The following is a 72089-nucleotide window of genomic DNA, read 5'->3' as shown; positions in this document are numbered from 1 at the left end:
GTGAAAACATGGGGACTGGAGTACTTGAATTCAATTCTCCAGCATCCATGCATAGCTGCACATGGACCTTCAACTCCAGAGCTGAACAATGGAGCTGTGGGAGTGTAGAGACAGGAGGATGAATGGGACTTGCTGCCACCAGCCTACCTCCAGGTTCAGTGAGAGATCCAGTCCCAAGTGAAAAATGTGGAGAGTGAAAATGCAGACACTGCTACCTCCACTGGTCTCTGCATGGGTGTGCATGGGTGCCTACATATTCACATATATCACACAAACACACTATCACACGCACAGCCATATATATACATATACCACACACACACAAACTCCATTGGCCACTTCCCACCCACAAATGCATGTGTTCACACATGCAAATAAAACAACAAAAGCTGTTCTTTCATCATTCCCTCAGCCCAGCCACGGACCTCCATGCAGGTGATACAGTCAGCTGGAGAGCCACAAAGCCTTCCTTACCCTCACAGTTGTCCTTTTCTCCAACCCAGGACTCTCCTTTGGCACAAGCCTGGGTCTTCTCTTGGTTTTTGCCAAGGAGTGAACTACTCTGTAGTGGTAAATTGTTACTTAACCTAAGTGTTAGACTCTGATGACTGAAGGGTTCCCTTCACACAGGGGGATGACATTTTGAAATTAAGGCTTACTTAGCATTAATGAGGTTATATTCATTAAAAGGTAGATGGTGTCCTGGCAGTTTTCAAAAATCAGGCTACTTCATTCCTTAGGGTAGGCCTACTTTCTGGTACTTAAAAATAAGCAATGAGGTGGAAATTTTAGGGTACCTAGAGGCCTATGGGCCAGTCAGGTTGCATCTAATGATATTTCACCCTCTGTTAGGCTAGAAAACACTATTTATGTACTTCACATGTCTTTTCAGTGTCCGTACATTATCTTTCCTTTCCTAATTTGAGCAGAGCTTGACCCTCCAAATGATGAGGCCAGGGTCAATCAAGAAGGCTTGCTCTGTGTGGCTACTTGTTCAGTGTGCTTTTAGCCTCTGCATACTGTCCTGAGATATAGACTGAAGATTATGGAGATGGTATATTGGCCACATTTAACCAGGCTTAACTTGGCTATTTCTTTGTTTTTCAGTAGTACATTAAAATGGTAGACTGCTTCAGTTTTCAACAGAGGTTTCTCCTTTTTATATTCCTCACAGAAAATTGAAAAATACAAGGTATTTTTCCTTTTATCTTTTTGGCAATAATGTGAGATTTGTATTTTGGAAGTAAATATGCTAACCATCTCTCTTTTAAAAAAATGTTTTTAATTGAAATAGAATTACATCACCACCCTTTCCTCCTAGTCCCTCTCAGCTACCCTTTCTCCAGCCCATTCCACATTCCCCCTCACTCTCAAGTTGATAGTTTCTTTTTCTTAGCTTATTATTATTACACATACATATATGTTTGTGTATACACAAATATGTAAATACATCTGTCAAGGCTGTTTCTGCTGGTTTCAGGGCTGACTATCCTGCACTGCACAATGAGGGTATGGAGAGCCTGCCTCCACTTTTTCCCCAGGGTACTCTTCAGGAGAGAGGGATTAGAGATATTAGGTAGAAAGATAGAGGGGAGAGAAACAGATAGAAACACAGAACAGCTTCAGGAGGGTCTGGATCAATATCCACTGGCCCCTCCTGTATCTTCTAAAGGGCCTTTTATAGGAATGCCAAGGAGTGGAGCAAAAGATCTTCCCCTAGCACAGCCAAGTACAGACCATTCCAATCACTTGGTAACCACACATGTGGTCAAGCCATCCTCTATTGCAGCCCTGCTGGGTAAAGCAAGCTCAGATCTCACTAGGAAACCTTTGTGGGCCTCCTTAACTCCCACTTCTTGATATAATAAAGTGTCCTCCAGGTCCTTCAGATAGACTGTGCCTGTCTTAGGTCATCCTTCTTGAATAATCTTCCTTACCCATCATGGAGATACACTTTCCATCAAGCATACTCTGGCTTAGGTTGAAAGCTATCAAGAAGAAAGTTGCTTGTCTTTGACTACCAGCCTCTGGCATGAGGGGGTACAGAGCATAACTCAGCTCTGACTCAAGTCCCTACTAAGAACTTGCAAACATCCACAGCGATTTCCATAGCTGCCCCACCTCCCAGTAAAGGAGTAGAGGATAATAAAGATTGAATATCCTTTTTGGAATGGGTCTAAGATGACTACAGCAGTTTTAGCTGCACCAAACCTTTTTCTTATTCAGAGCTCTCTCCCAACAGATGTTTAATAAAATTTTCAAGAGACTATTTTGATTCCCAAGAGAAAGCAATTATTTTAAAACACTCCAATGTATCCACTCAAGTAAACAAAAACCCATGCTAATTATAAAGACACTTTTAGCTGTTTAACTAGCTCATATATACTAGTGTTCTTACCACAGAAGTAGAATTTCTATACAAACTAACTCGATTGTGGGAGGCCTACCCCTTTATGGGAGGCCTACTGCTTTCTAAACAGAAACAGAGGAAGAATGGAAGCTTTTAGGTAGAAGACAGAAAAGCTTCCCTAATTATGACTATGACATCTTCACTTAAGCTTTCTGGAGGCCACTGAGACCATAAAATTATATTTTAAGCTATCATAAAAAGTGTTCAAATATATCTGAAGGTAAAGAGTAATAAAACAGTTCTAGTATGAACATCACTATACACTTTTTACAAACTTATTTGACACTTTTTTTTTTTTTTTGGTTTTTTTCGAGACAGGGTTTCTCTGTGCAGCTTTGCGCCTTTCCTGGAACTCGCTTTGGAGACCAGGCTGGCCTCGAACTCACAAAGATCCACCTGCCTCTGTCTCCTGAGTGCTGGGATTAAAGGCGTGCGCCACCACCGCCCAGCCACATTTGACATTTTTTACAGTCAGCATTTACAATTTTTACAAACTTACATTCAAAGTATTTACAAGTAACATGGATATCATTATACATATTTACACTTTTTACAAACTTATATTCAAATGGAAACACTATATAACTCTTTTACAACCTTTAGCACCTATCTAAAAGAGATTTCTTAAAAGAACTATTGACATTATTCTTACAACAAGACAGAGAGTAATTTCTTTGGACTTCATTTGAAAAGCAAAAATAATAATACTTCTCTTACTGTAATATTTATGAAATTAAAAAGTCTAGATCAAATATATAGCATAATATGTAAGACATTGCTCATAAAACATTGTTAAGTAGATCATTAATCTCAATAATGTATAATTGATATTGTTTAGGTTTTTCTGATAAAGCAAGCAAAATGTTAGTTTCATACCATACTCAGGCAACCAGCAAGCTTCATTTAGTGACTAAGGGTACAATTTTCTCCCTTCTTAATTTTTGAACCTACTTTTTTAGACTGCCATGAGCTCTTTCCACAATTATGAGTAGTAACTATTATATTTAAAGGCACCTGTACTCTTCTTCAGTAGAAAACGTCCTTATGTTTACCTTTGAATTGATTCAGTGGCATCCAGAGATGCCTAGGTTTGCTCTTTTACCTTTCAGGGGAATTTTCACATAGGAAAAGCAGTTTCTATTTTAGAGAAGGCTCTGGAAATAGGCAGCCACTGGCCAGTCAGCTGAGCCTAATTGGTGAGCTCTGGGTTTATTGAGAGACTAAAAAGACTAGGTTGATTATCTCCCCTCCTTTAAGATCTCTTCTCTCCCTACCAAAGGTCCCTTTATAGTTTCCTTAATTCTCTAAATACTCCAAGCTAAACACATGAACCTAATACTATGGTCCATGTGAGTGAGAATATACTATCACTATTATTCTGGGTTTGAGTGACATCATACTATACGTTTTCCATCTTCATACCTGAAAGTTTTATTCTTCTTTACAGCTAAATGAAATTCCAGTGTGCATATATATAGTGCATTCATCAGTTGATGGATACCAAAGCTGATTGCACATTCTAGTTATTGTGAATAGAAAATCAGAGAGCATGGATGAGCATAAATATCTATAGCAGTAAGAGTCCTTTAGATATATGCCCAGGAATGGTATAACTTTGTCATATGGTGGATATTTTTCTTGTTTTGTGAGGAATTTCCATACTGATTTCTACGGTGGCTGCATCAGTTTGCACTCTTACCAATAATACGTGAGGATCCCCCTTTCCCCACATCTTCACCAGCATGTTTTCTGGATATGCAGGACTGCTGTACTTGTGAATCCATTGCAGATATGGCTGCTTGCACAATACCTGCACAAAACCAAGCCAGCCATGTCCCTTAGATGAGCTTGTATTAAGGAATGTATATGAATACCTAGAAAATACAATTATACAATGTGTGAAATCTCACTTACCAACAAGTAAGACACACCAATATAGTTTTATCTTACATAAGAGAGCTTTGCATCATATATGAGGGATTCTCTGAATATGGTCCCCTTCCCCTTTCCACTTTTTTCCCTTTTCCCCCATTCATTTCTCTTCCCTCTCCTCTTCCCTTTACCACTTCCTTTTCTTTCTCCCTTCTTTTGCCTTCTCTCCCCTCCCTTCCTTTTCCTCTTTCTTCTCTCCTTGCCTACATTATAACCATTTTTTCAAGATTCTTAAATTATCAAACATAAAATATACATAAAAATAAATATAAAAACCCAAGAACATCCACTTTGGCTTATTGATCATTAACCACACCACAATACGATTAAATTATTTTTTAGTTATGTCTGTCAAAAATTTTATTTCAGACATTCTGAGATGTAATTCTTTTCACATGAAATTTTCATCATTTCAGGCTTAGATTTCATCACCTTCTTCTGATTTTTGACTCTGGGACAGGTTGAGAATATGGCAAGGTGTTTTTGTTCTCCTTCCTGATCATTACCAGCCACTGTTCATGCTCCTTTCATGATATGGACACATTGGGCCAGCCTCCTTGACACTGATGGGCCTTTGTGTGTTCCTGGATGCAGCATCTTATATAATCCTTTGACATGAGCTCCTTTTTCTACTTCTAATAATCCCTACTCTCAGATGCTCTCCATAGCTTCCAGGCCTAGGCTCTGTGGGAAGGTCGTGATTTGGCTTTTGTCGCTTTGGAATTCAGGAAGCAGAGACCTGTGACGGAGATACATGGCAGTGAACTTGTCCTAGTGTTATTTCCCCATTTTGTGACCTGCTTAACCAAATATCCAACCCCAGAAGGAGATGCGAGATGACTGACATCTGTCTGGATTCTCTCACCCATTCATGAACTATTCCTTAGGCCAACCATTGTCCTGAACCCTGGGAATGAATCAGTAATGTCTGGTCTCAGTGTGTCTATGGGTTACTTGTGAGACAGGAATAATCAGGAAGCATGTGGTAGTGAAGCTCTGAGAGTAAGAGAGGGAGGTTTGAGGTGTAAAGGATGGAGGTCAGGAAAAGTCACCAGGATTAGAGATAATGAAGTTTATTGGCCTAGCAGAGAAGGTACGGAGGGCATCCCTGGTACAGGGACACAAAAACTTGAAGGTGTTATCTAGTCAAGGAAGCAGAAAGAAATTCATCCAGTCAAGGATTAGAGGAATAGTGAAGCCACAGAGGGAAGCATGTCTGAGAAAGTTCATGAAGGGTCCTCTCTACTATGCTTAGTCACAAAGAACTATGGACAGCCTTAGTGGTGGCAAGAGTGGTGAGCGAATTCCATGTGACTAGATGTTCAGAGAGGTGAAGAGGATCAAGGCATGTGTGTACAGAGTGATGGATGGTGATCAACACTGGAAGTCAGTATACAAGATTGCACAAAGGTACTACAGTAATGATGAAGAGGAGGGAATAGACGTGAGAGGTTTTGATTCTGACACTATTCAGTGACTGAGCATGGACACAGAGAGGAGTCACTGAGGACTCTCTGGCTTGTGGCTTGAGAAAGACATAGTTTGGTGCACATGGGTAGAGGAGAGAGTTGGAGAAATATTAGTATGAAAGATGGCTTCCATTTGGATGGGTGGTGTTTGAATTCCTTGTGGGCTGGCTTGGAGAGATGTTCATAAGCACTCCAATCAACTGAATCACAGGAGTATGAAGAGGGCTACAAACACAGACCAAGGTGGAGATAGCATACCAGGTCGACTGATGCCTTGACAGGAAGTGACATCACTCAGGGACCCAGTGGGAACAATTGATACAACTGTTTTTTTTTTTGTGTACAGATTCAAGTGATCTTTATAACATTTATGAGATCATTACAAAGACATTGACAAATAAAGAAGGTCCTTTGTTACCAATCTGTTTTGAGTTTTGCTTCAGAATGTGTAGGCTGAGGTGGCAAATAATATCCCAAGGTCCCTTCCCACACAGTAATGTTTTTGAGGTCCCATGAACAGGGGGCATGTTGTAATGTGAAGCTGTCTTACCATTTCAGCTGTAGGCCAGCACAGAAATCAGAGTCAGAGCTGAGATTACCATCTCTTCTCCCCTCCCACCTCAGTTTTCACTGAATTTTGAAATCATATCTTTTGTTATCTGGGTCAAGGACTTGAGAAGAAAACACTAAGCAGCTTGGTGCAAAACAGCATGTTCAGATGGTTGAATTAGCGCCCCTAAACCACTCACCCAAAGAAAGTAGAAGATCAACACAAAGAAAGTTCTCCTCAACAGATGGCTCTCTATTTTTTCCCATGTCCTTTAAACTCAGCTGCTACAATCATTTTGAAACCCGACCAGAACTCTTTAGTAAGTAGGTGAGTGGCATTAACTACTTTTATTGTCCTAGCTCTTCAGTCCCTCCCCTCTCAGAACTAAATTCTTTAGGGAAAGAATAAGATATCCTCAGTGTTTCAGCTTCTTTAATTTGTTTATAGCCTGGTAAAAGTCCTATAAGTCCAAGGCTGACTGCTAGCAGTTAGGCAAACAATTAGGGTTGGGCTCTTCCCTGGGGAAGAGCATTTCTCCAGCCCTCAGTGTTCCCAGTTGTCCATAGTTCTTCATCTAGTATTGAGGCCCTGTGAGTTTTGCTCCTATCACATTAGCATGTCCTTTGGTGATGTCTTTGTTCATGTCTTGTTTAGGCAGCCATGTTGATATGTATACATATAAGTGTATATGTTACAAGAATTAAAGAAAAGGAGGCCATGAATTTTCAAGAGTGCAAGGCAAGGAGGTCCATGGGAGGGTTGGAGGGAGGAAAAGGAAGAGGATGAAATGATGTGATTATATTTTAATTTCAAAACTAAAAAGGATTATAATTAAAAAAGCAAACCAATGATTTATCATCAAATGAATAGATAAATAAAATATGATATGTCCACCAGAAAGGGTAATTTTAGCCTTAAAAAGGAAATTCTCATGCAAGCGACAACATGGATGAACCTCAAAGGCATAGTATGAAGTTGAATAAACAATTCACAAAAGAACAAATGCAGTGTGACTCCTCTCACACCTGTGCCTAAAGTAGGTAAAGTGACAATGGCATAATTGGAATAGTGATTGCCAGAAGTTGAGGTTAGGAGGTAGGGTGAATTATGGATTGATGTACAATATAAGGTGTTTCAGTTTAGGATGATGAGAAAGTTCTAGGGATGGATAGTGGTAATGTTGCCCAGTGGTGCAAATGGAATTTATGCCATTCAACAATAAACCTAAAAATAATTTGTAAAAAATATATATAAGGAAAAGCTGACTGTGGTGGTACACATGTGTTACCTCAGCTCTGAAGAAGCTGAGGCAGGATGAATGCTGTCAATTAGGAGCCAGCCTGGGCAATAGAGTTAGCCTCTGTCTCAGAAATGTAAAGACAAAAGTATGTAAGGGAAGCAGAACTGATAGACTAATTAACAGGGCATTCATCTTTAGGAAAAGGTTTAGAAGATAATACAAGAAGAGTTCCTCCATGCTAGTGACCGAAGATCTAAAATTTAAACAAAATTTAAAGTCAGTTTAAAATCAATTCAAAAATATTTCTAAGTGATAAAACTCAATATTGCAAAAATATTTGGGCAGTATTTTTTTTACTATTGTGATCTAGCAGACATGTAAAAATGTACACATGACAAGGCTCTCTCTACATGGCTCAACAATTCTATGTATCTGGGATTTATTTTCAAGAAGAAGTCTTAAAGAAAACATGCAAGGAGATTTCAGTACAGCGCAATGAAGAACAGTAGGGAAGTGTTTAAAGGTCCCAGAATGGATTTGATTTTTGCAACTTATGGGACTTGATCCAACATAATGTTAAAAATGCTGAAGGTTTGCAATCATAAAGATTATATGGAAACAGGGAAATTGGTTGATAAGAAGGGGGAAAATGTCAGGGAGCACGTGGAGATAAGTCTACAATGAAATGAAATTCCCCTTAGTTTAGAACAGGGCCACAGCCTGACAAATTCTTAATGAGTTGAAAATACCAGAAGTCACAAATGCATGATTTCTCACTTTACCTACAGAGCATGCTAGCTCATCACAGAGCATATCACAGTAGAGTGTTAATTGCTTTCCTGTCCTTTGATTATGCTGCCTGGGAGCTGTGTCTCACTGCCACTGCCCAGCAAATAATCAAGGGAAAGTCACTATCTTAGTTAGGGTTTTTTTTTTTTTTTAAGATTTATTTATTATTTATTTATTACATATACAGCATGTATGACTGCAGGCCAGAAGAGGGCACCAGATCTCGTTACAGGTGGTTGTGAGTCACCATGTGGTTGCTGGGAATCGAACTCAGGACCTCTGGAAGAACAAACAGTCAGTGCTCTTAACCTCTGAGCCATCTCTCCAGCCCTAGTTAGGGTTTTTATTGCTGTGAAGAGACACCATGACTATAGCAATTTTTATAAAGAAAACATTTAATTCAGGTGGCAGCTTACAGTTTCAGAGGTTTAGTCCATTATCATCATGACAGAACATGGCGGCTGGAAGTATTACAGCACATAGGCAGATATGCTGGAGAAATAGCAGTGTCCTATATCTTGACTTGTAGGCAACAGGAAGTGAACTGAGACATTGGGTGTCACTTTAGAAAAGGAGACCTCAAAGCCCACCCCCACAGTGACATACTTCCTCTAACAAGGCCATACCTACTCCAACAAAGCCACACCTCCTAATAGTGACACCCCCTTTGGGAGCCATTTTCTTTCAGACCATCACAGTCAATGATTGTCTGCAATATTGGAAACAGGAAAATGGTCCTGAAGCCCATGCCTTGCTGTATTAGTTTGTTAGGGCTACCATCCAAGTACAGACCACGGATTGTGATGATACATTGTGTACCCTAATAAAATTTGCCTGAAGATCAGAGAACAGGAACAAACCCCTAGATTAAACATAGAGGCCAGGCAGTGGTGGCACACATCTTTAATCCTAGCACTCGGGAGGCAGAGATCTTTCTGGATCTCTGTGAGTTCAAAGCCACCCTGGACTATATGAGATTGGTTCAGTCTAGGTGAGAAACAGAGCCAGACAGTGATGACACACACCTTTAATCCTAGTACTTGGGAATCACAGGCCTTTAATCCCAGCATTTGAGATCTCATGCCTTTGTTTGGGAAGCACACAAGCCTTTAATCCCAGCACTAGAGAGGCTGAGACAGGAAGTGATATGGCTGGATGGAGAAAGGTATACAAGGTGTGAGGAGACAGGAACTAGAGCCTTTTTCAGGCAGATGAGTTCTAGAAGTAAGATGTAGCAGTGGCTTGTTCCTTTGTCTCTGATCTTTCAGCAATTACCGCAATGTATGGCTCCGGGATTTATTATAAGACCTTTAGAGATTTGAGCAACAATGGATGGCTTATATGAAGGGGGGTTTATTTTGAGATTGGCTTTATGACTGTGGATGCTGAGATATCCCATATTGTGCCATCTGCAAGCTGGTGAACTGGGGAATGTGGTGGTGTGACTCAATCAGGCTCCAAAGGACCGAGAACCAGAGTAGCTGATGACCTAAATATCAGCCCAAGTTAAAAGGCTCCAGAACTCAGGACACGGATATCTGAGGCCACGAGGAGATGGATGGGATAGCAAATGTTTTGTATTGTCTTTTTGTCCTGGTCAGACCCTCAGTGGGTTAGATGAGCCTACTCACATGGGTGGGTACAACTTTCCTGATTCAGCATACAGATTCATGTTTTTCTCTTCTGGAACAAGATTACCCATGAGATTAACCATCATTCACCTGGACAAACATTTCAATAAAAACTGACACAAGGCTGAGCGTGTAGCCAAGGGAGCAAGCAACAAGGCCTGTGTTCAATCCCCTGAATGAATACAAAAAGCCTCAGTACTATTATCTCTATTATCTGAGAAGTAGCAAATGATGAAAGAAATGTAATGAGCCGCAACGTAGGCCTGATAGCAACAACCCCATTGCCTTTGGCCCAGGCATTACAGCAGGATTTAAGTTTAACACGCTTCAGAGCTATTCCAGTCCTCGTCTCTAGTCAGATGGTGGACTTTTCTTTTGTGAAGAAAATTGCTGCTAGATCTGAACTTGGCAGTGCTGGTACTGTTTTGCTTTATTTTATTTCTAGTGTTGTGTGCTTGGAGACAAAGTAACTTTTAGATTCTTGATTCTCTAGGCCTCTCCGTTTCCCTCCCATCCCCCCCTCTCCTCTTCCCTCCTTCCTTTCCCTTTCCTCCTCTCCTCTCCCCTCCCCTCTTATCAACACATCAAAGTTTGCTCCTCCTTCCTTGTGAACTGATTGTTTTCCTTACATGTTCTGGAAGTTTTTGCTGTAATTATAAAAACACATCCAGAATTGCCAAGTGTTTTGTGCCATATGCTATTAAACATGTTATTCGTTTACTTAATCTTTGACTCACACAGGTCGTGTGTCTGTCTGCACACATCTGAGTTTTCAGGATGTTCCAGACATAGCCCTAGGCCTTTAGAGATAAGAACACAGAGGCCTGGGATTGTAGCCTAGAAGGTATAGCACCTACCTAATGTGCAGGAGGCTGAGTTCCCACCACGTGAACAGGGTATGGTGGTAGAAGTCTACAATCCTGGCACAGGGAGATAGAGACAGGAGGATACAAAGTTCAAGGTCAGCCATATAGCAAGGTCAATGCCAGTCTTGGCTACATGAGACACTGTTTCAAAACAAACACTGTTTGCCTTTGAGAGTTCTGACTCCAGAGGGATGGCGGAGAGACTCAGAAATAGGTGACTCTAAAATACTGTAAATGTATAAGAGAGAAATAGCAAATGATGATGCTATTGTGGTATTAGAAATGGAGTTGGGGAAGAAGGTTAGGTTTGATGAGATGGAGTTTAGTTATTCATTATATACATGTTAGAATGGACCTAGCCTGGGCTACCAGCTTACTTTCTATGAGAATCATAGACTGAAGTTTAGGTAATGTGAAACTGGACGAATTTCCAAACCTGGTTAATAAACTGGTCCTATATACTTCAAGTGTGGTGATTAATGCTCATGAATTCAACTTTACTTTATAGATAGTAAAACTTTAGGGGCAAGATTTTTTCACTTTGAAGCCACACATCAAATGCTCAAGAATGAAAATACAACCAGAATATTAAGACAATAACTACCAAACACAAATATATAGGGATATTGTGATATGTTAGAACGGGAGAGCTGGGGAGGAAGCATTACTAAATCAACATTGAACTATAAGGAATTAGCACCCCTTAAGTAAGACAAATTACCTAGGCATCTTTGAATTTGTGAGCCATAAGTGGATATTTGAATTTGAACCAGACAAAATCAGGCATTATAAATTGTTGGCTATCTTTTGGGGAGCTCTGGAAGGATACAGTGTCATAGATACAAAAGGGGATGAGCTACAATGAGCTCCTATAGTCTTAAGAGGATATAGGGGACACCAGGAACAAGGATCTCTGAGGTGTTTGCAGGAAAAGGTGGGTGTGTTTCATAGTCATTGTCCTCACAGGCTTCCACGAAGATGATAGGTGTGGGTACGGATTTGGTTTTGAATAAATTTTCTTTTGAGATAGGGTCCTGTGTAGTCCATGGTGGACTTGAACTTACTGTGTAGACAAGGACAACCTTGAAGTGAATCCAATAATCTTGGGTGAAGTTCTGGGCATCAAACTCAGAGCTTTGTGCACACAAGGCCAGCACCACTTTACCGAATGAATTACATTCCTAGGCCCTGAAGGAATTTTTGAAATGCTCTTTTAATCCTATAATTGAAAAGAGCATGCCAATCATTTCTTCTGTGTTCTAGAAAGTCCTGAGGAATTGTGGGGGTCTCTGGAAGTATGAGCTATTCACAAAGTCCACACTTATGAGTAGTAATTATTATCTTTAAATGCAGCTGTATTCTTCTTCAGTAGACAACGTCCTTACATTCACCTTTGAATCGATCCAGTGGCAGCCAGAGATGCCTAGGTTTGCTCTTTTACCTTTCAAGGGAAGTCTCATGTAAGAAAAGCAGTTCCTATTTTAGGGTAGGCACTCGAAATAGGCAACCACATAGGAAAGTGTGGAGCAGGGGTTGTTGAGGGGGCTCTGGCCCTAGCTTGCTTCACATTTGATTTCTGTGGGCAGTGGACATCATCCTTACGGAACAGTACTAACTCTGCATTTGTTTACTTAAGCTAATCTGAAGCTGATTGGATGTTGGCAAAACATTTTGGGCACCTTGGAAAAGTGGCATCGTGTGTGTTCAAAATATTACTAAATGTGTTGTTTGCCAAATACTCTAGAGAAAGGTTCAGCTGACTTCCTTTGGTTTGCTGATTTAGAAGCTTTTTCTTCAAAGTAGAAGTGATGATTCTTTTGCTTAAATGTAGCTCTGGGCACAGATACAAATTTCTAGCATATTTTTGGCTTCTAATACTCTACATCAGCCATTCAGCAATTTGGCATTCTTGTTGATTTTGTTTTTCCCCTAATGCAATATGTTATTTGTTAAGCATTCTTCCTGCTTGTAAAATACAGTTACCTTCAGGAGTGTTCCCTTTACTGGAGCTTAAAAGGAGCTAGCTTCACTAATAGCTAGGTAGATGGGAGGGAAGAACTGATATTATGAATTTTGATAAATACTAGTTGTAAACAAGACAGAGAGCAAACAAATAAGAGAATTTTATCCCTTAACTCTGGGAATGTTATAGGCACTCTTCTTGTACCTATATTTATTAGTGGGATGAGTAAGTTTCTTTACTACATTAATGCATAATTTATTTGCTATACTACACACTGTAGTACATAGTGTCTTCTCTGTTTTCTACATTTTACCATTTCTTTGGTCCACAGATGATCTCCAAATATTAAGCACTTAGTGATTTCATTTAGATAATGCTATTCTCAGCTTTAAAATAGGTAAATTCAGAATTTTCTAATATCTCACTATTATCTAATATCTAATATCTCAGTTGCCATTGAACATTTGCTGAATATTAAACTTACAGTATTCTAAAGAAGTAGATTTTTGATAGTGATCATAAAATTTATAACTATTGATAGTTGCAAAAATGTCATAAATAGGTACTGAGGAGTGATTTTTTTTTTCCATCCTAGCAGCCATTACCTGCCATGCTCTCATCAGGAATGGGTGGGGCCTAGAACTCACCTACCACATTTCCACAGGGATTTTGGTTGGCTTGGTTTCATGTAGGTCTCCCGGCTCTTACACTCTCTACACATCCTTTTCTGCAGCATTTCCTGAGCTTCGGCAAGGGCTTGCTGGCGTTGATACAGATGCTTTCGTGAGGGCTGAGCACTCACCTCTTATTCTCAGTACTCTGGTTGTGAGCCTAGCCTTTAACGGCTGAGCCATCTCTCCAGCCCTATTCTCAGTACTCTGACCAGGGTGATTCAACAATATGACCATTTAGCAAAGTAACAGTAGCAAGTTATATGTGTTAATGGGGGGTCCTGAGAGATTGGAGGGGGACGTGGGGGTGAATATATCATATTTCATTGTATACATGTGTGAGATTCTCAAAGAAAAATATAAGTAAATATATTTAAAAAGAACCTCAGTGCTGGTTAGGTAAGTATAACAGGGATGTCACAGTATGAAAGATTTTATTTTATTTTTCCAAGACAGGGTTTCTCTGTGTAGTTTTGGTGCCTGTCCTAGATCTCTGTAGACCAGGTTGACCTTGAACTCACAGAGATCCACCTGGCTCTGCCTCCGGAGTGCTGGGATTAAAGGCGTGCGCCACCACCGCCCGGCTGAAAGATTTTTTTCATCCAGTTCTAGTGGATGAAAATAATTTCTCTCTTATTGTAGGATACAGGTAACAGTTTTGCTTCTTTTGAGGTAAAATAGCATATTTTCAACACCATTCTTTGTTTGTGCGCTTGCACAACTGTCTTAGACAGCTTCCTGGCTGAATGTCCCTTTCCAAAAGTTGAAAAATCACCTCAAATAACCTTTCAGACTCCTACCCACTCCTAAGTATTATGGACACTCCTAAGTATTATGCAAAATGGTGTTCCTGTTCTCTAAATATTCCCAGTTTGAAAATCCCAATTGTCTTCCAAAATTATGATTTTGGGATCCTATTCAAGAAATGTTGAGAGTTTGGAAAGGTAAGCCTTTCCATTTCATAATCTCTGAAGAACACATTTAAAATGTATTCATAATTTACTGACGTGCAGTGTTGTTTAGGGCTTGTGACAGAGACAAAGTCTTGTATTTCAGAGAGCCTTTGATTAACTTAGAAGAATCAGAATCTGTGTATTTTAGAGGCCAACTTGACCAGATATCAAAATAACTCTTTGCAGTCTTGAGACATGAAATGCCACAAGGTAGGATGAGACGTGGTGACTGTTGGAGTTTAGAAGTGAGCTAGAGGCCACACTGTACAGTGTGAGGTGAGAGTTACGATCCTCAGAATGCAGTTCCAAAGAAGAGGTGCCGGCATGGGAATCCTTCTAGATAGCATGGGGTCAGCAGAAGTGAGCAAGGCTTGTAGAGTGCCCAGGAGGAAGGAACTGCTTCAGATGGCAGTGCAGAGTCAAGAACGGCAGTATAGCACAGTGCACATGTGGGCACCTTGCTAAGAAGGGCATCGGTATGTAAACAGGGGGAGTGTCTCTATTCTTTGAATGCTGGAGGATCTTATCATTGATTATGTGTAGGTTCAGTGATATTTTGTGTATTCTCTAACAAGTAAAGCTTGCCTGAAGATTAGAGGGCAAAGCCAGACACTAGTTAGCCATAGAGACCAGGCAGTGGTGGACACACCTTTAATCCTCACACTTGGGATCTCTTGCATTTGCTCCCAGTACTTGGGGGGCACACACGCCTTTAATCCCAGCACTAGGGAGGTTGAGACAGGAAGTGATATGGCTGGGTGGAGAAAGGGAATACAAGGTGTGAGGAGACAGGAGCTCCTCCCTCTCAGCTGAGGAGTTGGTGAGGTGAGAGGAGGCTGTGGCTTGTCTCTCTAATCTTTCAGCATTTACCCCAATATCTGGCTCCAGGTTTTTATTAAGACCAGTTAGGATTTGTGCTACACGTAGGTCAATGTGTACCATCAAGTATAGCGATTTAACGAGGAAAGGATTGTCTTTATCAACATCAAGCATGGAATAAAACAGCTGTCTTTTCACCTTTGTGGTTCAAAAGATGCCTAGTGCAGTTTGTTTTCCAGAATGTATCTCTGGTAGGTGTCACCCAGTTCTCAACTGTGTTTGGGATAGCGCATATCCTTCATCCTTCATCAGGCTAGCATAATGGAGTTAGTGAGAATGTTGGTATGCATTATGTACTAGAGGGTCATCAGGTCTAAAAAGATTTTCATTAATTTCTATTAAGTTTGGGACAACATCATGACATCACTCCATCACTGGTATTGACTAGGAGCAGTGTTGGTAAGATGTCCTGGAAGTGACTTATCTTAAGGTGTTTCGTGAGTCCATCAACTCATTAATTTATTCATTTCTGCACAAATAAACTATTTATGGTATGTTCCAATACCTGTGAATATACCCTGACTAAGCCCTTTCCTAAATATTAATGAAGGATTTGTCATTTAATAATTTGTCAAAATAATTACTTAAAAGATAACTACCAAATGTGGTCTTAATCCTTGGAGATCGTAACATGCCAACCCTCGAGTAGTAGTAGAGAGACAGAGGGTCTAGTGACTTACAAGAAATCTCAAGGAAGGATTGCTGGCAACTGATGCTTACTTAGTGCATTTCTGAGGGAGTGTCTGGCTGCCTGCCAGCCTTCTGTGTTCATCTCTGAATCCCTAGAATGTAGCCTGAGAACAGAGTTTCATGTTTATTGAACTAAGCCAATATGAGAGAGATGTGAACTGGCTAGCAAAATTGAGAAGTCTTGCTCAGGAGACCCTGTACACATGTTAAACACTATAGGCACTGTATATACACACATACACACATAGACACACACAGACACAGATAGATAGACAGACAGACAGATAGATAGATAGATAGATAAATAGATAATAGATAGATAATTTTCTGACTGTTGGATAAAGATACAGTAACTGGAACTGTCAATAAGACTTTGCTACAAGTTATTGTAGGTAGAGTTTTCCTGCCTGGCCCACAGTCAGGACAAATCTCTCTCACCTGCCAGTCCCACATCCTTTCAAACCCAACCAAGTAAACACAGAGGCTTATTTTGCTTACAAACTGTATGGCCGTGGCAGGCTTCTTGCTAACTGTTCTTACAGCTTAAATTAACCCATTTCTATTAATCTATACCTTGCCACGTGGCTCGTGGCTTACCGGTATCTTCACATGCTGTTTCTCATCGTGGCAGCTGGCAGTGTCTCTCTGACTCAGCCTTCCACTTCCCAGCTTTATTCTCCTCCTTGTCCCGCCTACACTTCCTGCCTAGCCAACGGCCAATCAGTGTTTTATTTATTGACTAATTAGCAACACATTTGCCATACAGAACATCCCACAGCACTTCCCCCCCCTTTTTTTTTTCAAAAAGGAAGGTTTTAACCTTAACAAAGTAAAATTACATATAATTTGGGAATTTGGGCGTAGCTTCTCTTACTACTTCCTGCTGGAGGGGGGCGCTGTATCTTATGGGGAAACAAAGAAAATTTTAGGATTATGGAATAGTCCATGAGGCTGTATCGTCTGAGCCAGATGCCTTCAAACCGTTCTGGATGTTGGATCATCTGGGCCATGGTGTCATCGGAGACCTTTCAGGGGGTCTTGGCTGGTCAAACCTGATGTGTCTTAATCTGGAACAAATCCATAGCCTCTGGCTTTCTGTGGAAACAAAAGCAGAGTCTCCTTTCCAAAGTAACATATCCTTATATCCAAATTTTGAAGTCAAGGTACCTTTAAAATATACATTTTGGCATAACTCAACAGCTTTTACAATCAAATGTTTTTCTGCAGTTAAAAGTCCCAAAGACAACACAATGCAGATTCTCTGTGTAATATCCATTTTTACGTGGCTTATTTTTTTATACTACCTTTACTGTCTCTTTAAAGACTTTATTTTTTAAAACTATGTATTTGTTTCTATAACTCTATATATCATCTTTTTTTGTCTCTTTCAAGCCTACATATCTTTTACACACATTGCAAACTATTACATCTGAATCTGTCTTATTGTGAATCTCTTGCTTTAAACTGCAGCAGCTGTGGCTGCTGGCTCCGCCCACCTCAGCTTCCCAACATGGCAGTGGTTTACCGCCAGCTCTGGGAGCTATCGTGGGTCTATGCTTTTATCCAAGCAGCAAGTAGCCCAGAAACCCTTTTTTGTATTGCACTAGCAAAGGCTAAATCCACCATGTAGCTTAATGTGTCACTTGCAGAGGCCTCATTCCCGCCATACTGCAGGTCGAGCACGCACTCTAGGAACCCACCAGTAGCTCAAACAGGCAGCTGCCGCTCATTTGAGAGAGACAATCAGGAAGCTGTTTTTAGCTCCGTTTTAGAATCTTTTTTTCTCAGTTTTTAGGTGGAAACTCTTGCCACCACGTTGGACGCCATTCGTAGGTAGAGTTTTCCTGCCTGGCCCACAGTCAGGACAAATCTCTGGAAAACTCTACCTACAAGTTATCTCAGCTGCTTTCAGAATTGATTAAATTTGTGTGTTAATAAGAATGTTACCTAATGAGAGACTGTTGAATTCTGATGCATTTACCATGCATACAGTCCTATCTATTTTCATTCATCCCATTTCCTGATTTCCTCTCTTATCTCTTAAATATATCAGCTGCAATTACAGCTGTTGCAGTTCTGATATTTGGCAAGTGCATCCCTGTAACTGGTAGGAGGTGATGATCCCTTCACCATGGTGAATATTGTACTTTGGGAGAGAGAAAATAGCTGGAACTGGTCAGTTTTTAGGACCATGAATGTTCTATTTTTTTTTTTATTGAAAATTGATTTTTGTTTATACAATATATTCTGACTACTGTTTCCCCTCCCCAATTTCTTCCAGATTTTCCACATCTCTCTACCCACCCAAATCCACACCCTTCCTTTCTCTCTCCCATTAGAAAAAACCCAGGTATCCAATAATAATAATAAAATAAAATAAAAGCAAAGCATAATAGGACAAAACAAACAAACAGAAAAAAAAGAACCAAACAAGAAACGCATGCAGACATAAGACACACACATCCACATACATAGAAGTCCCATAAAAACAAAAATAAGAAGCCAAAATATATAAGTAAAACACTTGTAAAGTTAAAAAAATATGTCCAGACAAAACAATATGAACAAAAATCCTTGAAACACGCCATTAAGTTCGATTTGTCATGACCGTCTGCTACTGGGCATAGGGACTGTCCTTAAGTGTGGTTTGTATACCCATGAAACTCTGCTGGAGAAAACTAACTTTTCCTATGCTAGAAGCTGTCAATTGGAGATACCTTCTGGGTCAGGGATGAGGCTTCACAACTGGACCATGTTCAGGGAGTGAGTGACCTTGGGGCACTCAGTCCTAAGTGGAATGGCTCCATCAAATCCCACCCACCCCTGGTTCAGGGAACTCTATGGGGGGAATTCAGAATGACTGTAAGAGTCAATGGAGATGGAAGACATCAAGTATACAAGGCCTTTCTAGACACAACCTGACTGAAGCTCATGTGAACTCATAGACATTGTGGTGGCATCCATAAGGCCTGGACAGGTCTAAGCCAGATGGGGTCCCAGTGCTGAAAGAAGTGGACACAAGCCCCCATGAATGTTCTTAACTCCTGAAAGTCCAGATGGTATTTGGTCTAGAAAGCATCACTACTGGATGCTTCTTCTTGACTTGATCTTGCAGTGAAACAGGAGAGTGAAAACTTAGAAATGTCTTCAGTTAAATTCCCAGGAGAGTATGGGACCCATGGGAATTGTGCATTGATCAGGTGTTTTTCAGCACAGAGGTGATTCACTGCAAATTGGAGTCCTTTCACCCTTCACAAGAAATTATCAGCCTATGAAGTAGCTCACAGAGAACCTCTCATTTGTTCCTGTGGTGGTCTGAAAGAAAATGGCCCTCAAAGGGGATGGCACTACTGGGAGGTGTGGCATGCTTGAAGTAGGTGTTGCCTTGTTGGAGGAAGTATTTCACTGTGGGGGGCGGGCTTTGAGGTCTCTTTTCATCAAGTTTTGCTCCATGTGATAGACAGTCCACTTCCTGTTGCCTTCTGATCAAGATGTAGCCAGTACCCTGTCTGCCTGCACACCACCATGCTCCCTGACATGATGATAAAGGACTGAACCTCTGAACTGTAATGCAAAATTAAATGTTTTCCTTTATAAGATTTGCTGTGGTCATGGTGTCTCTCTCCACAGCAATAGAAATCCTAAGACAATTATTATTTCTGCAAAACCTATGCTGGGCAGTGCATTGTCATACAAATGAATGTAACCTAAAAAAATTGTTTGAACACTGAACACACACAGAGACACAGACATAGACACATACACACCAACCCCAAAACAGATACCAGGATCTTAAGCAATTAAAAATCGTATCAATTACACACAGCAGACACTATAAATTTAAGTAGATACATCTATGGCTAATGAAACTTCTAGGTGCTAATACTGGACATAAATATATTTGCAACTGTAAACTAATTTTTTAAAAACATCTGTTTTTTTTCACAAATTTCTTCTAAATCTGGCAGAAGTGGCCTTCCTTATCAGTAGTAATTATGTGCATTTATGCTTCAACAGTTGTTTTAATTAAACTCTGTTATTTCTCACTGTTGTTTACTTGTGCTTCATCTTGGTACTGTGTATTTTCTACCAAGTATTTGATTACTGCATGTCCTTTAATAACACATCGAAACACTGAGCTGTAACGTCTGTTTATTGAACACCGTTTCCTAGAACGAGAAAGTTGACAGTAAGTGACAACTCATTATCTTAGCAGACACAGAGGCCCTGTCTCTTGGATTCAGATGGTGCAGTGCACACTATAAACAAAAGGATGCTACATTTCTTCCAGCAGCTCGATGGACATGGTGCTTTTGGATTCGAGGATGAAAAGTTTTCCATGTGAAAATGTATAATATTATGATTCAAGCAACACGCTCTAATTTTAACTCAGCATTCAGGATTTGCTATTCATGAAATATATAACCTGATTTTTAAAAATCAATGAATTTGATTGTACCTTGGAAGCTCATTTCATTCTCTCTAGAGTTGTCATAGTAACAAGGAAACCAGGTGCTATGGGAATCTATGATTTCAGACTTTTGCTCTAGTTTTTTTTTGTTTTTTTTTTTAATATGGTCCAGAGAGAAAATATTGTGATGGTGCTTGGCACAAAAATTTTATATATATAAATAAACATATATATGAACTTACATATATAATAGAGACACATTGGAGAGAGAGAGAGAGAGAGAGAGAGAGAGAGAGAGAGAGAGAGAGAGAGAGATTGTATGTAGTTATAGTCCTGGCTAATCTGAAACTTGCTATGTAGAGCAGGCTGTCCTGGAATTTACAGTGATCCTCTTACCTCTGCTTCCCAGCTGTTGGAATTAGAAAATGTGCCAACACCACTGGCTCAACATTTTATTATCCTATAGTGGCCACGAAGGACTCAGGGTCTGTTGGCCGCTGACCTGGTGTGTTGGGTTCAGGTTTTCTTTGTCATGTTTACATTCCTGTTCAGTGGCTCAGATTTATTTTTCTGTGAATGGCATCATATTAGGATCTTTTACTGGGCCTTGAAACGCATAAAACTAATAATATAAAATCCAAGTGACTGAATTTATTAAATGGTTATATTAGACTTTTATATTTATTACACAGTTCTATACAAAACTTAGCTTTGGTTTAACATCCTGCCTCTGCAATGACATGAACTGCTTGCTTTCTTAGCCTACATTGGTATAAAGATACCCAAATCGGGTTGTCCTTGGCTTGTCTTTTAGTTAGATGATTGACGCTTTCTCACACTGTGTAGGCTGTTTATTCACTGCAGAAATTTTTAGAATCCAATTTTTGAGTTCTTGGGATTGCTCTTCCTGTGATATTTGAGACCTTTTGGGAGAGTCTTTACCTATGTTTACATGCTGGAGTATTTTACCTGTGTTTCCCTCCAGCAGTTTCAAAGTTTCAGGTAAAGTCTTTGATCCATCTTCAACTGACCTTGTGTGTAGTTAGAAATATGGATCTAGTTTAATTCTTCTGTGTGTAGAAAGCTGATTTTTCAAGCATTATTGTTGAAGATGTCTTTTCTCCAGTGTGAGTTTTCACACACACACACACACACACACACATATATAGTCACACACACATATACATACATATATATGTATATATACACAAATCCACCCTAAAACCAAACCTTCCATATATATATATATATATATGTGTGTGTGTGTGTGTGTGTGTGTGTGTGTGTGTGTGTGTGTGTGTGTGTGACTGTAGCTGTGTGGGTTTGTTTCTGAGGTTTTTGTTCTATTACATTGTTCTAGATGCCTATTTTTATGCCAATACTATGGTGCTTTTGTTACCACGGATGGGTAGTATAATTAGAGATCACTACCACGATTCTTTTAAAACTGCTCTGTCTGTTTAGGATTGCATTGTCTATCCAGCATCTTTGTGCCTCCATATGAATTTTAGGATTTTTTAGTTCTATGAGGAATGTTATTGTACTTTGAAGTTTCTTTCTTGACTTTCAGTTTGGATGACCCATCTACAGATGAGAATGGGTACTGAAGTCACCCACTATTATTGTGTCTGGGTTTGTATGAACTTTTATGCCTAACAGTGTTTTATGAAATCAGGAAGGAATGTACATATTTACACTTGTGTCTTGATGAGTTGTTCCCATTATTAATATGTAGTTGTCTTCTTTATCTCCTCTGACTCATTTTGATTTGAAGTCTGCATTACACAATGTCAGAATCACTCTGCCAGCTGTTTCCAGTTCCCAGTTATTTGCCTGGTAGACTATTAACCTTCAGTTCTTGGTCTGTGAGTGTCTTTGAGTGAACTGTTTCCTAAAGATGACAGGTGGTTGGATCTTGTTTGTAATCTGGTCATCCAGCCATGTCTCTTTCTCGGTGAGTTGAAACTGTTTATGTTTAAAGCTACTATTCTCTCAGTAGTCTTGTTAGCCTCTCTATCAGGGCTACCTGGTCTACCTCTTTTTGGAAGGGCTACCTGGTCTATCTTCTTCTTTCCCTACCCTTTTGGAGAGCCCTGTGGCTGGTGTTTAGCTCGGCTCTTGTCTGTCTTTTCCTTGGAAATTTTCAGATATCATGTCACTGCCTTTGTGAATTTCCAAAGCCTTTTCTCTTTCCTTCTTTGGAAAATAATCCTTTCTTACACTAACATTTCAACTTAAGAGGGTCATACAAAGGCAGCTTCTACTCTTCCATTTTTATCAGAATCACCCAAGAAACCTTGTGTATTTAATGGATGCATGCTGGGCAGTCATAATGTCACAGTAGATTAAGATGCTAGTTAGTTGACCCACAAACATGATACACTCACTAAACTTACGTGAGATGTTCAAGATGACCCAAAAGACTCAAATGGATGCTAAATTCAACCCCCCACTGGCACAAATGGATCTGATCTTCAGACGCAAACTGAAAATGCCAACTTTTCCTTTGGGTACTAAGGTTATAGCTAAAGTTGTAATAGCTGGTAAAGCAACTCCCAAAATAAAAGAACTTAATTCTGGCCAACCTTGGTGTCCTGGAAAGGCATCAGGGGCAGAGGTTTTAATTCTGCCTTCTCAGCTCATGTGAAATGTGTAAGGACTTTCTAGAAGAGAGCATTTCTCCACAGAAATGTAATCAATATGAAACTAAGAATAGAAATGAAAGAACATAGGTAGGCATTAATAGAATTAGCATCCTCTTTATATTTATGGGCTTCTTATTGTGGGCCAGGAAGACAAGGTCTCTTTCTCCTGTTTCATCTAAGCTCTTCTAGGAAAGAAAACTAGAGACTGTGAAATCCTGGATGGATACAAGCTATAGGAAGCTGTGTGTAGGTGCATCTAGATATTTCATAACTAGAATGTCTGAAGTTTAACTTACCGTGCACACCTGTCTGATATGGCACCCTTCTCATTTCTTTTGGGGTCTCCCTGTCATTTGCTTAGGCTAAAAACATTAGAGTCAGCTTGCAAAAACAAACCACCACCACCACCACTTCCACCTCTTCCACCTCCTCCACCACACCACCATCACCACCACCATTTCCTCCTCCTCCTCCACCACCACCACCTCCACATCTCCTCCTCCTCACTACCACCACCTTCCTACATCACCACCACCACAACTATCACCACCACCACCTCCTCCTCCTCCTCCTCCTCCTCCACATCACCACCCATTCAATAAAAGTACAGGTGGTCACTTTAGGTTTCTTGCTCTACTTCTCCAGTGTAAGCTATTTGTCTAATGGCTTCTTTCAATATTTCCACATTTCACCTGGGACTCTTTATGCAATTGTTTTAGTTTTCTAAGATTTCATAAAATATGGTTTGATCATATTCACCCCTCCCCCAACTCTTCCTAGATCCACACTCCTTTCCCTACCCACCCAACTGTGTGTCCTAATTGTTTCTTTTTTTAAATCCTTCAAGACCAGTTTGTTAAATTCACTTTGATGCATCTTGCTTCCATGTTGCTGGTTTAAGCCATGCTGTGTTTGCCATACACTCTATCTTTAGTGTCACGAAAACTCTTAGTTTCTATGTTTTTTTGTTTTTTTTTTTTTTTTGTTTTTTTTTTTTTTTTGGTTTTTCGAGACAGGGTTTCTCTGTGTAGCTTTGCGCCCTTCCTGGAACTCACTTGGTAGCCCAGGCTGGCCTCGAACTCACAGAGATCCGCCTGGCTCTGCCTCCCGAGTGCTGGGATTAAAGGCATGTGCCACCACCGCCCGGCAGTTTCTATGTTTTTATTTTGCTAACTTCCTGACTTTTAAAACTATTTGAGTAGCTTTATCATCACTGTACATAGCAATACTTCCCCTTTTCCAGTTTTATATCTCTTATTGATTACTCTGCAAATCAGAACAGTTTTCTAGTTTTCAAGCCTCTTGGTGTCTTCACTCATCTGCTTGCCTTGGTCTCCAGTAAACATGGAACGACAGTGAAGTTGGCGGGTATTCATTAATACACTCCATTTCTATTTTAAGAAAGAATTGATGAATTCTTATTTTTGTTATTAAAAATAGATTTGTTGAATGATGTTTTGTAACAATGGGGACATTTCAACATATGTGTGTATGAACACTTTTATAATTTTCTCCCTAAAATTGGGTCAACTTCATATTCCTAAACTAAATCTTACTTGTCTCGTGGGTAATCTTCACTGTCACGCTATTGGGCTGCCAGCTGTGGTGCAAGTCTTCAAGCATACATGCCTATGGGGGCCATTCTCACCCAAACCACCACAAGTCCCTCCCCTGCATTCAATGTCTTGTTTTGTATCATGGCTCCTTGATTTAAATCAGGATTGACTGTGTGGCTTTGGTCTGGAGCAATCCATGGGAGTCCAGTGGACTTCCCATTTGGTACATAACCAAAGATAAGGAGCAACATCAGTTAACAATAGTTCAGCAGGGAGGCCCAGTGCAGGCAACTTCAGCGGCCACAAATTTATGTTTGTATCGGCTCTGTCACGCCCCGAAGTTAGCATTTCATAGCCCTTCTTCCTGTCTTCAAGTTCTTACATTCTTTCTGTTCTCTCTTCTGGGGTGTTCCCTGAGCCACAGGGGACATGTTAACAAATGTTCTCTTTAGGATTGAACATCCAATTGTCGCTTATTCTTTCTCGGCACCTTGAACAGGCAGGAGCCTCTGCATTCATTGCAAAATGAAGGTTCTCTGATTAGGGATGGGAGTAAGTTTGTCCATGGGTATAAACGTAAACATTTACAAGGCAGCTTGGCTCGATGCCAAGTTAGCTAAACAAAGTCAATGCCTTATCCAGCCACGGGATTTTAACTGTGTTTACATTACACACACAGAAGACACAGACAGACAGATGTACGGATGGACAGATGGACAGACACACACACAATTCATCTTTCTTGTTATATGCTTAAATGATCTTTTTATTACCCATTTGATTTTTTTTTTTACTGATAGTGATATGCTAGTGGCCTAATTTTAGTTTTTCTATGCCTGTTGAATATTCTATTCATGGTAATTATATTGTGATATAAATGTGATCATCATATTAAAAATTTCCTGTTTTGTTATCTAATATCATGATTCTTCTTAAAGTCTTTTAAATATTTTTATGTATTCTCTGACACTTCCATATATGTATATGATGTATCTTGATCATGTTCACCCCCACTACACTGGAACCTCTTCTTATTCCCAACTAGTTCTCCTATTTTCTGATTTTTTCATGTGTGTGTGTGTTTTACCCACCACTGAATTTAATTAGAGTCCTTTACATGACTGTGGATATGGGGTTATTTACCAGAGCACAGGCACTTTATTAGTCTGGCTCTCCCACAACCATTAGCTTCCAATGGTTCCTCAGGGAGGATGGAGCTTCATGTTCCATCCATTGATGAATATTGGCTGGCCTAATCTTTGGTAGGCCATTCTTAGGTCACTACAGGTGTTGTGAGTTGATGTGTGTAGCACACGGGTCATGTTCTGAAGACGACAGGGTTTCACACATCATGGTGTTTCCTCTGAGTTTTATTTTATCTGATATCAGAATTTTTTCCTTTTTGTGCTTTCTGATGTTGTTGCTTCACACCTATGTGCATGTGAGTGCTAAGTAAACTTGGTGGGTTTCCCCTGATTTGTAGACAGACCTTCGTATGTAGCCCAGGATAGCCTCACACTTGAGATATTTCTGTGTTAGACTTCTGAGTATTGGGGACTGCAGGCATGTGTCACCATATTTGGCTGGAGTATGTCTCATATACAGCAAAGAATCTGATTTTGTTATGTGTGAGAGAGATCAAAAATCATATTTATTTTACTAATATAGCACTTTTGAAAGATGACATTTTAATTAAATTAATAGGGTTATTTTATTTTAACTTTCCAAAAAATGATACTATTTTGTATGTATGGGTGTTTTGCTTGCATTTATGTTTATGTACCATGTGTTTGCAGTACCTGCAGAGAACAGAAGAGGACACTGGATCCCCTGGTACTAGAGTTAACCATAGCTTAGAGCTGCCATGTGAGTGTTGGAATCGAACCCAAGTCTTAGGGAAGAGGACCCAGTGCTCTTAATTACTGAACCATCTCTCCAGCCCTTCCTCCTTTAAAAAAAAGAGGGTCATTTTAGACTTATTGAAAGTTACTGCAGAGTTCCCATGTAGCCTGCAACCACAGCTTTTTATTATCATATTACATAAGCACCACATATTTGCATAAGCAATTAACTACACAGGCACTTTATTAATCAGAATCACATTCATTCAGATTTATTTAGCATTGGCAGAATGCATCTTTTCTGTCACAGTACACTGTCACAAGCATTCTTTGTTTCCTTAGGTGTCCCCTGGCTTTGTGATAGCACTCCAGACATTATGACCTTACCAGTTATGAGGGACACTTGTCAGACATACGGACAGACATCTCTCAGCTTAGATTTCTATGGTATTTCTGTCATGGTTAGGCTGGGTTTGTGGATTTGGCGGGAAACACAGGTAAACTGCCCTCCTCTCATCATATTTAGGTTCTTGCCATCACTGGGACATAGCCGCCCACATGTCACATCGTGTTTGTTAGGCTGCTGTCCTGTAGCTTTGCTTTTACTCTCACTTTTCGTTGGAAGGAAGTCCCATATGTGCAGCTTTTACTGAAGGACTGAGAAGCTGGGTACCCACCCTTTAGGGTAGAGTTGTCACATAAATTATTTGGAATTCTTCTGCACAGAAAGTTTCCTTTCCCCATTTACTTATGTATACAATCATTTATTTATATTGCTGTGGATTCATGGGTGCTTTTTTTTTATTATTTATTTCCGCTCATAACCCGAAGTTATTTCCTTCTTCTTGCTCATCTGATCCTCGTTTGGCTACTGGGACATTTCCAATTAGCTTCTATTTCCCTTGGTGTATCATTACTTCCTACTTTTGTATACTACATGATGCTTTAGATTAATCTGGATCCCCTAGCCCCAATCCTGGATCCAGCCATTTCTCCAAAGAGACACATTCCTTGCACTGGACAATGATGTAGAAACAAGCATCAGGGCATTGTAATTGCTGCTGAGAGTCATTAATAGACCCTCTCAGCTGGCAGAGTAACAGGAACAACAACAACAACAACAACAACACACACACACACACACACACACACACACACACACACACACACACGCCAGATCCTCTGAGTATATCCATATTTATAAGTATCTCTATGTTTAACTATCTGCATAGATCATTAAGCAGAAGGAAGTACATTTCAACATCTCCTATGCCAGTCTGTGACCAAGTGGATTATTTTGCCCTTGTTTCCTGCTTATTTCTGAATTCCCACCCAGCAGAAAGAAGGGCTTCTAAATCAATTGCCTTAATTGTTCAGTTTCAGTATGCATGAATAGTGAATTGAGAATTATTAAACTCGCACCCCTTTGGAGATAGCTTTGTTACTAGGGTCCATGCCTGGGCACAATCCTTTTTGAGTTGCTCTTACAGACTGGATCTCTTTGCCAAAGCTGCTGTGGTTGAACCTCTACACTTCCTTTTATATTTCTTTGAGTGAGGTTGTTTCATCCATTTGTATTATGATTAGAGTGTTATGTTGGCTCTTTCCTTCCACTCTGAGGTTTCTGGCCTCCTAAATGGCATTTTAGTAGCTGAGAGTATTAAGATGCATTTTTTTTTGTATTGTAAGCTCTAATTCCAACCATTGTATGGTGTCATGTGTTTATCATTGGTCTCGTGAATGATAGTCTCATCACACTGAAAAAAAAGCCAATATGTAGTAATGCACGGTATAATAAACATACAGTAAGTGTTTGCTTTTTTTTTCAGACTGGCTTGTTTCACTTATCTACATTTATTTAGGACTATTTCAAGTACTTGAGTGGCTTAGCAACTCATTCTGTGTGTGTGTGTATGTGTGTGTGTGTGTGTGTGTGTGTGTGTGTGTGTGTGTGTGTGTTTGTGCATGGAGGAGAGAGGTCAATACTGGATGTCTTCATCAATTGTTTCTTTACCTTATTTTTTTTTTTGTGACAGAGTCCCTCACTAAATCTTGATCTCATTGATTTGGCTAGACTGGCCACTGAGTCCCAAGGATCTTCCTGTTTCTACCATCCTATCTTTGGGATTACATGCCCAATATCCCAGCTTTGTGACTACAAGCTTGATCCATGCATATACATGGGTATCAGGGATCTGCCGATGGGGGCACTTTATATTCAAGCCACAACAGCTTGTTTCTGAATCAAGCATGATAAAAAAAATTTGCTAAATGTTATGTCAGTCCCAACTAGCTAATTAATAAAACTTAATGTATATTTATAATTTATCACATTTTCTCATTCTGTCTAACATCCCATTAATTTTTATCTGGTTTCAATTTCCTTTTTCTCTGTCAGATCTCTATCACTTCTTTTAGAAGATGCCATGAGTCATAAATATTTCTTGAGCTTTTCCATTTTCTGAAAATGCCTCATTCTCAGTCTCTAATGACTATCTCAGCTCACAAAGTTATAAACTAATAACCACTGTCCTTTGGAGATTTGAAAACAATGCCATTGTGCTTTCTCTTGGTATTTAAAAATGCTTGATTTCAATTTACTTTTTTTTCAGGCGACCTATTTCTTTCTGTCAGTATGTATTTAAAATTTTTTTCTTTTGAGTTTAGGTTATGTGGTTTTTGCAGTGTGATTGTTTATGTGAATTTGCTGTTATTTATATTTCTTAGAAATTAGAGAGTTTCTCAAATCACACAATTTCCTATTTTAGTTCTGGGAATAAAAAAAAAACAACCCTTAACCATTGCTTTTCTTCCTAGAACTCCTATTAAATGCTCTTAGATTTTATTTTATTCTTCATGGTTTTTATTTCTCATTAAAATTTTCTCATTTTCATATTAAATTCTTGCTGGATGTCTCCCATGCCTTTAATCCCAGCACTCAGAAGGCAGAGGTAGTTGGATCTCTATGAGTCTGAAGCTAGCCTCGTCTACCAAGTGAGTTCCAGAAACACCCAGGGCTACACAAAGAAATCCTGTCTCGAAAAAAACAAACAAATAAACAAACGAACATCCTCAAGTTTTATTGACTGGTCCTCTATGGATACCAGTAAGATCACACAGTTTCTCTGTCTAATACAAGGGAATGGCATTCTAGCACATTTATTTTAGCTTTTTTATGATGGCCTATGTGTTGACCTGCCTTGGACATCATAACAAAATACTGTGTTGTAGACCGGTGCCTCAAACAGCTTATTCCTCACAGCTTGGGAGGCTGGATGTCCAAATCAAGGTCGGGTAGGGTCTTTTTGCATGAGTAGTGTATATGTGTGTGTGGTGCATGCTCATGAATGTGTGGTTGTGCTCACCTGCAGGACTTGCTCTATGATTTTCCTCTCTATTGTCTTGAGACAGGGACATGAAGCTTGCCACTTCATCTAGCTGCCTGGTCATCACGCACTTCAGATTTTTTTGGTCTCCACCCCTCAGTGCTGTGGCTATAGGCACCTCAGCGGTGCCTGGCCTTTAATGTGGGTGCTGGGGATTTGAACTCAGGTTGCTTGCACAACCCTAGCAGGATTCTTACAAGTGCTTTGTTTTGTTTACCTAGCTTCAAGGCAGCTACTTTCTCTGTGTTTTCACATCATCCTTCCTTATCCTTCAGATCATCCTTCTAATGTGCCAGCTATCTGGAAATGAACAGGGAAAGAAAAAAGTAAGAGGGAAGGAGAAAAGGAGGAAGAAAAGCAAGACACGAGAAAGTGTGAGAGAGTTTGTTAGGAGTGCAAACTCATGACCTCAGTACATTCTAACAGCCAAGTTTCCAAATATCATCACATTGAGAATTAGGTTTGCATTATGCTGGTTTAGAGTAGTGTGTGTTGGGGGGCAAGGGCAAATATTCAGTTAATAACAGGCTTTAACAGATGGACACTTCACCTTTGCCTGAAAGCGGTAGGGAGTTAAAACTGTGAGCTGAGGTAGAAATTGAAATTCAGTGGAGGAAATTATCTGCTGGCGGAGGTGATTTGAGAAAATGTGAAGACAACAAAACAATTACCTTGGTTAAACAGCTGAGAAATCTTGCAGATTAGTGGAAATACAGCAAGAAAAAAATTACCCCAGTCTTTTTTTTCCATTACTAAATTTATTAAACTTCATTATAAAAGAATTACATGCAGAAAAATGCTATTATCTGTCCTGCCCCTCCTTCTAAGTCTTCATTTATTTTTGGCTCACTCACCATATATATTAATTAACTGTTTTCAGACTTCCTTAGGGAGCGTCAGAGGAAATGGAGGAAGGACGAATTGTCCGTTCCTGTGAAACTTTCATTGTTCATCCCTCTCCTGGGCTTTGGTCCTCTGTGTGCTTGAAGACTTGGAAAACACGATATTCCCTGACTTATTATTTCAGTCCATTATCTAGTCTGTGTGCTTGAAGACTTGGAAAACACGATATTCCCTGACTTATTATTTCAGTCCATTATCTAGTCTTTTTTCAATCCCTGGCTTCCATCAAGGAAGCTGGAGAGGGCCAGTGAATAAAATTCAAGATTGGTTAACACCCATGGTTTTGCAGTAGCGAGGTAAGTTCTATGGCCATCACGGACTCAGGAGGGGAGAAGAGCAGTCTCCCTTTCCCTAGTGTGTTCTGGCAACAGCTTAGCTGGGTCACAGCTTCGTTCTTCCAGCTACCCCATGGTGAAGGGTTACAGTCAAGCTGACAGGCGGATGGGATTTCAGAGATTCTAGTTGGAAAATATTGAAGTGTTCTCTACTGTGTCCTGTTAAAATAGATACCAGGTTTAAAGCAAACCTCATTTCAAATCCTTCCCTCCCCACAACCCCAGGCTCCTTACTCATCAGGGACAATTCTTATTCCCCCCTGTTCCTCAGATTTTTTTCAGCAATTAGTGAATGATTCTTTCTTTGAGGGAGAGTCATATAGATTAGATTTGAGAATATGGCATGATGTCTGGCATGGGATAAAATATTTCCTTCAAATGAATGATAGAAAAATAGATACTTGTGGAGTATTTATGGTATGATGTATTGTTCTGGTTACTTCCCATTACTGTAACAAAAACACTTGCAATTCACACTAAGAAGGGGGCAGGTTTATCTTGGCTCCATTCAGAAGGTTTCAGTGTATGGCTGGGTGGACTCGCTGTTTTCTTGGCAATAGAAAGATATCTTGGTGGGGGACATGTGATAGGAACATGTGGCCAAGGAGCAGAGGAAGGAAGGCATGGGCTAATTGAACTAATTAACATGCTATGATCAAAGAATATATTTGTATACGTATTTTCATACTAACATACACACACATACATATATATATATATATATATATATATATATATATATATATATATATGTCTCATGGTTATGAACTGCATTGTATTGCCCCCAAATTCATGTTGAACTTCTAACTCTCAACATCACTCTGTTTAGATGGTTACTTACATCACATGGAGGTGTCAACATAAGGTTATACAGGTAAGGCATTAATCAATCACTAGGGTTGATGTACTTCTGAGAAGGGAGGAGACACCACTGCCTGCAGATCAGCCAGAGAAAAAAGCTAACCCAGATGTTGCCTTGATTTTGAACTTTAGGCCTCCAAACCATCAGAAAATAAACTGCTGTTGAAGTCATCTGGCCTGTGGTATTTTATTATAGCAGCACTAGCAGGCTGATACATACCATCCCTAAGCCTCAGTGGTGGCCACATGTATTATACATTTGCAACAAGGGTTGATAGGGATCTTCCAATGGAAGATTCCAGCAATGTGGGGAAACCATTAAACCCGCCCATCTCTGGGGACACAAGGCCCCAAACAGCCTCTTAATTTGGGCCTTACAAGTATATAATGTTATGCTCCTTGATCACAAATACAAGTGTGTGTGTGTGTGTGTGTGTGTGTGTGTGTGTTGCTGTTAACATTTCAGTGAGTGGTTTTACAGTCCTACAGGCTAGAAGGTTGCTGCTCTTAGTTTTTTTTTTTTGAGCTGAGGATCAAATCCAGGGCCTTGCACTTGCTAGGCAAGTGTTCTACCACTGAGCTAAATCCCCAACCCTAAATCTTATTTTTTCTTTGTTTTGTTTTTTGAGATAGGGTTTCTCTGTGTAGCCCAGGCTGTCCTGTAACTCACTGTGTAGACCATAGTAGTCTTGATCTCACAGTGATCCTCCTACCTCTGCCTCCCAAGTGCTGGGATTAAAGGTGTGCACCACCACTACCTGGCTGCTGCTCTTAGTTGTAAAACAACCTAACTCTCAGGCCCCATATACTCTGAGATCCCTCTCATTCGTCCTCCAGCGCATTTGACAGAATTCCTGTTGGTAGCTGACATCAGCTCCAGTCAAGGAATCTGGTTCTCCTAGGAGTACTTGAAGCGCCCCTTCTAAAGCCTGGACAAAGTTTGGCTTTGTCCTTTCTTGTTTGCCTGACTAGGGCTGAACATTTGCAAGCTGTTGTCTGTGCAGGCCTCTGGATATGTGGCTGCTGTCAAACAAAGCCTGGAGGCACAGATTGGGATCCAGTGAGATGTCATATATTCCCGGATCAAAAGAGCACAGGGAATCCATGGCAGACGTTCTCAAGAAGACCATCATCTGTCTTCTCCGTGGCCTTGCACAAGGGAAGAGTCTGTTAATTCATAGTAAAGAGTGTTGTTGACTAAATGTTTGTGACTCTCCCACCTTGACTCATAGGTTAAAATCTTAACCCCCAATGTGATAGTATTAGGATTAGAGGTCTCTGGGGCCCTCAGGGATGGGATCAAGAACAAACACAACAACTTGCTTTCTGTTGACTTTTGCCATCTGAAGATACATAAAACCGTAGCCATTTGCAAACAGGGAAGCAGGTCCTCATTGGATTCTGCATCTGTTGGCATCTTAATGTCAAACTTCTTAGTCTCTGGAACTGTGAGACAGATGCATGGTTTTTAAGCCATGTTGTGTGTTATTCTGTGACAGCCCCTTAGCTGGGATAAGCTACAGTTCAAACAAGAAAGGAGTCTGGGCTGGGACTAGGGCTCACTGTACATAGGGTAAGGACCTGAGTTCAGATGCCGGGTGCAGAGGCATTTTGACTACAGTGCTTGGGATTGAAGATAGGGGGACGTCTGGAGCTTGCTGACCTACCTACCGCTCTAGACAACAGTGAACTTCAGGTTCAGTGTGACTGCTGGAGGAAGACACTGACCTTTGACCTACACACACACACACACACACACACACGTAGTGCTACATAAGTGAACGTACACAAACATATATATATATATATATATATATATACACATATATAAACATGTGTAGGTACACAAACATATGTATATACACCACAGATACACATGAAATAAAGAAGCAAAAATAAAAAAGTAAAAGAAAGGTTTTAAAGACGTCATCTTGAGGTCTAAAACTGCCTCTCATCTTTAACAGTGTGTCGTGGCCCTGTCAGCCTTTCAAGGTATTTGTTCCTTTTAAGCCCTGGTTCCAACCATCCCTTAATTCTCTCCCTTTGTTTTCATTTCTTAATTTAGTTGGGATTAAACTTCAAAATACTGGAGACCTAGGAAAGGCCTCACACCCTGATGACCTCATAGTCTAATGATCTCACCACATTGTTGTGCTCCGGGTACTCTTTCAGCACTCAGGCCACAGTGTCTTGAGAGGGCATGAAAATGATGATTTCTTGATAGAGGGGGCCAAACCAGTGGAGATGCTGCCTGAACTGGCCTCCCCCTGTAACCAGATTGGTGACTACCCTAATTGTCATCATAGAACTTAACATCCAGTAACTGATGGAAGCAGATGCAGAGATCCACAGCCAAGCACTGGGCTGAGCTCCTGGAGTCCAGTTGAAGAGAGGGAGGAGGGATTATATGAGCAAGTGGGGGGGGGTTTCAAGATCATAATGGGGAAATCCACAGAGATAGCTGACTAGGACTCATGGGAGCTCAAGGACTCTAGACTGACAGGTAGGGAACCTGCGTGGTACTGACCTAGACCCTCTGCATGTGGGTGACAGTTGTGTAGCTTGATCTGTTTGTGGTGACCCTGGCAGTGAGACCAAGACCTGTCCCTGGCACATGAGCTGGCTGTTTGGAACCTATTTCCTACGGTGGGATGCCTTGCTCAGCCTTGATGCAGGAGGGAGGAGCTTGGTCCTGCCTCAACTTGACTCCCATGGGAGGCCTTACCCTTTCTGAATGGAGATGAAGGAGGAGTGGATGGGTGGAGGGAATTGAAGGAGAAGAGGGAGGGAAAACTGTGGTTGGTATGTAAAATAAATTTTAAAAATTTAATAAAAAAACGTAATCCTCAAAAACAAAACAAAACAAAATGCTGAGCAGGAAAGGAAGGCTGGAAGCACATGGGGAAGTAGGTAGGCTGTGTTTTAAAATTGGCTGTGGTAGGTCCGTTTCAGAAAGAGACAGTTGAGCAAAGACTTGGAGGATGTGGGGAGCTGGCTGTGTGCATGCCTTCAAGGAGAGCATTCTGAGCAGTGGAAACGGGAGTGCTCTCAGGCAGGGGTGTGACTGGCAGGTGCCAAGTGCAGTCATGAGACTGCACTGAGTGGATCGAGTGAGGAGTCAGCTGGACAGTGAGGGAGCAGCACTGGAGACACACGGTAGGGCCAGTGAGCCAGGTCATGTGTCCCTGCGTGGAGACCACTGTAGTAGCTACTCTATCCAGTGTGTGTGTGTGTGTGTGTGTGTGTGTGTGTGTGTGTGTGTGTGTGTGTGTGTGTGTGTGATGTTTATGTGTTTAACTGTATTGCATTTGTGCATGTGGGTGTGGGCACACTAATGCCACAAAGTGAGTGGAGGTCAGAGGGCAACCCTAGGTCTTGCTCTTTTTTTCTACCTCGTGTGAGACAGACAGGTTCTCCTTGTTCACTGCTGCCTACACCAGGCTGGCTTGCAGAGATTCTCTCGTCCCTGCTATCTACCTCACTGGAGGAGCATTGGGGTGACAGATATGCACTACCATGCCTGATTTTATGTGGGGTCTGAGGATTCAAATCAGGTTCTCGCCTTTGCATAGCAATTGCTTTATCCCCATAAGCTCTCCTGAGCTCTCCATGTTAGTTTTAGAGAAAGCATCTTGTACTTGGAGTTCGCTGACTCAGCAAGACTAGCTGGGCAGCAAGCCTCGGCACAATCTTCTGGCCTTTGCCTCTCCACTGCTACTACATCCTGCTTTCTGTATGGGTGCTGGGGATCTGAACTCGGGTCCTTATGCTCTCTGACTTTATGGATTGAGCCATTTCCCCAGCTCTAGGAAGACTTCTTATAGATGACAATCACAGACACAACAGACCAGACCTCCTTTCCAAATTTCCTGCAAATTCCTGATCTCCGTGTGCGGTTTGTGGATTAATCTGTTGCAATCACCCCAGAGCAGTTACACATGCAGAATCTATGCCCACCTCTGGATCTAGAAACAGATTCTGAGTTCTATCTCCTTTCCCAAGAGACCAGTGTGCAGATTACTGTTTAAGAAACTGTGCTTTGAAGTTTGTTTGATCTCATTGTACTTGTAACAGCCATATGCACACCTTAAGATATGAATATGATCTGGGGTGGTGGCCTATGGCCTGGATGCACCACTGTTGGTGGGGACTGCTTGTGTATCTGAGGCAGAAGGCATATACTTAAGGGCATCATGTCAGGGAGGTCCAGCATTCAGCATGCAGAATATCCGCAGGTCCCTTGGGGCAGTGGAGGTGAGGCGTGATACTTTTGAAGCAAAGGTGAGAATCGGGCTTTCTGAATCTTCCCCATCCATCAGAAAACTCTGATATCATCACGGGATGAAGGAGACTGAGATGAAAGCTGACTGATTCACACTGAGATATTGTGTGTAAAGCCGCACACAGAGGATTTCTGGTTATCTGTTAGATTGGCTGGCACGATCATAAGACATGGATTCTCGGACTTTAAGGCGTGTGAGAGCTATTAAGAGGGCTTGGAAAGCACTTGTTGCTTTCACCTAAATTTGGAATTTTGCACTCTATAATTCTGTCCAGATGTGAAATTAAAATTAAGCCGTTTATGCCAGGGTTGAATCTCAGTGGTACAGTGCCTACCCACCATGCAGTGGACCATAGGTTTCATCTCCAGCACAGAACAAAAGATGCCAATTTGTTCATGATACCGTATTGACTTTTGTCCCATGCTGTCATGGCCAGCTCAACAATGGACATGGGAGGGGTCATTAAATTTGCTAAGTTTGATTGGAGGGATGACTGAACTGGTATTGACACCTCTGCTTTTCTAATGGCCCCACTCTCCATCCTGCTGTTCCTGTTCCCTAAAAGAGAAAGCACTTGATTTGTGCCCCTCAGAAAGCTTTTAGCCCAGAGTAGCTTCCTTTTCATCAGTATCAATACTTCTGCTTCCAGATGACAACTTCCAGAGAATCGTCTGCTGCCTCCCTGGGGAAGTGAGGGACATAAAGAGTGTTCTCTTGCCTTACTGAGGCTTGCCATCTTGCTTTGATGCTGGAGTCTGGGCCCAAATGGTCATTTATACATTGTCCATTAGAGTTGAGATGAATTCATTTCTTCACTTAGAAGAGCTTCCCTGGGTTTTGGAAGGAGCTACCAAAGCTCTTTCCAAATTAGACCTGGTCTTTTTAAGTCTCATATAAATTAAGCCTTGGAAGTCTTTAGAGAAATTTGTGATTTTATAGCTCCCCGGACCCAAAGTGCTATTATTAAATTATCTTTCTGGATCACTTCACTGACAGCTCTACTTCTTAAAATAGAGATCAGCTCTATTCTTGGACACTGGCATAAAAAAAGCTGACTTTGAGATTGCAGTTTCCAAATGCTTGCTTGATTTTAACTACTATTTTTCTACTTCTGAAGTTCTCTTGACTGGACTTAGAATATACGGCCCAGGTTCCTTCTTTGAATGTCCTTTGTGCTCAGCACCTGTTCATAGTTGAGTACCATTGCGTCTCCTCCTCTGTTGCTGGCCGCTGAAAGGAATAATGCTTCCTGCTTGAGGTGTCCTCCTCCTCCACCTCCTCCTCCTCCACCTCCCTCCTCCTCCTCCCCCTCCTCCTCCACCTCCTCCTCCTCCCCCTCCCTCCCCTCCTCCTTCTCCTCCTCCCCTTACCCCTCCTCCCCCCTCCCCCTCCTCTCCTCCTCGTCTTCCTCCTCCTCCTCCTCCTCCTCCTCCTCCTCCTCCTCCTCCTCCTCCTCCTCCTCCTCTTCTTCTTCTTCTTCTTCTTCTTCTTCTTCTTCTTCCACTTTTATATCTTCTAATACTAGTGATGTCAAGGAAGATTGGAATGGGCTTCGTTGACCTCAGCAATGCCCTCAGAAGATTAGCTATATCTTGCTTAAAGAATGCTAAGAAAAGGTGGGGGGGGGGCTTTCTTTTTCCTCCAGTTCTCCCCATCTCTTAAACATTCATTTAACAATTACCTTTTTTCAGTCTTTGATGATTTGTCCTTGAATAAGGTTGGAGGGAAAGGGGGTCTTACATTCTAGTGCAGAACAGAGCCACAAGGATGTACACAGAGAAACATTCAAATGGACCTGAGCATTCAGGAGACATTTAAGCAGAAAGCACCAATAGAGACTGCTATAGGTTAGATATTAAATGGCATGGCTTACTACACTACTCCAGGTGTTAAGGACTGTTCCTCAGTGTGGTGCTATCAGAGGTGGTCAAAGTCTGAAGAGGCAGAGTCTAGTGGGAGCCTCGTTGGAAGTTTGTAGGTCCTGGAAGGGCATAGTGGGACCCTGTTCCTTCTTCCTTTTCTTTTTCACTTACTTGTGAGACAGACAGGCTGCCCCACCAGGCATTTATGCGGTGATGTACTGGGCTAACGCAGCTTTGTATCAATGTTACCAATTAGTCATGGACTGAAATATTTAAGAAATATTAAAGAAAAATAGTTAAAAAAACAAACATTTTCTCTTTATAAACTGATTGTTTCAGGTAATTTGTTACAGTATGGAAAAGCTGACTAACCCAGAGACATATGGATATTTCCAGTTGACACAGAATATCAGGGAAGTCTCAGCTGACTTCTGGTAAGTTAGCCGTGTGTCAGTCTGAGAGAAATGTCTTCCAAACAGAAGATAGGCTAAATGTGAAGGTGTCAAAACAAAACCAGCTTTTGACACAGCCAGGTCACATGGTGGTTCTGTTTTCAACTCTGGCCTTAGAGTTGTCCTGGACAACTTCAAGGACCTCTGTTATTTCTGTTTCCTGAATCAGTGTCTTTCTTTTTGGTTTGATTGGGTATATCTTATAACTTCCCAAGAAAGTCCGATGGGATGAGGGTTTGGGATGCTGATCATCTAAAATAATCCTACCCTACTCTCATGAGTGATTGATCTCTTGTTGTACCATAAAGTCTTGCTTACGTCCATGTCTATATGTGAGTCCAGTTGTTCAAGGGGTGAGGCCATGTCTGTCTGTGCTGTGTGGTCCTTCATTTTCTTTATTTACCACCCTCTCGCCTGCCAATGATTTTGATGTCTTTCCCACCATCTTCTGGGTCATGTTGCCCTCCTCAAATGCTTGGTCTTCTCTCTCTCTCTCCATGTGACACACATTTCCCATCTTTTCTCTGCTCTGAAATTCAGTGATATTTTGGCTGGATGTGGCTTTTATTTGACTTTATGTCAATTTATTGTCTTATACCATGTTTGTGAGACCTTGTCTTCTGGAAATCTATATTCTTTAAGCTCTGGGAACTCTTTGTGTCCATTTCTGGACACTACAGGCACATTTGTTTTCTGTTTTGTTTTGTTTTACTCTTGATAACTATGATAAGGTATTGGTAGTACACAGGGATTGTGTAATTTTTCTTTTTCATTTTCTTAAGTTTCTCGACTATTTTCTTTCTATTTTTTCCTTTTAAAGGAAATCCTTAGCATTATTTTTTCAATACACCATTTAATTTGAGTATTTATTTTATTTTACCTTTGTTGAAAATAGATTCTTCTCTCATACAACACATCCCAACCACAGGCTCCCCTCCCTCCACTCCTCCCAGCTACGTCCCCAACCTCCCCCTCCCCCAGATCCACCCCACTCTGTTTCACTTCAGAAAAGAGCAGGCCTCCAAGAGACAACTACCAAACACGACAAAACAAGATACAATAAGAAAAGGCAAAAGCCCTCGTATCGAGGCTGGAAAAAGCAACCCAATAGGAGGAAAAGAGTCCCAAGAGCAGGCAAAAGAGTCAGGGGTACACCCGCTCCCATAGCCAGACATCCCACAAAACACCAAGCTAACAGCCATAATACATGCACAGAGGACCAGATGTAGACCCATGCAGGCCCCACACTTACTGATTCAGTCTCTGCAAGTACATGTGCACCTTGCTTAATTGATCTAGTGGGCCATGTTCTCCTCGTTCTTCCATCCCTTCTGACTCCTACAATCTTAGCCTGTACTCAAGGTTTTAAAAGGCATATTTTTTGTATGTGCTTCATCTGAGTCCTGTAAAATATTTGAAGAATTTTTGCTGACTGTTCTCTCTGGTCTGTGCAGTTTACAATCACATTTTTATTTTACTCTTGCTTTTCTTAATTTCTGTGTTTCTTCAAATAGTTGTTGATTTGGGTTCTTTTTTTTAAATTTAAGAGTAAGGCACTTTAAATTTTAAAAAGTTTATAAATTCCCAGTGTTTATTATGACAAGAGAAACAGGAGTATTAGGTTATCTTTGGTAGGGCAAGTTAGCCCCAAATAATTATGAGACATTAGGCTATAGTAAAGTTTAAAATACACATGTTCTATGTCCCAATGCTTTCAAATTTCAGCAAAAATCCAACCAAGAAGCTTATGTGTGTGCATTGATATAATCCACATAACACTGATATCATCAGGTGTAGAAATGAAAACAAATCAGTGGTAGAACTCATAAAAATTTGCTGTCATGATAGAGCATTATACAATGGTAAAAGCAACATAGATCATATTAATAAATATAATGTTGAATAAAGAAGACTTGAAACAAAATTATACATAATAATTGTCTATTGAAAGTAGGGCTATAGTACATTATAGTATTGTCATGTAAGAATATTATATGACAAAATAAAACATACTCTGAATAATTTCAAAATTGAGTCAATCTCTCCAGCATAATTTTGAGACAAAAATATTCATATACATATGCATTCATGAGATATGCATGCATTTAGATAGAGTCCAAATAGTCGCAGCTAGCTATATTGGGAAACCCATAGAACACAGTTTCTGGGTTGCGCTTCATTTATTGGCTTGTGCCATGGTTATATAGATGTCTACAGTATGATTTTTCAGTAGATAAGCTGTATCTTGTTTTAGCTACAATTTTGATATGTGTCATATTTTGTAATAAGAACGTTTCTTATAAAAGGATGAAGGATGGCTCAGCAATTACGAGTGTTTGTTGCTCTTGCACAGGACTGGAATTTTGCTCCCCCAAACCTACATTTCAGCTCATAACTGCTTGCAACTCCACTTTCAGGAGATCCAGTGGCTGCTTCTGGCTTTCCCAGGCTCTCACATACATGTATACATAGAGACATCCATAGACACACACATACAAAGATAACAAAGAAAGAGAACTAAGGAATGGAGTTTCAAATCCTATAAATGATGCTCAGACGATCAACTTGCAGATTTCACTGACTGTCTTATGAGCAGGTATCAACAATTTTCCTGACGGACCTGTACCTGTCAATACCCATCTACTTTTTTTCAAAAATTTTATTTTATGTGGGTGAGTGTTTTGCCTGCGTGTATGGCTGTGTGTTCCACATGTGTCTCTGGTGTCAGCAGTGGCCAGAAGAGATCATTGGATCCCCTGGAACTGGAATTCAGGATGGTTGTGAACCACCATGTGAGTGCTGGGAAGAGAACTTGGGTTCTCTGCAAAAGCAACAAGTGTTCTTCACCACTGAGCCATCTCTTCAGCCCCCAATGTCTGTCTTTAATTTTTCTAGATTTCTCCAATTCTTCCAGGGAATAATCTGCCACCTCTTCACTAAAGTACTTTTTGCTTGTCTGTTCGGCATTTCTAAAGCAGAATGCAGAAAGAATTTGGGGCTTGTCACTGCCTTGGCAATTTATAAGGAATCTCAACACTGTCCATCAGATATACCCCTACTTCAATCCTACATGAACTCAGAATGTCCATGCTTTAGTTTTTCCACAAACTCATGCTGCTAGCTGGCAGGAGTGATGCACAAGGACATAACTTCTTACACGTATTTCCAAACAAGTAAGTTGTTGTCTGCCATTGCTTCTTTTACCCTTTTAGGAGGATGCTACCATTTCTCAGATTTTTTTTCTGGTGCTCAGCAAGTGATAGGAAGTGCCTGTGTGAATTCCTCCTGCATGCATTTGGTATTCTGATTTTTTTTAAGCCTATCTATCCATCTTCCAAAGCTCTGCCACCTTTTCCTCTGATTTCCTTCTGTGATGTTTGTGAATTGATGACTACCTTTGGTTGGATTGCTCACCTTTCTGCCTCCTGCCAGCTTCATGTTATTGAAATCATAACTCAGAGCTTGGAATATGACTTTATTTGGAGGCAGGGTCTTTATAAAGGTAATCAATACAGCAGAGAAAGAAAAGGGACTGATGTTTCTTGTCTTGCTCTCCCTCACTTCTTTCTTTCTTTTTTTTTTGAGACATAGTCACGTAGCCTAGGATGGTTTTGAACCTTTGGTCCTCCTGCCTTCTCCTCCCCAGAGCTCGAATTACAGGCATGTGCCACCATACCCAGGTTCTTACTGTAGTTTTATTCTTAACACAGCCTAATTTTAAGGCTCAAAATAAAATTGTATAATTATAACCATTTTAGAGAACTCAGGCCCAAAATAAAATTGAATAATTTTTCCTAGATGATAAAAGCCAGAATGTGGGGAAGGCAGGGCTCACATGGAGTCTAGTACCACCTTCACCACACTCAGCTTTATAATTTGCAAGAAGAGAGCAGAGCCACGTGGCTAGAAAGTGAACCAGGCCCAGAGAGTCCGTAGGACCAGAGGCTCTGTGACCTCCCATTATCCGTGAGGTCACAGCTAGTGCTTTTTGATGGTTCCCCTGAGTCCCGAGCCGCCAAGTTTCAGCTCCAGGTATTGTCACAGGTGGGATTGAAGCATCAGACCCTCCTGGAATCAAGAGTGACTCTTTCCCACTGATATCCTCATGTTAACAAGACTTCCCCGGTAACACGGAAATGCAACAAAGTTTGAGACACAGACAAGGAAACTCATCAGGTGGGCAGAGGCTGAGCTAGTGTGCACAGAGCCATGTTCTGCTGGAGGATTTTTACAGCACTAGATCTCATTGAGTTTCCAGTAGATCTTTCCCTGGGATGCCTATGGCTTCTATTCTCAAAAAGTGTATACACATCACTGCAGACCTTCTAGTCACTCAGGCTCACTGTCATGTTTAGTTGTGAGATTTATTACTCTGAATGCTGTTGAGATTCCCTGGCTACTTGGGATCTCTTCACCAATTAACAAGCATACAAAAGATTCCTGTCTCAGACTCCACTGCTCATCATTCATGGAGTTCCTATGGGAGAACAGCTTCAAGATTTTAACATTTGAAGAGGCATTTTTTAAGAGTAATTCTTTACAAGAATGTCTTAAATCTTGCTATCTTTAAGTTCTTATTTATTTTCTTTTATCTAGCTCAGGTACCCAAGCCAGGAATATTTCTCAACTGATTTATTGCAGAAAGCAAGTGCACATTTATGTCACCACTTTGCTACTACTGTACTGTGGGATGGAATTGGCTTCAGTTGTTAACACCCTGGTGAATGCTTTCTGATTGAGTGATGCTGAAGGATGACACTCCAGTGTTCTCATAGGTAATAATATCCTAGGTACCAGAAGTTCTGAGAGCTGTATGATGCTGTGCCATCTTGGTTCAGGACAGGTAGTTTGAGTGATAAAGAGAATGCACTGTATGGTCCAAACTCCTTTGCATCAGTTAGTTTTGCTCTAAAAGACAAGAGAACCATGTGTTCTTCTTTGAGTTTGCTACCTGGGGAGATTGTATGTGCTCAAAGTAAAATTTGAATTTTCTAGTGTGTTTAAAAGGCATCTCGTTATTTTTTGGTTTGAAGAATAAATGAGATAATCCTCTGGGTTACGTAGGAAATGATAAATAGTCTTCAGAGATAGCAAAGGCACATCATCTTTAATAAAGAAACCATTTTTTAAAGCTTCACATTCATAGTCTCCAGACTACCTTCAATAGCTGTACTTCATTATTGGGATGAAAATCACATTTTCTTGGTTGTTGTTTTGTTTTTGTTTTTTCAAGATAGGGTTTCTCTGTATAGCCCTGGCTGTTCTGGAATTAGCTCGGTGGACTATGCTGGCCTTGAACTCAGAGAGATCTGCCTGCCTCTGCCTTCTGAGTGCTGGGATTAAAGGCATACACTACCACTGCCCAGATAAAATCATATTTTTAAATCTCCCTTGTATGCAACTATTCCAAAACAGATATTTTCTGTCTTGTGTGTGGAATGTGAGTGGAAGTTGCATAGGTAAGGAGCTGGGGTTCAGATGATGCACAGGTAAAGAGCTGGGGTTCAGATGTTGCACAGGTAAGGAGCTGAAGCTGAGATGATATACAGGTAAGAAGCTGGGACTCAGATGAGGCACAAGTAAGGATCTGGGGTACAGATGATGCACAGATAAGGAGCTGTGGCTCAGATGATGCACAGGTAAGGTGCTGGGGTTCAGATGAGGCACAGGTAAGGAGCTGGGGTTCAGATGAAGCCGGAGATTTGTTAGGCTCTGGAATCTTTGGATAAGCATGGGGTGTTTGTGAAAGATCTTAGGGCTGTACTTTGGTGTTCTTCTCCAATGTGTGTTTTAGGAAATTACATCTCAAAATTCAGCCCAACACCATAGCAACATCCTTTCTCCTTGAAACTGTAATGAAACTCGGCACTGTTTTCATCAAAAGAAAATATCAGAGACAGGAACACAGAGAGGAGGTTGGATCCAGACAGAAATAGAGTCCATTTAAAGAAGCCCGGGTTCTAGGGTCTCTGTGGGGACAGTTGATGCCTTGATCCTGACATTTAAACAAAATTCTAAGTCTCTTGTTTGTGTGAGTCTACAGCACGTCCATAACCACTCCCTGCCCTTTCTCATCCTTCTTAGGGCCTCTTGCTTGACACTTACCTAACCATCTGCCTTTCTGATTTCTAACCTCCTCTCTTCCTCGCTCCCCCTCCTCTTCTTTCCTCCTCCCCTCCTCCCTCCTCCTCCCTCCTCCCCCCTCCTCCTCCCTCCTCCTCCCTCCTCCTCCCTCCTCCTCCCTCTTCCTTCCCTCTTCCTTCCTCACTCCTCTCTCCTCCCTTTCTGCCTCCTCCTTCCTCTTCCTTCCTTCCTCCTCCCTCCTCCCTTTGCCCCCCACACCCTCCTCCCTCTTCCTTCACTGCTACTTTCTCCACTGTGGCATAGTGTGACCTCATCCAGATTTAAGAGAATCAGTTTTAATATTTTTTCAAAAATATCCAGATTTCTTTCCAAGCTAAAATGTCACCTTTCCAGCTGGGGAGTGTAGCTCCTCAGAGGAAAGCTCTGACACTTGCCTGTGGTAGAACTATGAAATTTTATAAATTTGCCATGGGCAAAGTTTGCTTTCTGCTGAACCTAAACATCTGTATTTTTTCCCATAAAGATCAATGTTCACAATACCTTTCTAGTTAAAAACAAAACAAAACAAAATCCACTTCCAGTTTTTGTTCATAGCTGTATTAAAATGTAAGCAACAGACTTTATGAGCAGCGTCTTCAACTGTCCTTTATCCTTTTATCCCGATGTGCAAGGACAGAATGGGCTTTTATGATACAGTATCAGCAGACACCCTTATTAATTTAATTCCTAACATTTTGCGAATTTCATAGATGAGTACTATTTTTATATCAGTAAAATATTCTGTTAGGATGAATGGTTCAAGTGTTCTCTTCCATTCACGTCCCATCTTCATTAAAGCCTGTTTCCTTTTTCTGTTCTTTAATAAACACACACACACACACACACACACACACACACACACACACACACATAAAATTACATACATATATTTAGGTATACATGTATATATATGATTTTAGAAACTGTGTTACATTGATATAGTGAATTTAGATGCAGCTAAAACACAGTCAGGCCCTTGGAGGCTTTCTTTGTAACCCTGATCTTTGTGTTGGTCTGAGGGCCCAATGGAAATCCCAGTAAGAGGTTAAGCCACGGACTCTTGCTGACACATAAAATGTACCACATGCCTTCCAAAGCCCTCCGTGCCAGCTACGCTTATCATAGGTGCGACACACAGGTTTTATACATTTGGGCTTCATTTTATATTTAAGCAGAATAGCTTGCTTGCCACCACAACCAAATGTTTCTCTGCCTAACCTTTCATTGATTCCAATTTGGAGTAAATTGACATTGCAATCACAATCAGAGTAGAACCATAATATTAATCACTATCGCTTATTGGACTGCTCCATTCAAGGCTACTTTGAAATTGTTCCTTATTGCTCATAGCAGCCCCCTGCCTTATGTATGGTTATTCACCCTCCTCACTTCCGGGAGGGGGACAGAAGCCTGCAATAGGTTACTAACTCTTTGAAGTATATACCGAGGCACAGCACAACTGACATCTAAATACAGGCCTTCTGGTGCCCGTAGTAGTAGCTCTGAATACTGACTTCATTTTCTTTATAATATAAAAGTCTTCCTTTCCAGATATTTTTGAAATGTAGTTTCCTAAAGGCTTTGAATAGTTGAGAAAATAAAATCCCAAGGCAGCTACAGCATCTGAGGGAGGGGAGAGGAATAATCAAGGAAAAAAGAGGTCCAGGATAGGAAGAATTTTCTGGTCAGCATTGTTCCCTGAGACCAACCCTGGGCATAAGAGTAGGAGCAGTCTCTTCTTAAGCAAGTCACCAATTATCTGTGTGACAGGGAAGACAGCAAGGCGCATTGAACTCTGAAGAAAGGATAGTGCTCCCTTTCTTCTTAGTGAGTGCTCCCTTTCTTCTTGGTGTGCTCCCTATTCAGCACTTTTCAGTTTATGTCCCATTTTCTGGAAGAACTAGAGAAGGTAACAATATATTTGAGCTCAGAAGCCATCAATTGTGAACATTCTGTGCTTGAACGGCAAGAAAGAGGCCGAGGGGGAGGTACCAGAATGCTACCTGATCGTCTGACTGACCTATCACAGTAATTAATCGGGAGACTCATAACTCTGATGTTTGAACAGTTTTTATCATTGGATTATAGCTCATTCATGGGTAAATGTTCCAAGCTCTCTCTTGTGCTCTGTATTTTGACACAGGGTCAAATCCAGACTGTTCTGTTTGTTTTCCATCCTTAGAGGTGCAGCAGGCCCGTCTCAGCCTCTGCTTGCAGTTTTCAGCCTTTACCTCTACACAGTCCAGCATTTCCCTGCTCCACATTTAACATGTGTAAGTTTCCTATCTCAGAGCAGCAGTCTGCTCATTAAAGCTGGTAGTTGACATCTCCGTTCTCTGCTGGTCTTCCTGGAGGCTGTTTGAGCAATGTTTGTACAGCTGTAGCCTGTTTTCCAATCAAGATAGGCTAGGGAGTCTACTAATGAGTAATTCCGGAGAACATGCCCAGGTGAAGACTGTGCGCTTTGTGTGTCTCCTTTCACATTTATTTCTCTGTAACACGAGCCCATTAGCCAGGCAAATGTGTCAGTTTGGTGCCATCAATGTCAGCAATACACTTGCCTTGCTCTTTTGGATTTTATTCACAAGTATTTTGCCAGAGGCAATTACTATAGAGCTTTGTTTTGGAGACACTGGAGAATGCTGGCCAAACATTTCCAGGCTGGTGGTGCCAGACACAGAGTTCCCACTGAATTTGCTTCTTACAAAAAAGTAAGGATTCATCCCACAGAATGCTCAGTGTGCCTTGTCATTTAAGCATCGAAGGAGCAGAGCTGGGCTCATCAACTGGACTGCAAGGGTTTCAGATCTCCTAGGGCAATGGTTCTCAACCTGAGGGTCACAACCCCTTTGGTAAACCTCTAGTTCCAAAAATATTTGCATTCATATTCATAACAGTAGCAAAATTACAGTTATGAAGTAGCAACGCAACAATTTTATGGTTGAGGGTCACCACAACATGAGGAACTGTATCAAAGGGTCTCAGGATTAGGAAGGTTGAGAACCACTGTCCTGGGGACTCATCTAGAAGCAGGAATAAGCTCTAGGTGAGGGGAGAGCATGGCTGGCAGACACTGGGGTGAGACAGACATAGCCACCAAGTAACTGTGGTGCTGGAGTTCCAGCTCAGAAGCATTAGAAGGAAAGCTAAATACTAGCAGTGCCGCAGCAAAGCTGGGTTTTCAAAGATGGGTTTTTGTGAGGTTGGGACTACTTTCCAAACGCTATTAGCATTCTTGGCCTGTGCCAGAATCAGACTAACGAAACTGGTTATGGGACACGCTGGGCAGCTGCAGACCTCTTTCATCCTGTTAGAAGTTGGCCCTGCAAAATTGCCACATGGAGGAGCAGGCAACTCAAAGGACAGAGGGAGGAGGGTGGCTACACTGAGCATGCCTGGTGCCTTCTCATGTCTTTTAGACGAGTCTCTCCTTTTGGAGAGAAAAAAAAAAGAATGGAGAAAATGGTAAGAGTTCCTGTTCTGCCAGGGGCTCCTCAAGGAGACAGAAGGCAAGGTCGACATGTCAGCTACAAGGCTTGCTGAGCTATCACAGGACCTTTCAGTTTCACCATGATGCCACATGGAAGAGTAAGGTATTACCCGCAATCCTTTTCAGAGCTGTCCAGGGCTGATCTGCCTGTCTGTAGTCTTTCCCTCTGTTGTCTACTCCCCACTTAAGCCTGCATTCCCAGCATGCTGAGTTCGGACCTCCTTGTCCTGCTAGGACCTCCTCCATTTCCCGCCTCCCTGGCGCTTCCTCGGGGTCTTCCCAACTGACTGTTCCATTGTTCTCTCCTACACTGGGTAATGCTGGAGCTCCCACTCTTCCCATGGAAGGCCCTACGATTGCCCACCTAGCTACAGCTCTCCATTCTTCCCCACTTATTAGCAGAACCCACTTAAGCATGAAGGAAACCCTTCTCTTTCAGGTAGAAGTGACTGACCCATTTCGAAGGAGTGGAATGTGAACATTCCTGGGTAGAATTTTAGGGACAACTTTTCAAAACAGGGATTTAGCTCATGTGCTTCATATAATATATACTTTTATTTTTTTTATTTTTTTCCCTCTGCTCTTCTTTCTGTTTCCCTGGAGTGTGCACATCATGAGCGGTGTCAGCTATGTTGTGTTGTGTCCAGGGAGACAGAACTCATAACCAAAGTATGACAGAGCCAAACAGTAAAAAGTTCCTGGTACCTGATGAGGTGATAAAACCTTGTGACCAGGCTTAGGTTATCTTATCCCCACGTGTCTTGTTAAATGAATGACACAAATAAATCCCTTCCTCTTAGACCCTCTGTGGCTGGAGAATTTTCTCTCCGGGCCCCGCCAAACCCCAGCCGTCAGACAGCCCACTTATAAAATAAACACACAGACGCTTATATTATTTAAACTGTTTGGCCTAATGGCTCAAGCTTCTAGCTATCTAATTCTTACATCTTAAATTAATCCATTTCTATAAATCTATACCTTGCCACGTGGCTCGTGGCTTACCAGCGTCTTCACATGCTGCTTGTCATGGCGGTGGCTGACAGTGTCTCCCTTCCGCCTTCCTATTCTCTCAATTCTCCTCTCTGTTAGTCCCGCCTATACTTCCTGCCTGGCCACTGGCCAATCAGTGATTGATTTATTGACCAATCAGCAACACATTTGACATACAGACCATCCCACAGCAACCCTCCATTCACTAGGAGTTTCTGTTATTTGCAGCCCAATGCATTTCTGACTAATAATATACCAATTGCTGTGATTTTAATTGCAACTTATTCTCTCTCCATAATTATCTGTGAAGAACTTGAGGTTATACTTTGCTTGTTTTCTCAGCACCAGTGATGCTTCCAGAATGCTCCAAGAACCTCTTTTGATGCTGGGAGGTTTGTGATGTTGCTACAGAAGCCAATTTTCTCTTTGCTGATGACAGTTACTGCAGTTACTAACATTATATGTCTGTCCATAAAACCCACAACTCAAGTGGCTGATGCTAATGCAGTTCAGTAGCATACAAATTTAAAACTTATTTTAATAAGTAAGACTGATTTTAATATATACCATGTTATTTACTTCATAGTAGAATATGAAACCTGTCACTATTGAATTTAAGAAAGAGAATATTGGCAGAAATCTCAATAAATCAGAGAAAGGTAAGATCGGGCTTCATCCTAGAAAATTGTTTGCTATTGAATTCAATGAATTTGGAAATTTAGGGGGAACTTAGAATTAGTTCATTGTTTAACTTTCTCTTTAAGGATATTGTTCACAGATCATTACACTTGTTCCTTCAAATTACGAAATGAATGAACGTCTGTTTTGTGACTGGCGTTGAGCTTAATGCATGATGTAAAATCCTCAGTCACCTTTTCATTTGCCTTTCATTGGTTGGATAAAGCCTAAGTGGGCACACTTGCTTCAGGGCTTTGTTGAGTTCTAGAACATACAGCCTCAGGTTGCACACACATGAGTCTTTGGCACACTGGACAGTGGTCATAGTGTGGTTAGCAGGTGGGGCATGTTTGGTGGGATGTTGTGAAGAGCTGTTTTACTGTGCAGGTAGTTTCTGCAGGCTCCTGAAACACAGGAGCCACTGGAACTCGCAGGAGATTACCTCGATGGCCAGGACCTGGGCAGGAGGAGCTCAGGGGACAGGTGTCACAGCAGCACACAGGTATGCTCAGTGTTAACTGTGCAGTAATCAGGGATTGCTCTCTAAATCAGTACAAACAGGAAGAGTTGCATCAGCAATAGGAAGCCCCAACGTAAGCCGGCATCTCAACCAAGACCAGAGCTCATGTGGGATGAGAATAACTAGAGACACTTACATGGGCTGCAGTCCCTTAGTCATAATAAGTTGCAAATTGATGCCAAGCTGATGTCCTGCAGCCCTTAGGTCCTACAGGAATGGCATACACTTATCCTTACATTTCTTACTATAGAATTGCTGATTGTTGTTCTCAATGAAGCTTTAATTCTATTAAAAAATTCTGTGAAAATAGTCCTGGGAACTGGAGAGCAAGGGCTGAGTTGGCAAAGTGCTTGGTGTTCCAGCATGAGGACTTGATTTTGGATCCCTAGCATCCATGTAAAGCTGAGCACTGGATGTCTGGAGACAGGCAGATCCCTGGAGCTCATTGGCCAGTCAGTCTACCCAAATAGATGAGCTTCTGGTTCTGGGAGAGACCCTGTCTCAAAAAGTAAGGTGGAGAGTGATTGAGGAAGACACTCATTGTTGACTTCTAGCCTCTATAGACACACATACAACCACAGGTACATACTATACACACAGGTACACAACACACACACAGATATGCAAGATGCACACAAACATACTCCCAGAGACGCATACAGACACGTATATAACATAGACAGACAGAGACACAACACACACATACACAACAGACACACAGACACACAACACATAAACACATACTGAAACAGCACACAGATCACAACATATACACAGACATACAACACATAAACACACACTGAAACACAACACACAGATACACAACATATACACAGACATACAACATACACACAGACACACAGATACATAATACTCACAGATATACAACATAGACAGATACACAAAACACATAGATATACAAACACATATACACAACACAAAACATAGACGTACACTGAGAGACATAAACACACAGACACACACACAGATACAAACACACATACAGATGTACAACACACACAGATACACAACACACAGAGACCACACAAACACACAGATACACTACACACACAAACACTCATCTATACACACACAGATATGCATAGCTAACACACACACAGGCAAACACCACACACAGATACATGACATACACAGACACAGACATACACAGGTAAACAACATACATAGACATATAGACAGATACACAACACACAGAGATACCCAATACACAAATACATAACACACAGACACACACTCACAGATAAATAACACACAGACACACACAAACACACAAACCTTTGGCTTGGAACAAGGTTTACTTTAAAACTGACAACAAGGTGTAGATATCCATATGACCAAATCAGGTGAGGAGGCCATGATCCATAAGTATTTTTTCAACATAGCTATATTTGTCACAACAGTATTTATCATATATGATCTTAAATACACTGTATGTATTTGTAGAAGGGTGGCTGTGATGGAAAGACCTGAAGAAACTAACCTTCCTGCTATAAGCCTGGCCCCAAAAGCATCCCTGAAACAGAACTGTGACTCTACATCAAACAAAAGCAAGGACGGAAGTGGGGGAGTGGGCCACCGATCAGGACTGGCTGCAACCCAGTACCACCAAGCTGCTGCCCAGAAGTCCAAACTGTGCTTGGAACTAACACCAGTAATTCAGGAATTGCATGTATGGTGGCTCACTCTAACTGGAAGAGGGCTCTTCCAAAATAGAACCTGCAGCAGCCCATGATCTTACATGGGTGCTTCTTCTGTGACTGCCATGCCCACTGCACTCTGAATGTCAATTTTCTAATCTGGTCTCAAGAGGGAATTCATTTGGCAGCCTTCCAGTACTCTCTTTCCCCCTATACTGAAACGATATTTATGCTACAAGTGACCTCATTGTTATTGTGTGTCCTTCTTCAACTGTTACTTTGTGAGCTGATGCCCTCTCCTGCTCCCCCAAATGCTGCAATGTATAATGCATAGTGTATTCATACCAAAATCCATAAAAATGTGGGGTAAGGTTAAAATGCTTGAAGGATTCTCAACTCACTTCTGTATTAAGGAGCATTAGAATTTTTTTCTACCAATAACGTTAAAAAATGAGAGGGGGGACAGTGGTATGTGATACTCTTTCCTGCAACATTTCATTGGTCATTTCCCCTTGGCTATACCTGATGGATCACATTTTAAGAGTTTGGATATTAATGGGTCAGACAGAGCAAGGAAATCACTGAGTTTTATGTGTTTCTGTGCACATGTGCACTTTTGCTAAGGTGGATGTTCAATCATCATTCCTTTTCTATACATAGTTACCAGTAAACATCACTTCTCATACACCTTCAATGATTCTTCTCTTCTGGGGAACAACCTTTACCATTGAAGATTGGAATGTCTTAGTCTGTTTTCTATAGCCTTCCCCAAGTACCTGAGACTTGGTAACTTACAAAAAATGCAAGTCTACTTGACTTATTGTTCCTAATGCTGTGACCCTTTAATGCAGTTCCTAGTGTTGTGGTGACCCCCACTCCCAACCATAAAATTATTTTCATTGCTACTTCATAACTGCAATTTTGTCAGTGTTATGAATTGAAATGTAAATATCTGATATGCAGGATATCTGATATGTGACCCTTGTGGGGGTTCTTGACCCACAGGTTGAGAACTGCTGTTCTAGAGGGTAGGAGTTTCAAAAGCATGGACCTTCCATGTGCTTGAACTCTGGTGAGGGCCTCTTGCTGTATCATAACATGGCAGATGGGGAGAGAGAGGTGCTGTGGTAGCTCCGACCTTCTGTGTAAAGCCATAAATTCCATTAAGTGGCTCCTACCCTTTTGATCTTGTCTAAACCTAATTACCTTCTTAAAGCTACATCTCCAAATGTTATCAATATACACTATAGAAGATTAAGTTTCCACCCACAGACTTTTGGGGGGACACATTCCAGTGATAGCAAAAATAGCAAAAGAGATTCCTAATGATCAGCTTAGATCCTAAGATCTACATGCTTTATTATTTTAGGTTTTATATAAAGAACTACCCAAACAACAGCATGGATTTCCCTGGCTAGTCTCGGGGATGTTGAGAAGAAAGCCTGAGTACTCAGACCTACCCACATCACTGTGCTTGGGTTCATTCTTTTGAGAGATCTGGCTTGCAGGCAGACAGCTCTCACACAGTCTGAGAACCTGTGTCTATGCAACATTTTTTTTTCCTGGAGCAGAGCCCAGAGCTGCAGCCCTGGTGTCCTGGGGTCCTCTCAGGAGTTGGGCTCCCTGCTCTCAAACATCTCTCACTTGCTGTTTCTTTCTTTAGATCCTTTGGAAACCACCACATTTACAAACTCCTTCCTTATTCTTATCCCTGTGCCGTTGGGGTGGTTTGTGATGTCTTAATTAACGCTTTTATCTAGTCACTATTGTGACTGCTTTCCAAGGCACCAGAAGGAAAGGAGCTTTATAAATAAAGTGATTAGTCCCTCAAAATCAAAGAAGGCAGGATTTTGCCTCCCTTGAGTGGGCCTGCTGCTTTCTTGGAGGCATCCCTCAGCTGAAGGCTGCACCAGCCAGTGCTTCCTCACACGTGTGTGTAGGAGAGGTCAAATCACACAACCTGTTTACTGGAATCTGTTGACATTGTTGGGGGGCTGGTGGGTGGCATCACAGCTGCTGTTTGGAAGCTGCCTCAGCAGGGAAGAAACAGCACTAGACTGTGAGGAACAAACTGTACCAAGAAGCAGAAAAGGAGTACAGTTGAAAAAGCTATTCAGTTGCAGAAATAGTAGCTGCAACATCATGGCTGTATCCCCAACAATCTGCTTCATCGGAAGAGCATCTGAAGACGTGTGGCTTCAGGATTTTAGTCAGTGTCTGCCACAGCACTTTTTCAAATGGCATCATGAGAGGGCACATATTCCAGTTTATCTGTTCCTCAGCAAAGGCACACTTTCCGTGCAGAGCAACAGAAGTCATAAGCCTGACAGGACTCAACGGCTATGAAAATTGAATGTGGAAAGCCCACTTTGAGAGATCATCAATAGTTCTTTTCATTTTATTTTAGAGTTGTGAAAAATAATGTCGGCATCAGCAATCATCACTCACAGGAAGGAGGAGATGTGTCATGGAGTGTAAGCTACGTAATTGAGTTTGGGTTTTAATTACAAAGAAGGGTCACGGGGCAGGGAAGTAACTGTCACTGCAATGCCCCCTTATCCATTGAATTCTGCCATTTTTTGGCAAAGACTGAGTCCAGTACAAAGGCCCTGGCTGCGTTATTAATCATGTTTGTTGGGCAAGCTACAATAATCTGCTGCCCGGATACAAAGCCAAGTTCAAAGTTGCCGGCGGCGGTGATGTGATGATTAAACACTTGATACTATTCGCTTTCAGCCCCTGCTTCTGCTGAGGATTAATTCTCTTTCAGCTACATTTAATTAAGGGGATACAATGAAAGGAAGTGATCTCAGTAACGCCGCGCTTTCAGTTGTCATGTTCTTGATTATAAGGAAATGGACAACATGAAGGCTGGCAGAGCTGTTTGGATACGGGGCACATCAGTCTGGGCTGCTGGAGAAAGGCCTGTGGCTTCTGTAGACAAGGGGAAGTGGATGTGTGTGTGTGTCTAGAGTCCCACTCCAGCACAAAGCTCTGACATGCGCCTTGTCAGGGGATGCCTCTTTGTCTTGTTTCAAGGGTGGGCTCTTCTGTTCCATCACATGGTAAAATTTCTTGTTAATGAACCAGATGAGAAGAGCTGTTTACCTGCAGGCCATTCAGGGTGACTGTCTGCACAGACAGAATAGTGTTCATCCATTAGGTGACTCTGAAGTGACTGAATTTTTGAAAGGTCCTTTCACCCTGGTCAGAAAGGTATTAATTTCCATGAAATGACTTTAATTGGTTCACAGGACACAATGGTCCTTTCACTGGGAGACGACTCCTCAGAGATGCAGTGTTTTCGTGTTTTGTTTTTAATGAAATGAGCTTTTTGAGTGTGCAATGTTCTAACCAACATTTTAAGTGTCTGAAAATGGAGACACATAATATGAAGCAGTTTTGAATGTGATGACTGTCTGGTGAGGCAGGGTATGTTTGAGCAGATATACTTTGGATAAGACTGTTCTAGACAATGAATGGACTGAGGCTCCTGTACAAGAGGAAGTATACTCTATTTCCTCTTTTTTGTTGTTTTAAGAATTTTCACTCTTGTTGGAGTCGAAAATTCTATCTTACTTTTTTATGTTAGTAATGCCTAAAGTTGATATGGATAATGATGCAGTTTTAAAAATCATTTTTTAAATTAATTCTTTGAGAATTGCATACATTTTGATTATATTTGACCCCACCCTAACTCCTTCCGGACCCACCCCCACCCACTTTTTGTTCTTTCTCTCTCTTTAAAAACCCACCAAGTCCAGTGTGTGCTGCCAGTTGCTCTTGGGTCTGGGCTTACTCTAGGTGTGAGCATGTACTAGGTGTCATGTGGTGGTATTGTGTTCCCCAAAGTATTGTGTACCCTAATAAACTTTTCTGTGGTCAGAGAGCAGAAAATCCACTAGATACTTAGGATAGGCAGTGTAGCACATGCCTTTAATCCTAGCATTCCAGAGGCAGAAATCCATCTGCTCAAGGATACAGCCAAGCATGGTGACTCACGCCTTTAATCCCAGAAAGCAAGCCTTTAATCCCAGGGAGTGATGGTAGAAAGCAGAAAGATGTATAAAGCATGAGGACCAGAAACTAGAAGCATTTGGCTGGTTAAGCTTTTATATTTTGAGCAGCACAGTTCACCTGAGAGCCATTTGGATATGAGGACACAGAGGCTTCCAGTCTGAGGAAACAAGATCAACTGAGAAGTTGGCCAGGTGAGGTTAGCTGTGGCTTGTTCTGGTTCTCTGATATTCCAGTGTTCACCCCAATACCTGGCTCCAGGTTTGATTTTATTAATAAGAACTTTTAAGATTCCTGCTACAGTGTCATGCCAGTAAAGACTGGTTCCTAGATAGGTCACAAGCTCTAGTGGAAAATCTACTTCTATTATTCTGCTAAATTGATCTAGTATTAAAACAATTCCTAGTGGCTTATTGTTATACCCATCGATCAGTGGCTATCTCAACCTCATCAAATAAGTGGTTGGCAATTAACACAGAAAACTTCAATGTGTAGAGAGTAAGATTCTTCAGAAGTCTTAGCCCTAAATGGGATGTCTCCGTCATGCTCCTTCCCTCTAGGGATCAAGTTCATTTAATGCAAATAATTTGAATATGATGTCATTGGACACTTGTCATTTTTCTGGTTGCCTCGCCCCCAAATCTCCTGAGTGGATTTCTGGAACCTTCCATTGTAGGGTTGTGAAGAGGAGGTCAGGAAACTTCTGCTTCCCAGAAATCAAGTGTAATCTTTAAACAGTTGGAAATGTCTACCCAAGAGGGGTGAATCTGTCATGCGGGATAGAAAGAGTAAGGGTGGCTGAGCCTGGAACTGGGGCAGCATCTAGGAATGGTGATCCAGTACATGTAAGCAGGAGTGCATGGTTTGGCTCAGCTTGTTTCTAAGCTGAACCATCCTGAATCTTATATGTATAGCCTCTCAATAAATATCTCAATGCATTTCAAACATTAGAGTGCTCTTTTGTGGGTCAGAAGCAAGAACTTAACCAGTCAAAGTTTCAAATTAGGTATAGGGATTTGAGTTCTCTGCTTCAGACAGGTACCATAAGAAAGGCAACTTTTTTTTCCCCTAATGCTCATCTTGTCTGAGAATGATCTGGCTTGAGTGCTGGAAGGAGTGTCTATAAGAACTGGGTTCCTGAGGCTGCTTACCAGTCCTGTCTCTGAGTCTTGAAATGCAACTAGAAGAGGTTCTTCATTACTTGACTTAGTAGAGAATGAACAAATTAGGAAAAAGTACGATACTGTATAATGTGCAGATAATGTGTATTTATTTTCAGGGGAGAGGCAATAGAGCAGAGTGGTTTGACCCTGGAGATTTGGATGCCATGCAGATTTTTTTTTATTATCCCAGTCATCTGTCTTTGGGTACAGAGAATTTCATGCTCCAGACATGTTGAAATCTTTAGAGCCAAGCCCATCATGTCATTAGCACAGTGGTTCTCAACATGTAGGTTGTGACCCCTTTGGGGGATCACATATCAGATAGCCTGCATATCAAATATTTACATTATGACTCATAACAGTAGTAAAATTACAGCTATCAAGTAGCAATGAAATAATTTTATGACGGGGGGGTCACCACAACATGAGGAACTGTATTAAAGGGTTGCAGCATTAGGAAGGTTGAGAACCACTGCATCAGCATATAGTTCATCTTTAGGATCTTTAGGTAAATTAAAGCTCATCTATGCCAGGTGGTGGTAGCGCACGCCTTTAATCCCAGAACTCGGGAGGCAGAGCCAGGTGGATCTCTGTGAGTTCGAGGCCAGCCTGGTCTCCAAAGCGAGTTCCAGGAAAGGCGCAAAGCTACATAGAGAAACCCTGTCTCAAAAAACCAAAAAAAAAAAAAAAACCCAAAAAAGTTCATCTATTGAAGATAAAATTAAATGTGTAAATTAAAATTTGAAATGATACAGAAATTCATTATTAAAAGAAGACTAGGCCAGGTGGTAATTTTCCGAACTGAATTCTGTGAAGCCAAGGTTTTGCAGTGGTATTTCAGGGTCAGCTTTGGATAAGGGGTGTCAGGCTGAATTTAGGGAAATTTGAGGTCTACCCCAAAACCTCAATAAGGGAGCCCTTTTTGTTGTATTAGATGTGGACCAAGAATCTCTTTCTAAATATTTGTTTGAAAATAAATTAGAAACCAGTGCATGGGGGTCACTCTTCATTGTGTGTTATAAGTCTCTGTTTGTTAGCAAACAAACATTATACTATTTTTGGTGGTGGTAGAGGACTTGAACCCAGGACCTCACTACCTTAAACTAATTCTTTCCATCCTTTCTTTCATGCTCTGCTCTCTCTTCCCTCACAAATGGAGAATACTCAGACACTTCTCCCTTGAGGAGCATGGGGCTGAAATTCAACCTATTTGAAACATACTGCTTACCTTTAAAAGATATATTTAAGTTCATTGTCAAGCAATATTTTATTAAGTACACTGAAGCACAGTGTGATAAGCTGGTGATTTCCCAAGTCCTAAGTATGAGACCCCCATCTGTGATTGACATTAGGTAGTCTTCCATTCTATCCTTACCTATTGAAATAAAATCCCTCCTGTCCTGCATTCAAGCTGCTCCTCTACCTCCCTGTCCCCTACTGTATAGGAACAGTTGTAGAGTAATGAAAGGAGAGAGAGAGAGAGAGAGAGAGAGAGAGAGAGAGAGAGAGAGAGAGAGAAAGCCAACCTAATATTCTAGTGGTAAAAACAAGTTTTGAAAAACTATCTTATGTAAACATAAATATTTCATATCCTTCACTGAATGTGTCTATCACAAGTTCTTGCCTTTCTGGTATGGCCAGCCAAATTAGCAAGTTTGTGGGCCATCAGTTGTCCCATTGAGATTGTTTGTCAGAATACCTTTGGACAACCTTGTGCCAGGTAGCTTCTCTGTCATTTGTAGCTGGCCTTGACTTCGGAGGATGTGTGTGTCATCTCTCTGTCCTTAGAGCACTGATGCTAAGCCTACCAGTAGCATTTATCTTGCTTTCTCGTGGGATTTATGTTAACTCTCTGAGGACAAGGACTTTGCCCACTATCACCTCCTCAGTATGTAACACAGGTCCCTGGTACGTGTGCTCTAGTATATGCTGGATCTATATTTGCTCTCCTTGTCTATGACTCCCAGAAATTCACACCAGAAATGAGAGCAATATTCACTTGTATTAGTTGGTTGCTGACATTTGTTGATTGCTGGTATTTTTCACGGCTAGCTGCCATCGTCTTAATTAGAGACAGTAGGTAAGGAGGCACAGAAGCAGTTGTGGGTGAATAACTGACTGCATGATGATATACCAGCTCTCTCTGATTCCCCAACTCTCCAAAAAGTCTACCTCCCCAGTGTAGTCAAAACAGACTCACACAGCAGCTGGGGCCATTATCTCTAGTCCGGTCCCCTTAGGTCTTAGAGAAGCCATGTGAGTTCTAGCGAAGGTCAGCAGCTTGCCTCTGTGAGGCAGACAGAGTAACAGTTTAGGGACATCAGATTTAGTGGCTCATCTGTATTGTTCTTTTCTACTACTAAAGCCTTTAGTGTCTTTGTGGCCCAGAGTTCTTTCTGTAGAGTGGCTGGAGGGTACTAAGACTTGCTGCCCAAGGCTGAGTTTGGCCAGTGTCTTAACACAAGCACACACGCACACACACACACACACACACACACACACACACACACACACACACACACCACCACACCACACATAAACACACACACGCAGGCATGCATCAGTGCATACACACACTACTAGTTCCACCTTGGCTGTTCACATTAGTTTTTATTGTATTGGTAACCAAAAAAAAAAAGAACTATTCCCTTTCTGAGATAGAATAAGGAAGAGCAACTGCTTTTCAAATTACAGAAAACCACGGAAATGTGTCTTAAGAGATTTCACCTGGTCAGTGACCTGCTTGTGACTATTTCAATTTTGAATCACAGCTAATAGATAATTTTGTCTCAAGTTTTAAAAGTCTGAAACACTTTTATATTTTTATTGAAAATACGTTATTTTTTAATGATCCCATTCTTATTTTTGAGTAATATACATGCCTCACTATATACACACATATAAATATATTATTTGTTTTAATTTAAATTGTTTATTTTTAAAATAATTTCATATATAAATACTGTATTTACATCATTTCAACCCCTCTCTTTCCCTTCCAACTCCTCCCATGATTCCCTCTCAAATTCATGATCTTTTCTTCTTTAATTATCATGGTTACACACACACACACACACACACACACACACACACACACACACACACACGCAAAACCTGATTAGTACATTTAGTGTTTCTTGTTTGTGCATGTTTTTAGGGCTGACCACTTGGGATTGGTTAACCTATCAGAGGGCTCATTCCTGGACAAAATGGATTCTCCATCTCTCAACAGCCATTAGTTGTCTGTAGATCTTCATGTAGTGTTGGGGTCTTGAGAGATTTGTCCTTTGTTAGGGATAGACACAGGCAGACACATTCACACAGACATACAAAGACAGACAGACACAGGAATAGACACAGACATGCAGAGACAGACACAGACACACAGACACAGACACAGGAACAGATTCACAAGATAGCCTTCAGGCAGGCACAGATTCAGTCTCAAACAACAGACAGACAGAGGATATGAGATACAGGGAGAGCAAAGTAGAAAATTCAAATCTGGACTTTTTCTTTGTTAAATGACACCAAGAGGGAAGTGACTTGATTTCTTTCCTTAATGTGACACCAACACATTATTGGTGACTCTGAGTTTATCAATGTGTTCAAACCGACTGCATATGTTGTCACAGCAGCTGGTGTTGTCATTGTGCTGGTCTTGTTTAGGTAGCCATATTGTTAAATTTCATGGGTGCAGCTTCTCTGTTATTTATAGAAGACACTATCTTGAGTCAGATATTCTGGTCTTCTGGCTCCAAGTCTTTTCTGAGCCTTCAGTGTAGGGATTGTATGGTAGATGTATCAGTTGGGGTTGAACATCTTATGGTTAGTTATTCTCTGCATTTTTACCAGATCTGGACTCCTGTAATGGTCTCCTACTGAAGGAGAAGAGTCTTTAATCAGGTGTGAGAACTACATTTCTCTATGAGTATACTGATAATTATTTAGGATGCAGTTAGAAATTACCTTGGTTTAGGGAAGTGACAGTAGTAAGTTCTCCTCTAGGGACCGTGGCATCTCTAGCCATGGGTATGGTTTAGGTTTACAGTACCAGATATTATTAATTCTTTTCTATTGAGTGTGCCTTATGTTCAATTAGATGACTGTTGATTACCACTGAGATACACCTGCCACGACTGTACCATTGAGGATACCATGGCACGCAGGTCACTGCTGTGATTCCTAGGGTTTACAACTGGATAAGACTACTGATGACGTTTTTTTTCCCCCCCTTGGCATCTTGTAACCAGGTCAGTTACAGCTCAATTCTTCCAAGTCTGAAGTGTGTGGTATCTTCAGCAATAAGGTCTTCATTTCAAGTTCTGGGAGGCAACCTATATAATGTTTGGAATCTCTTTGACTCCCCTGACCAACAATTAGAAGGAGGTCTTCTAGCTCCGGTGTTTTGCTGGATAGTGTATGGTTCTTGTGTTGAGTATTATCACCCTGTGCAGTATAACTCCCTTAAAAATGTGTGCATACACATACAGTCATATACATATATGTATATATAATACATATTTATTTATTTATTTATTTATTTATTTATTTATTTATTTATTTATTTATTGTTATTTTATGTGTATGGGTGTTTTGCCTGCATGTATGTCTGTGTACCATGTGTTCTAAGTGCCCATAGAGACCAGAGGAAGATTTAGATCCCCTGGAATTGGAATTACATATGGTTCTGAGCCACCTTGTGGGTGCTGGGAACTGGAAGCAAGTCACCTGCAAGAGTAACAAATGTTCTTTACCATTAAGCCATTTTCCCACCCCATACATATATGCTTTTAAGTAAACATCAAATGATGTTTCCCTATGGCTTTTTCAAGCATACTGTTATTTAGCCCTCCTCCCTCTCTCTTCCTCTAACTTGCCCTCCTCTTTCCCCAGTTAAAGTTCCCCTCCTCCATTTTCCCACTTCTCTTTCATCGTACCTGTTTTCTACTCTCTCCCTCTAAAGCTCCCCACACCCCCACCACGCCACTCCGTCCACAGTCGTTTTTACTTCTCCTGGTTCCTATTGTAACTCTTGGTCATATACTCACATCTAAAGACTAAGGGCTACAATCCACAAATAAGAGACAACATGAGACATTTGTCTTTCTCAGTCTGGGTTACCTTACTCAGTGTATTATTTTCTGGGTCCATCCATTTACTTTTGTCTTAGTTAGGGTTTCTATGGCTGGGATGAAACACCATGACCAAAAACAACTTGAGCAGAAAAGGAGTTATTTGGTTCACATAGCCTGACTCACAGTCCACTGAGGGAAGCCAAAGCAGGAACTCAAATTGGGCAGGAACCTAGAGTCAGAAACTGGTACTGAGGCCACGGAAGAGTGTTGCTTACTGGCTTGTCTAGACTGCTTTCTTGTAAAACCCAGGACCACCAGCCTAGGATGGTACCACCCACAATGGCCTGGACCCTCCCACATCAATCACTAATTAAGAAATGCTCTATAGCAGTGGTTCTCAACCTTCTTAATGCTGTGACCCTTTAATACAGTTCCTCATGTTGTGCTGACCCCGAACCATAAAATTATTTTGTTGCTACTTCATATCTGCAATTTTGCTACTGTTATGAATCATAATGTAAATATCTAATGTTCAGGATATCTGATATGTGACCCCTGAGAAAGTGTCATTCAACCCCCAAAGGGGTCACGACCCACAGGTTGAGAACTGCTGCTATACAGGCTTGCCTACAACTCAATCTTTTGGAGACATTTTCTCAACTGAGGTTACTTTCTCTCAGATGACAATAGCTTGTATAAAGTCAACATAAATCTAGCCAGTACAGTCATTAAACAAAATTCCATTGTGTACCACATTTTTGTTATCCATTTATCAGTCAGTTGAAGGGTATCTTTTCTTTAAACTTTTATGGATTCTTTTCAGATTTCACATCATGCATCTTCCCACTTCCCTGTCCCCTTGCATCTGCCATTCACCCTTGCAACCTCCCCCCCAAAACAAAACATTATTTAAAAGAAAAACCAAAAACAAAACCAAACAAACAAACAAAAAAAACAAAGCAAACAAAATAAAAAACAAAACAACAATGATAACAACAAAAAAAGAAAGAAAGAAAGAGAAGAAAAGGAGGAGAATCTCATTGTGGAAGCTTTTGGTGTGGCCCAGAGAGTCACACATTTCACCCTTCATTCCTTTTATCTTCATTTGCAAGTGTTCATTGCCATAAGTATTGGCCTGTTTCGAGGCCTCTGTCCTCTATTACACCATTGATAATGAGCTCTCACTGGGGCTCCTCTTGGATAGCCTGTTATCCTGTGTCATGGGGATCCTGCAATTTTAGATCTGTAGGTTCATCTCCTTCTCATGCTCTAACAGCTCATAGATAAGGAGTATGTTGGGGTAGGCCAATTCATAGCCCTGGTTCTGGGCCTGGGTAGCAACTGGGTTGGTCAACCTGCTAGCTGTCCCCCATTGTCACCACATGGATGAGCTCTCCAGCACTGCCTTGGCCAGCCCATCCAACACAGCCTGCAGTAAGGAGTGGGGTCAGTTCCCCTGCTCTCAGGCTCTTGGGTAGGCTCACTCACACTCACACCATCAGTGAGAGCTCCATTGTCTTGCCCAGGCAAGGTGCAGGGTCCTCTCTTCCAATTACTGTAGGGGCCATAGTAGAGGATCTAGGAAAGGGTGGGCCGTGGGTCAGTTTTCCTGCTCTCACACCTTCAGGCCTGGCTGGCTCATCTGCACCCCTGACAACAGGGTGAGCTTTTGTGTGCTGCCCTGGCCAGGTTCAGGGTCCACTCTCCTGTGTGCTGCAGCTGGCGAAGGGCAGGCCTAGTTCTCCCACTCTCACGATCCTGGGGCCATCTCTCTCTCCCCTGGCCCAGCGTAGCAAGGGGCGGTGGGTGGTGTGAGAGAGACAATCTTTCCTTCATCCATGCCACCATCTGGCAGATGAGGAGGTCCGGGTCAGCTCGGCTGCTCTCAGGGCCCCACTCACCTGCATCCTGACAACAAGGTCAGCTCTCGTGTGTTGCCCAGGAGTGGTGCAAAGCCTGTGGTGAGGAGTGGGGCCGTCTTTCCTGAATGGTGGTTGTGGGGGCAGCTCTCCTGTTGCAGTATCCAGCAAGGGGCAGGGCCAGGCATCCCAGGGCCATTGAGGGACATGGTCAACTCAGCAGGGCCCTTAGATTTCAACATTTGTGGTTCCTATGACCCCTTATGGTTACATGGGCCATGGACTTCAAGACAGACCCCAGTTGCAGCAGGACCACAAACCCAGATAGGACCCTCAGCAGCAGCTCAGGCCTGAATGTCATCATGGCCCTGGTGGCAGTACAGGCCACCCAGATCAATATGACCCTGGTGGCAGCATGGCCCTCGGACACCAACATGGTCTCAGGTTGCTGACCAGACCTTGAGTATCCTCAGAGCCCTTGGTTGTGACACGAGCCATGGACTGGACATCACCCCAGACCCCAGTCTCTCCAGGGCCACAGACACAGACATGGGCCCAGGCAGTAGCCTGGGCCCAGACATCTCCATGGCCCTAGGTGGCAGCACAGGTTCCCCCTCTCTGCTCCCCCTCCCCCAGATCAGTATGGCCCCAGCAGCAGCATGACCTTCTGACACAAATATAGTCTCAGGTGGCTGACCAGACCCCAAGCATCTGCACAGGCCTTGTTGGTAACAGGAGCCACAAACATCGATTCAGACCCTGGCCACTGTAGGGCCATGAACCCAGACATGTATATCTTAAAAAGGTATTGTTGGATTATTAATTTTTTTGTCTATTGAAAATAGATTCTTTTCTCATACAATGTATCTTAGTTACACTTTCTCCTCCAAGTCCCTCCCCACTTCCCCTCCACTCAGGATCCACTCTTCTGTCTTTCATTAGAAAGAACAGGTTTCTGGGAGATAACAACCAAACATGACCAATAAAATATGGTAAGATAAAACAAAAACCATCACATCCAGGCAGGACAAGGCAACCAACCCAACAGAAGGAAAAGAGCCCCAAGAGCAGGCACAAGAATCAGAGACCCACTCATTCACACACTCAGGAGTCCCATAAGAATACTAAGCTGAAAACTATAATATATATGCAGAGGATCATGTATAGACCTGTAAAGGCTCTGTTCTTGCTGCGTCAGTCTCTATGAGTTCATATGAGCCTTGATAAGTTGATTGAGAGAGCCTTGTTCTCCTGGTGTCCCCTATCCCCTCTGGCTCTTAAAATCTTTCTGCCTCTTCTTCTGCAGGGTTCCCTGAGCTGCTGGGGTTGGGGGGACTGAAGGGGACATCCCATTGAGAGCTGTGTGTTCCAAGGTTTCTTTCTGCATAAAGTCTGGCTGTGGGTCTCTGTATTTGTTGCAGGAGGAAGCCTCTCTGATGATGGCTGGATAAGGTACCCATCTATGAGTATACCAGAATATCATTAGGAGTTCTTTTATAGCTACTTTTTTTAAGACCAATAGTATTTGGCTTTACCCTAGGTCTCTGGGCTATTTAGTCTCTGTTTCTTGGTCACCCAAACAGTGTTGGGTTCTGTCTCATGGAGTAGGACTTAAGTCAAATCAGACATTGGTTAGCTATTCCCATGAGTTCTATGCCACCATTGCCCTAGCATATCTTGCAGACAGGACATATTGTAGGTCAAAGGTTTTCTGGCTGGGTTGGTGTTTATGTTTCTCTTTTGGTAGCTTGCAGAGTACCTTCCTGTACCAAAGACACTAGAACATAGGGGTGAAGGTTCTATGTAATCATGAGCTCAACTTCTCTACATTCAATGAGTTGCATGGGTATTATCCTCAGTAATTAATATAGAGCAAAATAATACAGAATGGCATTATTTTTCAGTGCTGTTAGTCAAATCCGACACAATTCCTTAGATCCTTTCAGTTTTATTTACAAGAAAAAATACCCTACAAGAATCTAAGCTTATCTGTTTCTAACCACACATCAAATGCTTGTGCTGAGTCCAGGATCAATAGAAGCAGCCACTTCCTGATTTGTGGTCTCTATTTGAGCAGAATATGGAGCCAAAACAAGCTATCACTTGATTTATTAAAGCATTCTCTTTATTCAGCTATCACTTAGCCTCATGATGACGGGATTTTCATCTATTCAAGATGAGTGATCTTATGATCAGTGCTATTTGGGTTAAGTAAGAGTGCAAAGTAGACATTCCAGAATATATATATACCTTCAACCTCTACTTGGGTGGTGGGGGCGGGGGGGGGCGGTCCTCTTTCCCTCTTGGCCTTTCAGCCACCAGGTAGAGAAGGCAAGAGGCAGTAGTGATGACAGAAAGCTTTGTACTTGGCCCATGAGCACAAACGGAGACAGTTCCCCCCCTCCACCCCCGGAGACAGACTGGTGAATCAGCTCAACTTTATTCCAGAGTATAAGGAATATATAGGATTGGGGAGCCTGGGGACAAGCCCTAATTTGCATTAAATGGCATGCTCCTATCATAAGGCTCCTAGCACAAGTTTTAGTTATCATATATGCAGCAAGAGAGCCTTCTAGCAGGATTCTATGTCAGGGTTCAAGCTAAAGATCAGTCAGGCATCTGGTTTAGAGACACCTTTCAGATAAGGTCAAGTCCTTCAGGCCCAGGGACATTCTCCAGATAAGGGCAGGTAGAGGTAGGAATTTCTATTGGAGGGAAGGTGCCCTATGTTGTCAAGCTATTGAGATAAGCTGCCAGGCCATGGGGAGACCTCGACTTCTACCAGTCAGAGAAAATCTTCCAACACTCTACTTACTATTTCCTGGGCTGCAATTCATCGGCTCAGACTACATCTCTTCTGTCCATTCATGCAGGCTGATGACTTCAAGCAGGGTGTGGCCTGGAGTACAGTTCACCGTAGAGTTAAAATTAAAGGGATGGGTACCATTCTCTGAAATGTGTTTACTTTCCTAACCAACTTTTGCCTCACTTTTAATCCTCCTGTTATGATGGATCATAGCCAATACAGATACTCGTCTCTCATGAATACACCCTTTTTTCTAAATTCAGCTGTGGTGTTACTTCAAGGAATATTTCAGCTGTTTCTTATCATTTTGATTGATTTACTACTCAGTGTTTGTATTTATATTGGATTTTCTGTGCTACATGTTTTATTTCAGCATCAAATAGCACCTTTCCCCCAGGACACAATTCCTTGGCAATGTAAATACAATGGAGTATTTTTATGATGTTTTCCGTTCGTCTCTCAGTAAAATTCCTGTTCAAATAGTCGCATAGTGGCTATATTTTAAGTAAGCGCAGTCTGAGTTTTTTTTTTTTTTTTTTTTTTTTGTTAATTGTTCAGTTTTGTGTTTAAAGAAACTCTTGTTACTATCAAGGGTTTTTAGCAAAATATTTTTAATTAGAATACAGGGCTTTCAGCGTTGTCTCCATAAGCATTTCTCTGACCTAATGCAGCTGCAATGTTGAGGTGAGCTATAGTTTGTGCACAAGTCTGCAGTGAGGTAATTCTCCAATTAGCAACAATACTAAGAGGGGGAGAACCAAAGTGAATCATCCTTGCCGAGTATGAAGGAATTACAGATTCTTATTCAGATAAAGGAAGTACTAAATATAGACGCAGCCCATCTGAGCTCTGTATCGGCTACGGGAGAGAAGGTATATGAGGAAGAAGGAAGCCAAACAGAGAAACTCAGGGAGACCCCCTCGTTCTCCCTGATCCCACCCTTCATTGAAAGAAACAAATCATTCTCCACCCCGCAACCCCCAGCTACTGTAGGCTATTTTGGGGAAGCATTTCCATAAAATGTCTAAACCTCATGCTGGCTGACAGGCTACAACATCGAGGTTCCAAGTAAGAGATTTTTCATCTCGCACCAGGATGTTCCAGGCCAACTGGCACCTCTGCTTCTCACAAAGCCTGAAGAACAGATGGAACTAAGATGCTGAGTTTGATTGAGAGTAAGCTCGGCCGTCGGAACGATTCTAACTTCTTCCTACCAGCATTTCACTAGCTTCTCACGTTTTGATGAAGTGGATGGATTCCCCCAGAAAACCTGCAAGGGGAAGTCACAAAGGCAAGAGAGTCTGCTTTGTTAAGCAAACAGCACAGAGCTTCACCCACTGAATCAATCACTTGTTAAACGTGATAATATCACGAAAGTGGGTCCAGACACTATACCACACTACACAGATGATGGTGAGGTTATTTCCAGCTTAGTATACTTCTTTAAAATACTTTATTTAATACTCATGCATGCATATTTTGATCAAACATCTCTCTCTCTGATAAATACTCTACTTTTGCATTCTGCAGAAGGCTAGGGGTAGTAAGGACTGTCGGCTTGTTAGAGCTCAGCAGTCGAATTCAATAAAGTTTCGATATGATGTTTCCATGTACGTGCATAATATGCTTTGAAATACCTGTTATTTTGTATAATTCATATGATGCTTATAAAAGATATACCACTATAAATATCCGATAGTGTTTCATTGTATGAAAGCACAGCTTGGTTAGAAAAGATGAAATGCACTTTGTAGCCTCCTTTGAAGCTGAGGTACCAAGGTCTGAGCTGTCATTATTTTTTATTAATGGATGCTGAGAAATTAGAAGCAAGGATATTTATGGAAATGTTTTACTTACAAATGTTGAAACTCAGCTAGGGAATCTCCATAGGTCTTATGTAACAGGGCTGATAATTCACTTTTTGTTCTTTTCAAGAGTATCAGTCACTTGAAAGTTTTATCCGGATCTCAGTCTACCTACTTGGGTGAGTTGGTAAATGAATCTTACGTAGCCTAATACCTATATGTTATTCTTTCATAATTGTGAACTACTAGGGAGACTTGAGCAACCTTTATGATAAAACTATAGGCTTTTTTTTCAGACCTGGAAGTAACCTGAGGAACTATTCAATACAATGATCCATTTTATGCACAATTCACAGATTATATAGTCTTCTGTTGATATTCCAGGGATATTGGTTCTGGACCCTACCTAACACCAAGAACCCAAATCATATGTTGTATTTGCATATAACCTGTTCATATTCCTATATTTAAAACACTAGATACAATGACATGTGAGGTGTGAGGTAACAGTTCTTATATTGAATTGCTTAGTGAATGATGGTCAGAAAAGAAGTCTGCACATCTCCAGTACAGAAATGTTTTTTTCCTGAATGCTGTCAGTCATGGTTGATTGAACCTATACATGGAAAGCTTGTGGATGTAATGGGTTGACTTCATTTTTGTAACCAAGTTTTGGATATTTGTATGGTATTTAACTTGAGATAGGAAGATAAGATAGAATTTTATATTATATATATATATATATATATATATATATATATATATATATATATGACCTAGAATTTCTACAAGATCTCACATGAATCATGAAAGCAAGTTTGAGATCTTGTGTCCTGCGGGCTGATTTTTTTCTTACGTCTTACATCCAATAAAGCACACTTGTTTCTGGCACTGAACTCATAGAAGAGATTATAGCATATCCCTCTAGTTTCCAGGGGCTTTATGCTGTAAATTTCCAACTTGTGCAAGCTGAATATCAAAAGCTCAGGAGGAAAGACTATCACAAATTCCAAACTAAAGCATGGCTTCCCTGTCAGTCTTTTCTTGATCCTTAGTAAAAGGCCAGCATCATCCCGTTATGTTTCCACCCGGAGACTCCATCTCCTCTAAAGCTCTTCCACAGCCTCTCGTTTTACAGTTTACGCGAACTTGCTCATTGACTCATCAAACATTTGTCTCTTGAATAATACAGTTCTGTGCTGTTATACCATTCCCTTAGATGATCTATTTCAAATATTTGCTAACTTACATTACTCTGGTAACAGGACTTAGATGTTCAGTCAATGTATTACCAACTTTCCCAGATGGTATAAAACAGACACGTGTTGAGTGAAAATGAAGTCACTTGCTTCAGAGCTGTCTTATCTTTCGGAGTTCGAGGGGGGAGGATCCTTATTTCAGTTTGTTGCTCTCAGCCCCCTCGTAGTGTTTAAGAAAGCAGCTTTCACATGGTAAATGTTGTTAACAAATGTTTGTTTTGTTGAAATGCGTCCCCCATGACTGTGCAGGCATTACACACCAACCCAATGCTATGCCTTTGGATGAGACACAGGCCTCAGTCTTTCTCGGCCACTGCTGGCTCAGATACTCTCTCTTGTTGAGGAGCAAACTCTCTACCATGGGGCGTTTGATAACAGGTGGAGGTATTCGGGGTTAGTGTAGTTTGGTGGGACAGAGAGAGATCATGGATATTCCGTATATGACAACACACAGGACACCTTCAGTAGCAAAATGGTCCAAAAATGTAACTAGCACACGGATGGAAAAATCTTGGCTCACATTAATCTCTTATTAAATCTTCATAGGTTCGTATTGCATCTAGTGTAATATTTTATGGATGTTTTCAATATTGACTTTTCATTGGTAGTCTGCTTCAAGAAAAACTGGACCCTAATACCTCTAGTACACTGACAAATAATCTCACAGGTTTTAACATCAGCTCCCTTTACTTGTAAGTTACCAAGTGATCCTGTGATGAATAAAACATTGTAACAGAGGGTTTAGGATCAATTGTTTAAATGTCATTGCTAGAGTATGTACTGTTCACCTGTGTAAGTCTGCTGCAATGTATAAGTATGTTGCGAAAACTCCTATAAGACAGATGGAATATACTGAATAGTTAATATTTTCATTTACTATTTTTTATTTTCAGTGCTGAAGCTTTAACCAGGGCCTAGGCAAGTATTCTATCTCTTAACTACATACACCTCAGGTCCCAATTCTGTGTTACCATTTATAGATTCCTTGAATTATTTGAACCCAGACTATATAAGCCTGTATAAATTGAAGAATTAACATCAGAGTTCAAACTGCAAACAGTAGTGTTTATATGCCGTTCATCTTACCAGTACAGAGCTTTGTGTCCAAACATAGGTTTTACACAAGGAAGTATAAAATAGGGGAATACTTTAGCCTGAGATTATATGAATGAGGGACTTCAGAAGATGCAAGGGTGAGATATGCAGGTTGGGTCTGTGGATAAGGTAAGTATGTAGTTTGTCCCCAGACCACAGCAACTTTGAATATGGACTCAGTTAATAATTGACCCAGGACAACAGGCATAAACAAAGACTGTTTGAGATAAGTGAAGATAAATGGCCATCCTATCCATAAATAATGCTTCATATTTGGAGAGAAGAAGAGAGACTTGTTCTGAATTAAGTAGAATGCCTTCAAGGGAGTAACACGCAAATACTTTCCAATGATCTTGGGGGTGAAAGACTCACCCAGAGCAGACAGACACCGCAGAACAGGCGCTGGAGACTTTTGCAATGGCAACAGTGCTTTGTCTGTGAGAGAAGGTGGCCATGAAGCAGTCCCATTGGAATCTCGGCAGGACTAGGGGCTCTTCAGCATGCATGTTACTGCAGAATGGGGGAAGAAGGGGGAACTGTGTTATATCTGCCATTTGACAGGACCGCTTCTGAGAAATGGAAGGGGCTCCCTGGAGACTTGGAAAAGCCAATAGATGAGGAGCAAAGGAAGGTGGACAAAAATAAATCAAGGTCCAATTACAATTTTGTGAGCAGGCCCAGAGCAAATGCATTGACTAGAAATACTCTTAGTTCAAGTGTCATGGTGGGTTACATGTAGGATGTTGGGTTATACACTAGGAAGCTGGGGCCAGGAAAATGTGAATTCTCTGTGCTCAGATGAGCTGATCAGTCTGGTACTTTTGAAAATCTAGTGTTCAGAGATGCAGAGGACAAGATGCAGCAGCACTTTAGGACAGGTAGCTTCTGGGCTGTGTGCTTGGAAGAAAGGCAGGCCACTTCAGAGAGTCATTAGTATCTGGGTGGGCTGGGAGAGGAGCATGTTTAGCAT

Source organism: Peromyscus californicus, unplaced genomic scaffold (assembly GCF_007827085.1).
Source record: "Peromyscus californicus insignis strain IS unplaced genomic scaffold, ASM782708v3 Scaffold_15__1_contigs__length_86483966, whole genome shotgun sequence".
NCBI classification, from domain to species: Eukaryota; Metazoa; Chordata; class Mammalia; order Rodentia; family Cricetidae; genus Peromyscus; species Peromyscus californicus.
Note: the sequence above shows the minus strand (reverse complement) of the source record.